The sequence below is a fragment of the Bufo gargarizans genome, chromosome 6, assembly GCF_014858855.1.
Source record: "Bufo gargarizans isolate SCDJY-AF-19 chromosome 6, ASM1485885v1, whole genome shotgun sequence".
NCBI classification, from domain to species: Eukaryota; Metazoa; Chordata; class Amphibia; order Anura; family Bufonidae; genus Bufo; species Bufo gargarizans.
In genome coordinates, this window is record NC_058085.1 from 319,532,001 (window position 1) to 319,604,089 (window position 72,089).

Below are 72,089 nucleotides of genomic sequence, written 5' to 3' on the forward strand. Positions count from 1 at the left end.
TGCCCAAAAATAATACTCTGTACAGTGCTTAAATGTGCAAGCACCACCAATAAGCTGGAGGCCCTTTAGACCACGTTAGGCACAAGACCACAGTAAACCTTTCAGTTCCATAATATGTTCCTGGTTTTGCCAAAATATGTAAAATCGGATACAGGCCTGGAGAATGAAACCACTAGCAGCTGCAAAGTATGTCATTGAATAGAGACCACTTTGCTTTACTCTAAGTTTCCATATTATTGATGGTGCTTCCACCAAAATCAGTGAAACTATCTGCCCAATCAGTCAGCAAGTGCTCAGAGCCACAAGCCTTGTTGCATGCCTATGGGGGACAGCTACATGGCGACACTGGTTACAGCCATGGATCACAGGGGCGTTGCAGTGTAGAGGTGATCCCATAGAAATTAATGCAGCACGGCTTGCATGTTTGGGCCTAATGGCCTACAAGATAGATTGTCCAGCACCATCACACAAGACCATAATGTGACTTAACTCTCTGATGTCCATTGTTTGCAGCCCAGCAGCTACAGAGTTAACCTGGACAGGAAAAAGGCCTAATTACCTCAGCTTTGTGCCCATGGAATTTTGGAAATGAATGGGGTGGCAGCGTGACTCGCACGTTTGCCACGACCCCAGAGTCTCAAAAAGTCCAGCTGGATTTTTTTACGATTCTGGGGTTGATGCAAATGTGTAGTGCTGGGACCGCCTGAATTTATATGGCTGCCCTGCTACACTGCGATACTTGGGCACACAACATATGTTGCTTCCAAAATTGCTGTGTACCCATATACCCTTAATTCTCATTGTTTGTTTCTTTTGCCACCTTAGGCAGAAGCTTGAGGTGCCTACTGCATGCATTGATAGAGAAGCCATCTACACATAGGTACACATTGCTTCTTTTGTCCACTGTATATCTTCTTCTTCTTGGTGGCAGTATACTCAAATGTTCTATTGATTGAGGCATGTTGGGCTTATAGAGGTCCAAGGGTGTAGCTATAGGGGATACAGAGGTGGCAGTTCCATTAAAGACCTCTGCATTATAAATATCACTTCTCCCCAATTAAGACTTTGCTCCCTAAAAGTACTGTACAGTTAATCAAATGTCCGGCCAGGGGTGAGAAGACTTTTTCTGCACTGCATTAAGGTTGTTGAAACACAATGACGATATTTATGAAGACGGTATGCCAGAATACCTTGTCAGACAGGAATGTGGAAAAGTGACTATCGATGCAGGAATTGTAATCAACCGTATTATTTTTTACTCAGTTTTCCCAAGAGAGAACAATAAAGATTTTGTATGGAAAAACATGGCATCTTTCTTCCTAAATGGGTTTCGTCTGGTATTGCAGCCCAACTCCATTAAAGTGAATAGGGTTTCGATGAGATCTCATCCAACTAAGGAGACTATGGGGTCGCCCATCAATGTAAAACCATAAATTTACTGTAAACAATTGACAAATGTTTCTAATGAAAATATCTAAAAATGTATTGCTATTAGGAGGTAATAAGGCATCAGTAGGCACTGACGTAGCAGCTGGTCATATGGTCATGTAGTCCTTGACAGAACTCTTAGTGTGCAGCAGAAACAGGTGGAGGGTTCATGTGAGGAGCTGTTCTGCCAAGGTGATATCTGCACACTGTTCGCCATTGTCCTGGTCGTCTAGGGTCACATTTTCAAGTGCATCACAAATCCCTGAGTAATTTAAGGCTTGATTGTAGTGTCTAGAGGACATAGGGGAGGAGGTACAAGGTGCACTGAGGGATCCTGGAAAAAAAATTATTGTGTATTAATATACTTTACCAGGGCCCAGAACAGGAGCAACTTGAAAAGGGGTCACATCACAATGCCCAATAATGTAGTTATGAGAGCACTCAGCAATTTTGGCAATCATACAGAACAGTACACTGATATGCACAGTATTATATGGATGACAGTACAGCTATTACTGTTATCAAGGCACCAATATGGTTGATAAGGAGGCACTGTTACAGTATATTTACACTACTAAGACTGATACTGCTTTAAAATAACATAAGGAGGTACTACTATTATACAGATGCTAATTTAGATGATATTTATAGAACAAAGGGATGTACTATTATATAGATGCTAAAATGTCCATTACATATGGACACCAGTTTGGCTGATAAGGAGGTATGGTTCTATGGAGACAAATATGACTGATATATATATCCATTACTAAAATGGATACTGTTATAAAAACATAAGGAGGTACTACTATTATATGGATACTAATTTGGACAATACTATTGTATAGGACATAGTAATGTATTATATGGATGCTATAATGGACATTACATATGTTGTCTGAAAAGTTGGTATGGTTATATGGACACAAATATGACTGATAGTACCGTCTTATGTTCTATATAATACTATTATATGGATGCTTCTATGGCTGACACGGTTATAAAGAATAAGATGTGGAGGTACAATTATATGAATGCTATCACAGTTAATACTGTTAAATACATGATAAAGATGTACTATTAAATGGGCACTATTGTGGCTGATACTGTAAAAAAAAAAAAAAAAAAAGCTTGTAGTTCTCTAACATAGATGCTAATATGTCTGCTATTCTATAGAACATAGGGAGGTTATATGAATGCTGAAATGGCTGCTACTATTATTATACAGAACATAAGGTTATTGTTAAATTGACATGTTTTGCTGCTAATTAGGTAGGTACTCTTATGTTGATATGTCGATGTCACTAACATTAGCAAATACGTAAGGGCAACCATCTGAGGCTCTACTGTCCCGAAAATAAATGAGGGAATGTAAACAAATTTTGTACACTTATTGACCCAGATGTATTAATGTGTCTGCGCCTAGAATCTGTAAAAAAAAAAAAAAAAAAATTTGTGCAAATTGGCCCAACTAAGGATTCTACAACTTTTTCCAGCTTTCTGTAAAAGGGGTGAAACTTAGCAGGAAACGGTGGAGCTTCACATGAAAAGATATGGCCTAAGAGTGGAAATTTGGTGCCAAAATTGTGCCTCAGTTCTGGCATAAAATTCTGTCTTAAAGTCGGTCAACGAATAGTTGGTAAAAAGTTAGACAAAACTGTCTGTCCCTGCACCACATAGCCAGCATACGCCATCTAAAGGATTAGTAAATCTGCCCCATTGTTCTAAAGAAAGTACAGATTTAGCTTTTATGATTTTTTCGAAAGTTGGTCACTGCCTCAGTGAGATCTTTATTGGTTGTTACCCAGCTTTCCCAGGAATAGGAATACTAATAAATTATTTTATACAGTCCTGATCAAAAGTTTAAGACCACTTGAAAAATGGCAAAACAAATCATATTTAGCATGGCTGGATCTTAACAAGGTTCCAAGTAGAGCTTCAACATGCAACAAGAAGAAATGGAAGTGGGACCAAACATTTTTTGAGCATTCAATTTAATGAAAATAATGAATAAACTGAAACAGGCTGTTTTTCAGCTGATCAAAAGTTTAGGACCACACCTCCAAATAAAAACTAAACCCCCCCAAAACAGAAATCCAACTTCCAAACATGAACTCAGTAATGAGTAGCTCCGCCTTTACTGTTTATCACTTCAAAAATTAGTTTCGGCATGCTTGATGCAAGTGTTTCCATCAGGTGAGTGGGAACATTTCTCCAAGTGGTGAAGACGGCCGCACGAAGGCCATCTACTGTTTGGAACTGTTGTCCATTTTTGTAAACTTCCCTTGCCATCCATCCCCAAAGGTTCTCAATTGGATTTAGATCAGGGGAACACGCAGGATGGGCCAAAAGAGTGATGTTATTCTCCTGGAAGAAGTCCCTTGTCCTGCGGGCATTGTGTACTGTAGCGTTGTCCTGTTGAAAAACCCAGTCGTTACCACACTGACGAGGGCCCTCAGTCATGAGGAATGCTCTCTGCAACATCTGGACATAGCCAGCGGCCGTTTGATGCCTCTGCACTTCCTGAAGCTCCATTGTTCCACTGAAGGAAAAAGCACCCCAGACCATTATGGCACCCCTCCACTGTGGCGCGTAGAAAACATCTCAGGTGGGATCTGCTTGTCATGCCAGTAACGTTGGAAACCATCAGGACCATCAAGGTTACATTTCTCATCAGAGAATAAAATTTTCTTCCACCTTTGAATGTCCCATGTTTCGTGCTGTTTTGCAAAGTCCAAACGAGCAGTTCTGTGGCGTTCAAGGAGACGAGGTCTTTGAAGACGTTTTTTTGTTTTTGAAGCCCTTCAGTCTCAGATGCCGTCTGATGGTTATAGGGCTGCAGTCAGCACCAGTAAGGGCCTTAATTTGGGTCGAGGATCGTCCAGTGTCTTGACGGACAGCCAATTGGATCCTCCGGCTCAGTGCTGCTGAAATTTTTTTGGGTCTTCCACTTGACTTTTTTTCTTCCATAACCCTCAGGATCATTAAAGAAATTCCAAATGACTGTCTTACTGCGTCCCACCTCAGCAGCGATGGCGCACTGTGAGAGACCCTGTTTATGCAGTTCAACAACCCGACCACGTTCAAAAAAGGGAGAGTTTTTTGCCTTTGCCATCACAACGTGTGACTACCTGACAGAAAATGACAATGAATCCACATCTGTGCACAGATTTGGCCTTTTAAAGGCATGTAGTCCTAAAATTTGGATCAGCCGAAAAACAGCCTGTTTCAGTTTAATTGTTATTTTCAATTAATTGAATGCTCAAAAAATGTTTTGTCTCACTCTCATTTCTTCTTGTTGCATGTTGAAGCTCTACTTGGAACCTTGTTAGGATCCAACAATGTAAAATAAGATTTTTTGCCATTTTTCAAGTGGTCTTAAACTTTTGATCAGGACTGTACTATGAATTCAGGTTTTTGACACAAAGCAACACAACTGTCACTTACCCTCGTCTTCATCAGTGCTTAAGAGACTCAATTCACTGATTAAATTGTCTCTGGATTGTTGACTTTGGCCAAGCGCTGAGTCTTGTTCTTGCTCCGCCTCATGCGCTGTGATGTCTGGATCACGATATTCATATTGGAAATTAATATCTCCTGCCCAATAGACTAATAATTTACTAGCGGCTTTGGTAAATATTATATAGTTACAATATTAGCACAAAGAAAACATTTCCTACAAATTATTTGTGTCTGTCAGACCTGGTGGTTACATTGGCTGCAGGTTACATTACATGACAAACTAATTGTAGTAAATTAGTTTGTCATGCAATGTAATGCTTTGTAATTTTCATGCTATATTACCTTTCAAGTAATGCACCTTGTTCATCAGAAGATGGAGTACTGTTGGCAATGTTTGGTAACAAGAATGCAACTTACCATTGCATTCCTCCCCTCTTGGTAAGAATAGACTGGTCTGACTTCCTGCCAAGGGTGGGGCTGAACTAGGGGGAATCAGTCTAAGAATGTAGAGTGTGGGAGTATGCGATCCATCTCCCGGTCCTCCAGGCCAGATGGACCAGGTCCATCTCCTCCAGGCCAGTGGAGGGGCTCACCTCGGAAGATGTAATTGCCCCAAGGAGACTGCAGGGTAGGCCACACAGGAATTGCAAGCTATGGTGTATAAGAGTCAGAAGAGTAATCAAATGACCAAGCTATCACGATTCCATTGCAAAGTGGTGGGTAACATGTTCAGGACAGGTGTAGCTAGAAGCCTGCATCATACGGCGGACACCTACAGCCAAAGGTGCCAGTAAAGCCATAGGGAAACAAATCCAGAGAGAGACAGCATCAGCTAGAAAGTTTCATCAGTTTCATCTTGGCTGCATTTCCAGTCACCATACCCCACCATCTGGGTGGAGAGAAATTGCATTTTGTATGAACTGCTGTTAAGTGTGTTGCTATCTGTTTTTGCACTCAGTAAAGAAAGAAGCTTTTTGTTCAACAATTCACCCTGCATTGAACCCCAGAGAGAGACGGCTTAAGGTAGGACACCATGACTTAGCAACATCTCATCAGGGCCACTACCACCAGTGGCAGATCCAGGGCCTGGTTTCGGGAGGGGCACTTCCAGATTTTGTGGCGGCGGACAGAAAATAGTCTGTTCTATAAGCACCAGACAGTCAGTGTGCTCTGCGCAGTGACTACTTGATTCGGATATCATGTGAGTAATGTATGTGGGCGATCGCAAGCCCTCTCAACTCTCTCTCACTATATAATTTCTGGGGGGGGGGGGGTGGAATTGCCCTGCTGCCCTGCTGCCCCACCCCCCACCCCTTGGATACGCCAGAGACTACCACTGCTCCGGCTGTAAAGTTATGGCCGGACTGGGAGCAGAGCTTTAGGGGGGGGCCAGCGTGATGGGGTTTTGGCTCAGGGATACCCCGGAGGTAGGGATAGGTTGAGCAGTAAAGGATGAAAAAGGTTTGAGGGGGCAAGGTGCCGTTTTAGGTGAGGAGAAAAGAGTTAAGGAGACCACGCTGTTGGAAACACTTACTGATGGAGCAATTGGAGGACACCAACAGGCGGCTGCGGAGGTTCGGGGTCCAGGCTTGGTCCAGGTGCAGCTGCAGCATCTCTTCAGGGGGGCGGCTGAGGCTTCCTTTCCCGCCTCAGCCCACGGTGTCCCAGCCGCGGCGGACTAGGCCGCCGGCACACTTTAGCCCGCAGTCCTCCCCTCCTCGGGCTCAGCGCCAATGACTGAGCCCTTTAGAGGACCCTCCGCGGTGGGGAAAGCCTCCTCCCGCACCCCTCGGCGTGGGAGGAATCCAACCTGCTGGCGGAGCCCACGAGGTGGCTGGGCCCAGTCACCTTCTTCATTCGAATGCGGCATGGGAGCGGGACCTGGAACGGTGGGCACCTTCCCATTTTCTGGGGAGGAAGGTACCCCCCAGCATGATCAAGGCCTAGAGAGACACAGGGCTGCTGTGGTGCCGGTGGAGTTGTGCAGCAGGCCCCCATCACCATCTGCCAGTCTGCCGCCAGGGAGAACAGCCTTAACTTCCCTGGCTGGAGTGCAGCCAGGGTACAGTGTCTGGATGAGGTCGGGTCAGAAGCTGGAAAAGCAGCACTGAAGACTGGACACCTGGATTCCGGATCTTCGGCTGATGGAGTCACAGCACCCAGGCAGCCAGGTGAGATTTCTTGGGGACCCTTAGTGCAGGTAGCGGTGGTTAGTGGAGGGGGGGAGTCGTGGGCCCCCGGTGGATTTAGGTAGGGGCTTAGGGCAGCTGTTGGGGATTTTGGCGGGCTTATAGCAGGTTGGGGTATGGTGGGATATCCCCGTTACCAGCGTGGGGGGTGACAGGGGGCCCTGGGGGGGTCTAATATGGGTCAAAGAGGTAGTGTAGGGTTAGGGAGTAATGTGGCATCGGTGCAAACGCAAGTGGGGGGGTGGCGGAGGAAGAAATGGTACGGCTGGATGATAAAGCAAGAGCTGAGGTATATGTCTGTTTTGAGGGTCTGTTGGTGGCTCATTTAAAGCAGGAGGTAAGGGAGTGTATTTGGAAGGGTGAATATGTAGAAATATTTTCTTTCCTCCCATTGCATAAGTTTAACCTGGATAGGAAGGAAAAGGGTAAAGAAGAGGAGGAGGAGAAGCGTAGACATCGTCTGATACCGCATACTTTTCAGAACTGGCTGCAGGCGGTTGCGATATTAGCGAGTGTGATATAGGAGAAGGCGCCGGAGTGCTGTTCGGCGTTGTTTTATCTGGAGGCATATCGGGTATATGGGGGGATAGCATGGCTGCGATACGACGAGCAGTTCAGGCAGAGAAAAGCGGTACGTCCAGAGATGAGGTGGGACTACAAAGATATAGCTTTGTGGCTGAAGGTGACTGCGCCCATTAGGTGAGGGGGAGTCGGGAAGTGGGGGCCAATCCAGTGTCGCTGTTTTGTCTGCAAAAGGCCTATGCTTCTCATTCAATGATGGGAACTGTAAATTTGGAGCCAAGTGCAAATTTAAGCACGAATGCTCTACATGTGGGGGATCTCATGGAGCGGCGCGGTGCTTTAGGCGTAATAGACAAAAAGGGAGGGTGGTCCATCTGGAAAAGGATGGAGCCATTCCTAGGTAGATATCCGGATAAAGAGGGGGCAGCGTTGTTGCAGGGGGGGGGGGGGGGTTCATTGGGTTTTTGAATACCGTTTGTTCCCAGGGAGGCGGTGTTAATAAATAAATTTGAGGTCGGCCGGAGAACATCCGTGAGTAGTGGCGGAGAAACTTAGTAAGGAGGTTGCGTTTTTGAATTTGCGAGTTTCTTTTCCAAAGGGAATGTCGGTCAATGATGGTATTGATCTGGCCTTGTGTTCCGTGGACTACACCTCCTTTGACGCGGCAGTTACGTGGGTTAAGAAGTGTGGCAAGGGGGCATTGCTAGCAAAGACTGACATCGTGGCGGCTTTTAGGTTACTGCCAGTACATCCGGATTGTTTGCATTTATTGGGGTGTTTTGGGGACGGGAGATTTTTTGTAGATAGGTTTTTGCCAATGGAATGCGCATACTTTGAAGCGTTTTGTTCGTTTTTAGAGTGGGCGGTGGTGGATTCGTCTGGTTGTGAATGTATCATTCACTATTTAGACGATTTCCTTTAAATCGGTCCTCTGGATTCGAGAGTGTGTGCATTATTACTGGATACGCTGATTACGATGTTTGGGATCCCATTGGCAATGGAAAAGATGGTAGGGCTGGTTACAGAATTAAGTTTTCTGGGGATTGTCATTGATACCATTGGAATGGAGTGTATATTGCCGAAGGACAAGTTGGAGGATCTGAAAGGAGAGGTGGGCAGGGCGACTTGTTTAAAAAAGTTGAAATTGCGCGAGCTTCAGTCACTCCTGGGGAAACTTAATTTTGCGTGCCGTATTATGCCCATGGGGAGTGTTTTTTGTAGGAGGTTAGTGGGGATGACGGCGGGCGGTGTTATTTCACCACATCACTACATTCGCTTGGGTAGAGAATTGAGAGAGGACTTGCAAGTTTGAAGTTCCTTTTTGAAAAAGTATAACGGTCGCTCGCTATTCATGGGTGAGGTATTGAACTCGTTCGATTGTGAGCTTTGGGCTGTTTTTCTTCAGCTGGAACTGGGGCCTTAGTTAAGCTAGAGGGAATTATGAACAGTTCCAAATACCAGTCAATATTGGCACAAAACATTCAGGCTTCTGCTAGAAAGCTGAACATGAAGAGGAACTTCATCTTTCAGCATGACAACAACCCAAAGCATACATCTAAATCAACAATGGAATGGCTTCACCAGAAGAAGATTAAAGTTTTGGAATGGCCCAGCCAGAGCCCAAACCTGAATCCGATTGAAAATCTGTGGGGTGATCTGAAGAGGACTGTGCACAGGAGATGCCCTTGCAATCTGACAGATTTGGAGTGTTTTTGCAAAGAAGAGTGGGCAAATCTTGCCCAGTCAAAATGTGCCATGCTGATAGACTCATACCTAAAAAGACTGAGTGCTGTAATAAAATAAAAAGGTGCTTCAACAAAGTATTAGTTTAAGGGTGTGCACACTTATGCAACCATATTTTAACAGGGGTGTGTAGACTTTTTATATCCACTGTATGTCAAGGCGTAGGGGTACTGGGAGGAACGGTGAAGAAGGCTGGGTGTTGGGAATGGGGATTTGGAAGTTCCGCTGTTGCTGTTCGTAGGGCATTGTAGGGAGGAAGGGTGGTCGGTGCTGAAAATGAATGGCTGCATAGCTGGGTTGGCATTTTAACCCCTTAAGGACCAGGCTCATTTTCACCTTAAGGACCAGGCCATTTTTTGCAAATCTGACCAGTGTCACTTTAAGTGCTCATAACTTTAAAACGCTTCGACTTACCCAGGCCGTTCTGAGATTGTTTTTTCGTCACATATTGTACTTCATGACACTGCTAAAATTGGGTCAAAAAAGTTAATTTTTTTGCATAAAAAAATACATTTTTTACCAAAAATTTTGAAAAATTAGCAAATTTCAAAGTTTCAGTTTCTCTACTTCTGTAATACATAGTAATACCCCCAAAAATTGTGATGACTTTACATTCCCCATATGTCTACTTCATGTTTGTAGCATTTTGGGAATGATATTTTATTTTTTGGGGATGTTACAAGGCTTAGAAGTTTAGAAGCAAATTTTGAAATTTTTGAGAAATCTTCAAAATCCCACTTTTTATGGACCAGTTCAGGTTTGCAGTCATATTGTGAGGCTTAGATAATAGAAACCTCCCAAAAATGACCCCATTCTAGAAACTACACCCCTCAAGGTATTCAAAACTGTTTTTTCAAACGTTATTAACCCTTTAGGTCTTCCACAAGAGTTGATGGCAGATGGAGAAACAATTTTGAAATTTCTATTTTTTGGAAAATTTTCCAATATAATCAATTTTTTCCAGGAGTAAAACAAGGGTTAACTGCCAAACAACACTCAAAATGGGTTGCCCTGATTCTGTAGTTTGCAGAAACACCCCATATGTGGTCGTAAACTACTGTTTGGCCGAACGGTAGCACATAGAAGGAGGGGAACACCATATGGGTTTTGGAAGGCAGATTTTGCAGGACTGGTTTTGTTTATACCATGTCCCATTTGAAGCCCCCTGTTGCACCCCTAGAATAGAAATTTCAAAAAAGTGACTCCATCTAAGAAAGTACACCCCTCAAGGTATTCAAAACTGGGTTTACAAACTTTGTTAACCCTTTAGGTGTTCCACAAGAGTTAATGGCAGATGGAGAAACAATTTTGAAATTTCTATTTTTTGGAAAATTTTCCAATATAATCAATTTTTTCCAGGAGTAAAACAAGGGTTAACTGCCAAACAACACTCAAAATGGGTTGCCCTGATTCTGTAGTTTGCAAAAACACCCCATATGTGGTCGTAAACTACTGTTTGGCCGAACGGTAGCACATAGAAGGAGGGGAACACCATATGGGTTTTGGAAGGCAGATTTTGCAGGACTGGTTTTGTTTATACCATGTCCCATTTGAAGCCCCCTGTTGCACCCCTAGAATAGAAATTTCAAAAAAGTGACTCCATCTAAGAAAGTACACCCCTCAAGGTATTCAAAACTGGGTTTACAAACTTTGTTAACCCTTTAGGTGTTCCACAAGAGTTAATGGCAGATGGAGAAACAATTTTGAAATTTCTATTTTTTGGAAAATTTTCCAATATAATCAATTTTTTCCAGGAGTAAAACAAGGGTTAACTGCCAAACAACACTCAAAATGGGTTGCCCTGATTCTGTAGTTTGCAAAAACACCCCATATGTGGTCGTAAACTACTGTTTGGCCGAACGGTAGCACATAGAAGGAGGGGAACACCATATGGGTTTTGGAAGGCAGATTTTGCAGGACTGGTTTTGTTTATACCATGTCCCATTTGAAGCCCCCTGTTGCACCCCTAGAATAGAAATTTCAAAAAAGTGACTCCATCTAAGAAAGTACACCCCTCAAGGTATTCAAAACTGGGTTTACAAACTTTGTTAACCCTTTAGGTGTTCCACAAGAGTTAATGGCAGATGGAGAAACAATTTTGAAATTTCTATTTTTTGGAAAATTTTCCAATATAATCAATTTTTTCCAGGAGTAAAACAAGGGTTAACTGCCAAACAACACTCAAAATGGGTTGCCCTGATTCTGTAGTTTGCAAAAACACCCCATATGTGGTCGTAAACTACTGTTTGGCCGAACGGTAGCACATAGAAGGAGGGGAACACCATATGGGTTTTGGAAGGCAGATTTTGCAGGACTGGTTTTGTTTATACCATGTCCCATTTGAAGCCCCCTGTTGCACCCCTAGAATAGAAATTTCAAAAAAGTGACTCCATCTAAGAAAGTACACCCCTCAAGGTATTCAAAACTGGGTTTACAAACTTTGTTAACCCTTTAGGTGTTCCACAAGAGTTAATGGCAGATGGAGAAACAATTTTGAAATTTCTATTTTTTGGAAAATTTTCCAATATAATCAATTTTTTCCAGGAGTAAAACAAGGGTTAACTGCCAAACAACACTCAAAATGGGTTGCCCTGATTCTGTAGTTTGCAAAAACACCCCAAATGTGGTCGTAAACTACTGTTTGGCTAAACGGCAGGACATAGAAGAAGGGGAACGCCATACGGTTTTTGGAAGGCAGATTTTGCTGGACTGGTTTATTTACACCATGTACCCTTTCAAGCCCCCTGATGCACCCCTAGAGTAGAAACTCCATAAAAGTGACCCCATCTAGGAAACTACGGGATAAGGTGGTTGTTGTTTTGGGACAATTTTTGGGGTAAATTAGATTTTTGGTTGCTCTATATTACTCTTTTTTGAGGCAATGTAACAAAAAAATTTAATTCTAAAATTGTTTCTACATTCGCTATTTAGTTTTGTGGAACACCTAAAGGGTTAACATAGTTTGTAAAGTAATTTTTGAATACCTTGAGGGGTGTAGTTTCTTAGATGGGGTCACTTTTTTGGAGTTTCTAGTCTAGGCTACATCAGGGGGGGCTTCTAATGGGACATGGTGTAAAAAAAAAAACTGTCCATCAAAATCTGCCTTCCAGAAACCATATGGAGTTCCCTTCGTTCTATGCCCTGCCGTGCGGCTATATAGCCATTTACGACCACATATGGGGTGTTTCTGCAAACTACAGAATTGGGGCAATAAATGTTTAGTTTTGTTTGGCTGTTAACCCTTGCTTTATTACCGGCAAAATGGATTTAAATTTAAATTTTGCCCAAAAATAGGTGTTTTGGCACCGTTTTTATTTTATATTTTTAACACCGTTCATCCGAGGCGTTTGGTAAAAAGTTATTTTTATAGCGACGACTTTTACGCACGCGACGATGCCCAATATGTATGGCTCTCAGACTTTGGAGACACTAAGCAGGCATCCTAAAACTGCGGCCCTCCAGATGATGTAAAACTACAATTCCCACCATGCCCTGATGATGGCTGTAGGTTGTCTGGGCATGCTGGGAGTTATAGTTTTACAACATCTGGAGGGCCGCAGTTTGAGGATGCCTGCACTAAAACTAATATTTTTTGGGGAAAGAAAAATTGTTTTCGTGTCTCCAAAGTCTGAGAGCCATAGTGTTTTATGTTCTCTAGTGAACTGTTGGGGATTATAAAAATTTAGTACTCCATGGAAGTGTGATACTCCCTGAAGCAATCGATAATGCAGAGGCCCGGATGATCGGGGCACGTGTCACATTGAGTTGTGGTGTCCTTCCGTATCCCCCTCTTGTGACACACTCTGCACTTTTTTTGGGTTCGTCCCTTCTTTCCAGTATGGGGGACCACACCTGGAAAGTGTTGGCCAGGGACGATCCGGGCGCCTCCAGTTCCCGAGGTACTCCGGCCTGCTCTTTCCCGGTCCGAAAAGATCAGGTCTTTGAGGACTGCCTCATAGAATTGGAGGAATGTCCCTGTGCTGCCAGCGCTTCGGGATAGTACAAAAGAGTTGTACATGGCAACCTGCACCATGTAGACCGCAACTTTTTTGTACCATGCCCGGGTTTTGCGCATGGCGTTATATGGCGTGAGGACTTGATCAGAGAGATCAACTCCTCCCATATACCGATTGTAGTCGACGATACAATCGGGCTTGAGGACCGTTGCCGCGGTACCTCGCACAGGGACTGGGGTGGTGCTGTTACCGTGGATTGTGGACAGCATAAGGACATCCCTCTTGTCCTTATACCTGACCAGCAACAGGTTTCCACTGGTAAGTGCACGGGTCTCACCCCTGGGGATAGGTACCTGGAGGGGGTAGGCAGGGAGGCCGCGTTGATTTTTCCGCACGGTCCCACAAGCGAACGTGGATCTGGCGGCAAGGGACCTGAACAAGGGAATGCTGGTATAAAAGTTGTCCACGTACAAGTGGTAACCCTTATCCAGCAGTGGGTACATAAGGTCCCACACGAGTTTCCCGGTAACACCCAGAGTGGGGGGACATTCTGGTGGTTGAATCCGGGAATCTCGCCCCTCGTACACACGAAATTTGTAAGTGTACCCTGAGGTACTCTCACAAATTTTGTATAGCTTCACGCCATACCTCGCCCGCTTTGTGGGAATGTATTGGCGGAAACTGAGTCTCCCCTTGAACGCAACGAGAGACTCATCAACCGCGACCTCCCTTCCAGGTACGTAGGCCTGCTGAAATGTGGCCCCAAAGTGATCGATGACCGGCCGTATCTTGTACAGCCGGTCATAGGCAGGATCACCTCGGGGTGGACATGCTGCATTATCGGAATAATGCAGACATTTCCGGATGGCCTCAAACCGGTGACGTGTCATGACCATACTGTACAGTGGGGTCTGGTACAGGACGTCCCCACTCCAGTATTGCCTGACACTGGGTTTTTGGACTAGACCCATATGCAGCACGAGGCCCCAAAATGTCCTCATTTCGGCTGCACTGACCGGCGTCCAGCCACCGGGTCTAGCCAAAACTGAGCCTGGGTTTTGAGCGACGAACTGTTGGGCGTACAGATTCGTCTGCTCCACCATCAAATTCACCAGTGGGTTACTGAAAAAAAAACTAAAAAAGTCTATTTCAGTAAACCCCACTGTGGGAATCTGGATTCCAGGATTGCCAGCGAAATCCGGAATCTCAGGCTCAAAGTCCACTGGGGGACACCAGCTAAGTTCATCGGCAGGGGGCTCCGGTGAACTTATTTGGTGGGCCGGGAAACCAGTACGAACCCCAGGGCGGCTCGTACTAGGGTGGGCCACAGGATCCCTAGCATGTGTGGCCCCTGGCTCCGCCTGGCGGCGTCTCCGCTGCCTTGGTGGCTCATCGTCATCCGATGATGATGAGGAGGATGCGGATGACAAAAGGAACGTGGGGTCATCCTCATCCTCACTGGGGCTCTCAGAGTCGGAGGCAATCTGGGCATATGCCTCCTCGGCCGAGAACACCCGGCGGGCCATGGGTGTGTGTGTGTGCGTGTGTATGTGCGTGCGTGTAAAACTTTATTCTATGTGCGTGTGTGTGGGGGCACGGGTGTTCACGTACTAAAAAGTCCAGGCAAAAAAAAGTGTTAGGAAAAAAAAAAAAAAAAAAGTTCAAACTTGCTGATCTGCGGTTCAACGCTGATCAGCGGTCGGTGGGGTGGTGGGGCGGGCGATGCGCTAACAGTGGACGGACGCTAAAAAGTGCCGGCCAGTCAGCGCACGCAGAAAAAAAAAAAAAGTGAAGGGTCTGGTGGGGGGGGGGGAGGGGGTTGGTGGGTGGGGGGGGGGGGCTGGTGGTGGGGGGGATGCGGGGGGGGCTGGTGGTGGGGGGGATGCGGGGGGGGGCAAGTGGCAGGGGGGGTCTGGGGTCTGAAAGTTGAAAAAAAAAAGTTTGGAATAAATGTGCTTTTTTTTTTTTTTTTTTCTAACTTTTCCCTTCTATCCCTGCCTAAAGGTGCCTCTCCCTCACTGACCCTAACCTACCTGGGTGGCGATGGGTGCAGGAGGGTGATGGATGCCGATTTAGGGGGACACAGGAGCTGGTGCTGGACGATGCTGCACGGTCAGGGTGCTGGACAGGAAGAGGAGGGGAGAGAGGAGCGCAGGAAGTTTGAATCTCGCGCCTCTCTCCCCTGCACCAATCAGCACCCTGGACAGCGGCGTTCAGCACCAGGGCCAGCTCCGCCTCTGCAAATCCTCGGACTGCGATTGGTGGTGTAAAATTACGCCACCGATCGCAGTCTTTTTCCGGTTCATCGGGTCACAGGACACCCGAATGGACCGGAAACGCAGAAAACCGCAGGTCTGAATTGACCTGCGGTTTTCTGCGATCGCCGATACGGGGGGGTCCAATGACCCCCCCCCCTGCGTTGTTACGGGATGCCGGCTGAATGATTTCAGCCGAAATCCCGTTTCGATTAACCCCCGCGGCGCCGGAATTCAGATTTTAAGTCAGGACGTACCGGTACGTCCTCGGTCCTTAAGGACTCGGGAAATAGGGCGTACCGGTACGTCCTCGGTCCTTAAGGGGTTAAATTGGGAAAGATTACGGACTTTACTAAATCCTTTTTGGTCACAAGGGCCTAAAAAGGTTGGTGTTGGTTGGGGGCCAGGATGGATAGCAGGAGGCCGGTGTCGTTTAAATTGCTTTCGGGGTTAGGCGAACAGGTAAGGAGTGTTTGCAGAAGAGCGATTGTTTAGACTAGCTTTTTCTTTTGCGTTTTTTTAGGTGTTGCGTTTGGGAGAGTTGGTTTGTCCGATGGTTAGTCAGGTGGCGGGTTGCTTAGGGATGATGTTGATTTATTTTGCGATAGGGGGGAGTTTGTTATCCGTCAGTCTATGACGGATGTGGAAGGAAGGGGGTGGAGAGTGGTATTGTTCGGTATTTTAAGTTGTGAAATGTGTCCGGTGCAATGTTTGCGCAAATTCGGGGCGGACATGAGGAAGGGGATTAGACTGCTGTTAGGGTATGCTGATGGGTCCTTTTTGTCAGTTTTCAGTTTGCATCTGTTTTTTCAAGATGTTTGGAGCAGTTAGGGTAAAGGCAGATGAGGTACTCTAGCCATTCCTTTAGGATCGGAGCGGCGACGGAGGCGGCCTCGATGGGGTTTGGACGATGAGATTATTAAACGGATTGGGCGTTGGGAGTCTGTTCGGTTCAGGTCCTATATTCGATTGAATTGCCTGTAATTTAAGGGGCCTGGGGGGCAGGGGTATTATAATGAGGATAGTTGTTGTGGCAAAACCAACCTCGCTACTGGGTTTTGGAGGGGCCTGGTGGCCAGCCTCTTGCCCCAGGATTATGGCCCATACTAACTTTGAAGGAGAAGACAGACCGGCTGCACAGCTCAAATCTGTGTAACTGTTTTGGGCAGGAAAGCCATGCTTGCGGCCGGCCAAATGTGACTTCCATGGAATTCGGGAACCCCTGCTCGGATCTGGGTGATTTTTGGATATGTTGTTCACCCAGATCAGAGCTATCTATGGATGTATACATTATGGGGATGTGTGGGGTTTTGAGGTGTTTTCTGTGTGTTGGGAAAAATGTGTGCGTTCTGTCTGTGAGTGATTAAGTTAGCCCATTATGCTTGGTAATTGTATTTTGTTGATTGCGTCTCAGACAATGCCAGTGGGTTAGTTAATTGCGTCTCAGACAATGCCAGTGTGTTAGTTAATTGCGTCAAAGACAATGCTCATTGTATTTTGTTGATTTCGTTACAGACAGAGGGAAGGGGTTTTTGTGTACAATTGCTGGGAAGGTTTCAATACTGTAAATGCATGTGATTGGCTAAAATATAAACTGTCATAGTCTTCTACAAGGGCCCCAGGGGGAGTGTCCCTTGCTAGGAGACCTGCATAAAAGGCTGAAAAATAACCCATTAAAGAGTTCCTGTTTTACATTCAACATAGAGCCTCGTCTGATGTGTGTGGGGATTGCTATACGCTGAAGATTTGCTATACTTCCCTGGCTATAACTACTACTCTTGTAAGAGCTGTTCCTGACTCCTGTGGTGGTTTTGGTGTAGAGCGGAGTGCTTGGAGTCCTCGGGAAGCACTGGGGGCACTCATCAACGGAGGTGCCTGGTCGGGTGCTAGGAGATCCGTTACAGTTGTTAATGGCAGTTGTATTTTGGTGTTCTTGTTTTTATTGTTGCAGGTGCGGTACCAGCCCTGGTGTGGATCCTGGGACATTCTTATGTCTTTTGGGGGGCTGTCCGGGCAGCGGTTTGGCCGGACGGTCAGCAGTTGGGATTCTAACGGTTCGAGGTGGTGGTAAGGTGGTTGGGGCGTAGAGGCATGGTTTGGAGTGGGGTCCTGCCTTGGCATATACAGAACCAATAATTTTAATGTGGCTTGAAAAAAAAAAATGTGTGCATTCCGTGTCCGCATGTCCATTACGCCAAAAAAATTGGAGATGGTCCTATTCATGTTCGTTTTGAGGACAAGGACAGGCATTGTTAGAATGGATCCACCCAAAAAACGGATGCAACACGGACGCTACCTGTTTGTTTTTTGCGGATCTGTGTCTGCATGAGCCCTAAATCAGAGGTGAAACTGAAATAATATAGTGTGTGCAGCAGTGCATCTAAACTTATCAGATGTGAGCTGGCTGATGAACTGGTGTATCTAAAGCTGGCTGAACATCTCTGGTGACAGTGGCTTATCTCCACTGAGAACAAAAGAATTGGGCATGTTATAATCAAATCAGCCTGATCCTTCTTCCCCCCAATGTTTTACCCCATACACATCAGCCCCAAATGTTTCTCTCCTGGAAAAAATCCACGGCCGATATCCAAGGCAATGCACCCGGCCGGCACCCCCAAAAGAATGCCTATTGCGGACAAGAATAAGACATGCTCTATTTTCTTGCGGAGCTGCGGACCGGAAGATCGGGGGCGCGCTCCAGAAATGCGGAGAGCACATAGTATGCTCTCCGCATCTCTTCCAGCCCCATAGAGAATGAATGGGTCCGGACCTGTTCCGGATAATTGTGTAACGGATGCGGACCCATTCTACGGACGTCTGAATGGAGCCTAATTTTGAATTCAGTGGAACTAATGCGTGTGTACACACCTGTCACAATCACACATGCCACAATTTCCGTGGGGAAACCACTCAAAAAAAGGACACGTGTCCCTTCCTGACACAGTTTGGAAAGCCACGTGCAAATAATCTGTGGCCATATAAATTGAAAATAATCGTAGGATTCCACATAGATTTCAGCACTGAAATGTATGCACATAATCTGCTGTGTGAACGAGTCCTAACCGTATCATGTATGATGTTGTCTTAAAATGCAGGACATGTACCATTAGCTTCTCTGATTGGCTCTGCATCCCATTTATTAAGCCACGTAGAATCGCCCACTGTGAAACGGCTGCATCCTTGAATGTTAAACTGGTAGTTTTTAATTACAATCAGTGGTGCAGACAATATTTGGGATCCTGCAATAAAAAAAAGTTGTCTTATAAAAGACAGTTTTCATAGGTAAGACTTGGGGGCTGTTCGCATAACGTTTTTGCTGTACATTTAACATAGACGTGGGAAAAAAGGACTTAAAAGCATAGTAGTACACTACACGTTTCCATCCTGCAGAGCCCAGCAAAAAAAAAAGTATTTTTTTTACAGTGGAAGCCTATGATGATGGTTGTCACGGTATGGTAACCGTTAGGGCATCCATTTAACATCTGTCATGTGCATTAAACATGGAACAAAAAAGTGATGTGAACATAGCCTTAAAGGGTAACTCCCCTTTCAATGCATAACTCCCTCATGACTTTGTTGTCTATGCAATCCACCAATCTAATCATAACCAAATTAAAGGGATTCTGCAGTTTGTTTAAACTGATGATCTATTCTCTGGATAGATCATCAGCTTCTGATCGGCGGGGGTCCGACAACCGGGACCCCCGCCGATCAGTTGTTTGAGAAGGCAGCGGCGCTCCAGCAGCGCCGCGGCCTTCTCACTGTTTACCGCTGGCCCAGTGATGTCACGACTAGTATCACTGGCCTGGGTGCGGCTAAGCTCTGTTCACTTGAATGAAGCTTAGCCCCTCCCAGGCCAGTGATACTAGTCGTGACGTCACTGGGCCAGCAGTAAACAGTGAGAAGGCTGCGGCGCTGCTGGAGCACCGCTGTCTTCTCAAACAGCTGATCGGCGGGGGTCCCGGTTGGTCGGACCCCCGCCGATCAGAAGCTGATGATCAGTTTAAACAAAATTCAGAACCCCTTTAAGCATATTATATTTATTGTTAAAGGGGTTGTCCGAGTTATGGAAAAAAAAGAGATAGCACTGTAAATCTGATGGTCAGCGATATATAACTAAGCTAAGCAAGTTTTAGGCAAAAAAATATCTATTTCCTCATTTCCCTGGTTCTCTTCTAGCCCTTTGTTTACTTGCAATAAAAACAATCTCTGCCCCTCCCCCTGCTTTGGGAGTGATTAAGTCTGCCCTGGGTGACATGTCTGCCTGCTGGGAGACTCAGCAGCATGTTGTATGTGTAGAACTACAAGTCCCAGCTGTATAATGACACTGCTAAGGGAGTGAATACAAGAGCTGCCCTGAGTGACATGTCTGCCTGCTGGGAGACTCAGCAGCATGTTGTATGTGTAGGACTACAAGTCCCAGCTGTATAATGACACTGCTAAGGGACTGAATACAAGAGCTGCCATGAGTGACATGTCTGCCTGCTGGGAGACTCAGCAGCATGTTGTATGTGTAGGACTACAAGTCCCAGCTGTATAATGACACTGCTAAGGGAGTGAATACAAGAGCTGCCCTGGGTGACATGTCTGCCTGCTGGGAGACTCAGCAGCATGCTGTATGTGTAGGACTACAAGTCCCAGCTGTATAATGACACTGCTAAGGGAGTGGATACAAGTGCTGCCCTGAGTCACATGTCTGCCTGCTGGGAGACTCAGCAGCATGTTGTATGTGTAGGACTACAAGTCCCAGCTGTATAATGACACTGCTAAGGGAGTGAATACAAGAGCTGCCCTGAGTGACATGTCTGCCTGCTGGGAGACTGAGCAGCATGTTGTATGTGTAGAACTACAAGTCCCAGCTGTATAATGACACTGCTAAGGGAGTGGATACAAGTGCTGCCCTGAGTGACATGTCTGCCTGCTGGGAGACTTAGCAGAATGTTGTATGTATAGAACTACAAGTCCTAGCTGAACAATGACACTGCTAATACACACAGGATCTTCCCTCTACCTGTAATGCTCTGCAGAACTTCTCTTTCAGCTCCTGTGCCCAGCATTTGTCTCCTCACTGACTGCAGCTACACAGTAAACACTTCAGCCCTGAGTCTGTGCAGCTGAAGGGGTTAAGAATCCTGGGAGAGAGCAATAAGCAGCAGCTGGCAGTGCAGGGGGCGTGGCCAGCACAGTGACATCTCTGGTGTACAGATCTCTCAGGCTTGTGCACTAACATTATCAGAGCAGGGAGAGCAGCTGACATCACAGGTCATGTGACCCTCAGTGAAATCTGAGAAACCAGCCACCGGAGATAAAGTGAGTTAATTGGAAAGCTGTTACATTTGCCTAGTTAGAAACATAGAATAAAAAAAAAACTCGGACAACCCCTTTAATGCATGTGAAATTTGAAACCATGGTGCTTTGAGGAAGTGACAACTGTTTCAAACACAGTATACTGCTATAATCTGAACCATCTTGTTGCTCACTTAATCTCCCCCCAGTAGTCAACCTATTAAAACCAATAACCAAAACGTGATGTTGCAGAGCTGTCACAAAATAGCTATGGCTCACCTGATTAAAGCGCTGTTTTTCTTTTGTTGATTGCAGGCTATGTTCCTGAGTTATGATACTTTTTATTAATATGCAAATTACATCTTTGGTGCAACAAGGGTATCACTATTGCTCTTGTTGCACCCAAGCTCCACTCATTTCTGTGGCCAGACCCTCCTTCACTGCTGTTAGGAGTTATACATGTTAACATGTTTACTGCCACCTGTAGGCTATATATAGATATGACAGTTTATAACCTTTGTTATATTGTTTGTGTCTGAATAAAGTTTGTTAAAATACCCTATATGGCTTCATGAAACATTTGATTGACAAGGCCAGCCAGTGGCAAAGCAGCGAGGTAGGAGCTAGCCGCAGAAAAGAGGAACCTGGGTGCAACAAGAGCAATAGTCATTGCACCAAATGCCTAATTTGCATATTAAGAAAAAGTATCATAACTCGGGAACAGAGCCTCTGATCAACACAAGAAAAACTGCATTTTAATCAGGTGAAGCACAGCTATGTGTCTATGCTTGCAGTTTGATAGGGAGGTCGCTGGTGACAGATTCCTTTTCTTTCCCAAAATTATTTTTTAGATGCTAGTTTTAATTTTCCATGTCACTATCTATATATATTTTTTAAAATCCTAAAATCCTGTTTTCACACTGGCAACTAGCCTAATAATACATGACACTTCTTGATCTGTACAAACAACTTTTCAACAGTTATCTGCTTATGGCCTCATGCACACGACCGTTTTTTTTGCGGTCCGCAAAAACGGGTTCCGTAGTTCCGTGTCCGTTTTTCCTTCCGTGGGTCTTCCTTGATTTTTGGAGGATCCACGGACATAAAGGAAAAAGTCATTTTGGTGTCCGCCTGGCTGTGCGGAGCCAAACGGATCCGTCCTGACTTACAATGCAAGTCAATGGGGAAGGATCCGTTTGACGTTGACACAATACGGTGCAATTGCAAGCGAATCCGTCCCCCATTGACTTTCAATGTAAAGTCAGGAGTCCCTATTATACCATCAGATCGGAGTTTTCTCCAATCCGATGGTATATTTTAACTTGAAGCGTCCCCATCACCATGGGAACGCCTCTGTTAGAATATACCATCGGATTTAAGTTACATTGTGAAAACTCATATCCGACAGTATATTCTAACACAAAGGCGTTCAAGTTAGAATATACTACGAACTGTGAACATGACTGCTGCCTGGCAGCACCCGATCTCTTACAGGGGGCTGTGATCCGCACAATTAACCCCTCAGGTGCTGCACCTGAGGGGGTTAATTGTGTGTATCATAGCCCCCTGTAAGAGATCAGGGGCTGCCAGGCAGCAGGGGGCAGACCCCCCTCCCTCCCCAGTTTGAATATCATTGGTGGCCAGTGTGTGGCCCCCCCGGCCCCCCCTCCCTCCCTCTATTGAATTATCATTGGTGGCCAGTGTGCGGCCCCCCCTCCCTCCCTCTATTGTATTATCATTGGTGGCCAGTGTGCGGCCTCCCCTCTCCCCCCCCCCCCATCATTGGTGGCAGCGGAGAGTTACGATCGGAGTCCAAGTTTAATCGCTGGGGCTCCGATCGGTAACCATGGCAACCAGGACGCTACTGCAGTCCTGGTTGCCATGGTTACTTAGCAATATTAGAAGCATCATACTTACCTGCTGCGCTGTCTGTGACCGGCCGGGCGCTCCTCCTACTGGTAAGTGACAGGTCTGTGCGGCGCATTGCTTAATGATCTGTCACTTACCAGTAGGAGGAGCTCCCAGCCGGTCACAGACAGCGCAGCAGGTAAGTATGATGCTTCTAATATTGCTAAGTAACCATGGCAACCAGGACTGCAGTAGCGTCCTGGTTGCCATGGTTACCGATCGGAGCACCGGCGATTAAATTGGGACTCCGATCGGAACTCTCCGCTGCCACCAATGATCGGGGGGGGGGGGGCGCACACTGGCCACCAATGATAATACAATAAAGGGAGGGGGGCCGCACTGGCCACCAATGATATTAATACAATAGAGGGAGGGGGGGCCGCACACTGGCCACCAAGGAAATTAAAACTGGGGAGGGAGGGGGGCTGCCCCCTGCTGCCTGGCAGCCCCTGATCTCTTACAGGGGGCTATGATATGCACAATTAACCCCTCAGGGGTTAATTGTGCGGATCACACCCCCCTGTAAGAGATCGGGTGCTGCCAGGCAGCAGGGGGCAGTCATGTACACAGTTCGTAGTATATTCTAACTTGAAGCATCCCCATCACTATGGGAATGCCTCTGTGTCGGATCTGAAGCTCAGCTCTGAAAAAGCTTTTATGCAGACGGATCTTTGGATCCGTCTGTATGAAAGTAGCCTACGGACACGGATCACGGACACTGATGCCAATCTTGTGTGCATCCGTGTTTTTTCACGGACCCATTGACTTGAATGGGTCCGTGAACCGTTGTCCATCAAAAAAATAGGATAGGTCATATTTTTTTTACGGACGGGATACACGGATCACGGAGGCGGATGACAAACGGTGCATTTTCCGAGTTTTTAACTGACACGTCCGCAAAATGGGTCCGCATCCGTTCCGTAATTTTGCGAAACGGGTGCAGACCCAATTATTTTCAATGGGGCCGGAATGTGCTGTCCGCATCCGCATTTGCTGATCCGCACTTCCGTATCCGCCAAAAAAAAACATGTCCTATTCTTGTCCGCAATTGCGGAGAAGATTAGGCATTTTCAATTATAGTGCCGGCGATGTGCGGTGTCCGTGTTTTGCGGATCCGCAGAACACTTACGGAAGTGTGAATGGACCCTTAAAGCAGGATTGGGCGGGGTGATGACAACTTAAAAATCCTGTTGGCGCTCTAAATAGACAAAGTCTTGTGAATATAATAGATCTACTAAATACCAGACAGAAATACAAATGGCTTTCCTAGTGGACCATGGATAAATAGACACGGTGAAACAGGAAATTTGTATATTTGGGGGTTATTGGTGCCATCTTGTTATTGAGGATGGACAATTCCTTTAAACTTTCATTGCTATAAATGTGACCATATACAAGAACACAACGCACCGTGTTGCAGGTAATGACTTGTGTGGTGTTCTGTCAGATTCGGCTCATCACTCGTTGTATTATCGGTATATGGACTCGTCACTTCTGTATGCACAAAGAAATCCCGATCATTGAATTATAAATCCCACCCATACTTTCGGAACCATCACCAGTGCACCCATTATTGAAAAGGGATGGAGCCCTCTTACTGATGCCACTATCCTTTCTCACGTCTTTGTGGGGGAGTTTGCAGTCGTCGATTTCAACGTGGGACTGGTTAGGGCACAGTAAATTGCCATTCAGCTCGGGCCCACTTGAGACCATAGGTCCTGTAGCAGCCGCCATGGCTGTTACAGCGGTAGTTACGTCCCTGTTGGCGCTGGTGTCTTCTGAACTGGGGTTCGGAGATCCACTTACTGTACGAGTGATGCCTAAAAAATATCAGTTGCAAAATATGAATACAATTGCTCTCCCAACTATTCTATATGTAATAATTGTACAAACATCTCAGTATACCTGGATCAATGGTCCACAGTTTCTCCATCTCATCATGACTAAGGAGATTTAAGGCCTTCATCCTGTACAGAGCAGGGTTCACATCCTTTGCCGTCGTCTTCCCCACCCCTTTGGCTATGGTTATGGCTCTCGATGGCTTATTTGACTTCAAGAAGGTGAAGATACTTTTCTCTGTGATAGAATCAAGAGTGAGGAGTGGATTGTCCACACAGTGGGCCAGTGTTCAGACTCATTTTAAAGGGGTTATCCCACAAAAAATATTTTACAGTTTTCAAACCAGATTCTGGATCTGAATATTTTTGTATATCCATTTAAGTAAAAATGTAGTAAAGCTGCTGAGTTATAAACTGAAATCAGGGGGTAACCCCTTTAACTGTATTACATATAGCTGTTATTTAGGTTGAAGATCCGAGAGCACTGGGCTACTTTTACTATTTTGGATTTATTGCCTTCCTCTGGCGTGGTTTATTCTACCGTAATTACAGATCAGTTACATGGTACAAATATGGTTTCCCACAGTCACCACTAGGGATCTCATTGAATACAGAGTTATACAGCTCCTATTGATCTTAGTGATGAAGATATCCCCTATAAGCTCCCCCTAGTGGTGTCCGCATCATGGAAGAGACTTATTTCTCAGTGGGGCAATTCTTATCCCCTATTGCAAAATAGTATATTTTTAAAATCCATGTGATGACTAATAAGACATATACTTACGCAGCTCTGTTAACTGGCTCATACTCCTCTTCACAGCTGTAATTGCTCCAGTATCTGAAATGTAAAAAATATATACAGTAGATAGATTGGAGAGTGAGTGGCTTAGTTTGCAGCACTGAGATCCTAGGTTCAAATCCAATCAAAGACAACATCTGCATAAACCAATGGATTATGACATTTTCTGGATTATCACATAGTCATAGCAACATACTGTATGCAAAAACTTCATTGAGAATCAGCAAAAAGACCAGGAGCTAAAACTAAGATGCTACAACACAATCCCCTGCTGTGAAAACTGAAACAAATGGCAGATCATTACACATTCCGGATTGTCAAATGTTCTGGATTATCAAACGCAAGACAAAGGAAAGTTTCCCCTGTAAAACTATTGCCTAGACAGTATTATAAAACAAAATAGTGGATGTACCCTCTGTGACCAGCAGGTGGCAATGCAGCCTTCAATCTACTGGTGGCAAACTTTGTGTCCCAGTTTGTGCATTGATCTTGGTTATTGTGGAGAAAGTTTCTACCGGGTTTTTACGTTTAGCACAGATGAGAATATATGTCGATCCCCAGCTCCTTTAAACAGGTTATCCCATCATAATGATCACTGTTAAATCTGTTAATAATTTGACAGTGATCATTTTTGTAAATATATTTGATTAACAAATTCCCACCATTTAGGATAAAATTCATCCCCACTTACCTCGTTGTCATTCGGTCTCCCCTGGTTACAGCCACCGCTCTTCTCCTCCTTTTCACCCGGCCGGGCCGCTCGCTGTCCTGAACGCGCACGCCGCCGCGCATGCACGATGGTGACTTCTTTCTGGACAGAATAGTACAGAGCCGCGAACGCGCACGCCGGCTCTGTACTATACTGGACAGGAATAAGTCACCATGGCGCATGCGCTGAGGCGTGCGTGTTCAGTTCAGAGCGCGGCCCGGCCGGGAGAAGACTTCAATCAAGATAAAGCCCGCCCCCAGCCAGAATCCAGGAAGTGAACGGCACGCTGGCAGCAGGTAAGTATAAATAGGCAAAGTGGGCTAACCCCTTTAATGACTAACTGAAGTAAGATGAGATATGGGGAGCTGTTTGCAAAGTCCTCACATTGTTAGGGCTGCCTGTAACAGGGACAAGTAAAGCAGTTCAACAGATTGAGAACCCAGCAAACAGCAACCCATATCCCAGCTTCCTTGATCCTATGTCATCGTACTACATTAAAGCACAGAGCAGCTCTCACCTTCCCCTCCACCAACCGAGCACGGACGACGCACCTGGATGCGTTGCATGTGCGGCCATCTCGGTGAGAAGGACAGAGAATAAAAAAATAAAAAAAACAGCAGGTGGCGCTATACAGATACATTTTATTGAATAACTCAGTGGCTATGCAAATTTTTTTCATTACATGCAATTACAAAAGTATTCAGATCTAGGGGCTGGTTTGAAAACTGTAGAATATTTTTCCATGTTACAGTACGATGACAGAGAAAATGGAAGTATCCAGCTCAAAGATGGTGAAAAGAAAATCAGAGCTTTATTGCGGTATAAAATCTTCGACACACAGGACAAGTTCGGTTACGTGTTTGCGGTCCTTCCTCATGACATGTCATGAGGAAGGACCGCTATCTGTTTATGGTCTGAAACACGTAACTGAACTTGTCCTGTGTGTCGAAGATTTTATGCCGCAATAAAGCTACGATTCTTTTCACCATCTTTAAGCTAGATACTTCCATTTTCTCTATGTCATCGTACTGTAACATGGAAAAATATTCTACAGTTTTCAAACCAGCACCTGGATCTGAATACTTTTGTAATTGCATGTAATAATTTTTTTTTGCATAGCCACTGAGTTATTCAATAAAATGTATCTGTATAGCGCCACCTGCTGTTTTTTTTTTTTGGGGGGGGGATTCTCTGTCCTTCTCACCGAGATGGCCACACATGCTCAGTTTCATTCTTTAACTGCCCCCTGAGCTGTGATAGGTAGAGCATGGACACGCCTCCTGAGCTGTGATAGGGAGAGCATGGACACGCCCTCTTAGCTGCAGCAGAAAAGTCACTCCGCTTGAGCCGCCAGCCTGATATAAATCTAGCAGAGCAATGAATGAGGAGATCTCTGGATCCATGTGAGGTACAGGGCTGGTTCTAGCTTTGTTAGAAAGAGGTCGTCATTTTTTACATTAGTCATGGGATAACCCCTTTAAGGGATTTGTATGCTTTTTCAATTTTGTTTGTGGCCTGTAACCACTCATAGGTCTGCATAGGAGCTGTATAGAAAAATGCAGGGGTATAAGTGATTTTTTTAGATGCATTAGAGCATAAACCAGGCTGCAACAGTCTACACACCCTTTAACAAGTTATCCCTATTGGACTGTTAGATAAGTAGAGGTCTGGCTGCTGGGCCCCCACCAATCATGAGCATGGGGGTCTGTGTTCCTTGTTTGAATGAAGCAAAGGTCAGGCATGCCTACCACCTCTCCATTTAAAGTCTATGAGACTACCAGAGATAGACAAACACTATTCTTGGCTATCGCCAGCTATCATCCAGCCCAAAAAGATGAATGGAGCGGAGGTCCGCATGCTCGACCTGCTGTTCCATTCATATGGGGTTACAGGACTGCAGCAGTTGGTTCCCCACTGTACTAACAGTTATTCCCTGTCCAGTAGATAGGGGACAACCTATTTAAACCAGAATACCCCTTTAAATAATTTCTAACCCCTTAAATGGGCACTAACTTTTCAAACAACTTCTAAAAGATCACTTTAGGACGGGTGAACTGAACAAATCTGGAATTTTTTTTGTCATCTTATCCACCCTAGAAACCCTTCTGAAATCTCTGCCACTAGAGGTCCCCTTCTAGACATTCTGCTGTCCACTCACCGTTACTAGGTGAATCCCGTTCTTAGCAGCATAAGGACTGAAGGAAGTGGATGTGTCTTTTTTCACTGGCTGGCTCTGGAGCTCAATGAGCTTCTGAGCTCAGTGCAGAGGCCTCTTCCCCATCCAGGGCTCAGAGCTTCAACACGGCAGCATCTGAAACTATTGTTTTCTGAGTATGACAGAGACATCTTCCCCAGGGTGACGAGACGTCCGGTTTTAGGCTGGACAGTCCAGTTTTCTGGCTCCCTGTCCTCCGTCCGGCGCAGTGCCAGGACGGACACAGGGATGTCCTCCTTTTCAGTAGCTCATGCTCAAACCGCAGCATTGTGCTATCTGAACATGAGCTGCAGGCATAAACTGACTGACTGAGGCTTCTCTCATCCTCATGTAGTCACTAGAGCCTGTGTACCAGTCAGTCAATCTGTGACAGATTGGAGAGGGGGAGGGGAGTGAAGCACTCTAGGCCCTGCGCAGCTCACCTGACGGTCTTCCAATACTTTTCCTTCTCCGGCAACGGGGGGCATGGCTTAACAGACTTGGGGTGTGGCTAGATTGTCTGGCTTTTGAGGGTCATCTTCCCTCCAGTACAAAGTAAGTGCATTTCTTAGGCTAGTTTCACACCTGAGGCATATCATTCAGGCAGACTGTTCCGGCAGAGTCTGCATTGCCGGATGTTACTGGAATGCCCACCGGCCCAATTAAACAGTTGCGAGTAGCGTTTTTTGTCTGGCCGATTCCTGGCATCCTATGGCGGAACAGCCTGCTGTAAGCCTGTAGTGCACATGTGAAAGTAGCCTTAGGGAGAGTTCACATCACCGTTATGATGGATCAGAAGAACGGAAAAAGAAGAAACAAGATTGTGTAAAAAAAATTTACCCTGTGCATCATTATGCACATTTGGCCTCTGTTTGAGCCATTTCAATCTGAGATCCATTTTTTCAGATGGAAAAAAAGCTGTGCATGCAGTTTTTCGCTGACATTTACGCCTGTTTCCAGGTGTAAATGTTAATAAATTTTCCAGTGCTGGAGTCCTGGCCCCGATACACCCTCACCATGCCTCTGACATGCCCAGCTTCGGCCATGCGACAAAATATTATCGCACGGCCGGTTAAAAAATAGGACTTGCGACTATTTTACGCCTACCTCACCTCGTACTCGCAGGCTGAGGTGTTTTCTAATAACGCTCCTCCCCCACAGCAGCGTGTCTGCTCCTTATTCCTACCCTTCAGCCTCCGAATATTGGATGAGGTAAAATCCTTTTTGAAGCACTGGGACACAACGGGGCAGTTATCTCCGCTGTCATCTGCACATAATGTACAGCTTCACTGTGCTGAGACCGGCAGGCTTTACATAGGGCTCTGTGCTCTGCTTTCTCACACTGGCCGTCCTGCAGTGTCACGAGAAGGGCGGATTTTATTATCATAAATCTAAGAGTCGCCATTTTAGCTCCTTCACCTATTGTCCCCTAGACTAAAGGAGCCATTATAAATAATTAAACCCATTTAAGAGTTTATTTCTAATTTAAAAAAAAATCTGTATCTTTATTTTTATCTTTCCCGGAGAACTAAACAAGAAATAAAAATAAAAAAACAGAACTTATACCCACCAATCCCCTGCTGCCGCAATCCCCCTCTGATGGTGTTGTCACTGTTGTGTCCCCGCTGCACCCAACTTCATGCTAGCTACTGTTTTGACATAGCAAGAAATGGCTGTGAATGCTGCTCAGCCAATGCACTCACCACAGCCAGTGATCGCACAATGAGTAGTAAGTGTCCCTCTTTGACCATCCAGAAAGTTGGGTGGTATGGTCTAGACCAGTATAGTACTGGGAGGCTGCCTGTATTAGGACACACCCCCAGGCTTGAGGAGAACTGGATACAGGAGCAGCACACTGGGGCAGCGAGAAGTCAATATAAGCAGACCAGAGCACTGGGGGAGGCTGGAACGGATCCTCACACTGTTCCCAGGGTAACCAGAAGTTAATTTATGAGAAGCTCAAAAACTTTAAGATCTGGTAGTGTATGGCATCAAAAGACACTTACTATTGTCTGTGCCGTCGACTGAGTCGCTGGAATTGTCTGTTACTTTTTCTCCAGTTCTTCTATTGTTATCTGAATCTACATAAAAAGGTTATTGAGAATGTTATTACTTCTTTGCCAAAACAAAATACGTTGCCTGTTCGTTAGGCGCTGCAGGTCCAGGAGTAAAGTGGGTAGGTGCACACATCAAGTCTTTGTAGGTATCGGACCGCGCTGCTAAAGTATCGCCAGGAAGAGTTCCTTTCTAGTTCGGAGCCATACACAGCTTCTGATATAGGAACACGTCGATATATCGAAAATGCCCTTTAATCCTTGAGCTTCTCTGCGGATTAACAAAGGGGTTGCACAAATAGTGATGTACCGTCAGCCACAGATACATTTAAAAGGTTTATTATACTCACAAAGGTAAATCAGTTTAAAACATATCATAAAAAGGTGTATATCCTCCTGTTCATGCCCGACCCGGGTTTCGCTTGACTCTTTGTCAGTGTGAACATGCACCCACGTTTTAGGCAGTCTTTTTAAGCAGTTTAAGTCCCGCCCATCCTTTGCTCCAAATACACATCGTTAATAAAATACTTAATACATCATAATTATGTAACATAACATATATAAAAAATACTTACTGATTATACTGGTTTTAACTCGGTACAACTCGCAGCAATTTATAATTAGATCTCACTATTTTCTTCCACTCCTCTCCATTCATATAAACTAAACCTATCATGTACCGTTTCACTATTATGTCACAGTCACGTGTTTTCCTCCATATTAATAGGTCTCAACCTTCCTCCCCAAAACGTGAGAGCATGTTCACCCCTGACGAAGCGTCAAGCGAAACCCGGGTCGGGCATGAACAAGAGGATATACACCTTTTTATGATATGTTTTAAACTCATTTACATTTGTGAGTATAATAAACCTTTTAAATGTATCTGTGGCTGACGGTACATCACTATTTGTGCGACCCCTTTGTTAATTCGCAGAGAAGCTCAACGATTAAAGGGCATTTTGTGAGGATATCGACGTGTTCCTATATCAGAAGCTGTGTATGGCTCTGAACTAGAAAGGAACTCTGGCGATACTTTAGCAACTCGGTCCGATACCTACAACCACTGAGAACATGTTTAAGGGGCCTTAGGCTAGGACCCATGCAGCGGAGATTGGGGGCCCGGCTCTCACATGAGAGCCACTCTCCTGCTCTAACCCCCAGACCAGCAGCAGTGCCGATCCAGGCTGTTTAACCCCTTTTATGCCGTGGGCAACGATGCCTGCTGCATGTAAGTGGTGACAGAGGGAGCGGACTCTCTTTGTCTCTCACAGGCACCATGAAAATGCGATTGCGGGGTGCCCATGTGTTTATATAGGCAGGCTGGGACCTGGTGTAGGCCCCAAGCCTGCCTTGAGTGTTGCCAAGCAGACTGCACCTCTCTGGCTCAGCCTGCTGGTCAAAGTCAGTATAGAACTGACATTAAAATACATTGCACTATACGGATAGTGCATTGTATTTTAGAAGCAATGAAAAGATTTCCTGTTATAGTCTCTTTGTGGTTTAAAAAAAAAAAATATATATTCCAATAAAATGATTTTTTTCCCATTGTAAATATGCTTTTCAATGAAAAAATTGCTAAAACAAAATCTCTCACAAATGTTTGATATTGCCGCGTCCATAACGACCCTTTTTTAAAAAAAAAAAAAAGGTTTTATTGCACAAAAGTAGTAAAACGTAAAAAAAAACCTATGTATTTGGGATCGCTGTCATTGTACTGACCCGGAGAATTAAGATATCATGGTATTTATGCCGAAAAATGAATGGTGCAAAGTTTATAACGTAAAAACTCAGTGGCAGTATCGCTGTTTTTTTTCGCATCTCCCACCAAGAAGTTATTAGGGTCATTTATCATACTGGTGTAAAGTAGAACTGACTTAGTTGCCCATAGCAACCAATCAGATTCAACCTTTCATTTTCCAATGGAGATGTCAAAAATGAAAGGTGGTTGCTATGGACATCTAAGTTAGTTCTATTTTACACCAGTATCGTAAATTACCACATATGTGTACCCCAAAATGGCACCATTAAAAATGACAACTTGTCCCGCAGAAAACAAGCCCTCATACAGCTACATATATGGAGAAATAAAAGAGTTATAGCTCTTGGAAGACGACGTTGAAAAAAAAGGAAGAAAAATGCTTGGTCAGCAAGGCCCAAAACAGGCTGGTCACTAAGAGGTCAAAGGGGTTTCCAGAATTAGAAAAACGTGGCTATTTTCTTACAAAACAGCGCTAAACCTGTCCACAGGTTGTGTCTGGTATTGCAGCCCAGCCACATTCACTTTAAGGCCTCATGCACACGGCTGTTGGGCGGCCATGGCCGTATTGAGGCCCGCAAACGGCGGGTCAGCAATCCATGGCCGTGTGCACCACGCATCACAGATGCCGACCCATTCACTTGAATGGGTCCGCAATTCCGGAGATGCGGAACAGAGTCAAGTTGAATGAGTCCGGCCCGCTGCACGGAAGTTGCCCGTGCAATTGCGGTCCCCAATGCATGGAACGGCCGCACAACGGCTGTGTGCATGAGGTCTGACGGAGCAGAGCTGCAATTGTTAGACATGAATTACACCGCCATACGTTACAGTCTACAACCAACCTCTGGCAGCTGCTGCTCTAATATTCCAGAGCTTATCCGAGGAATTATACTCCAACAAGTTCATCTTCTTCATACTGTACAGGTCTGGATTCACCTCTTTGGCTCTTTCTTTCTTTACAGCCTTCGCGATGTTCATAGCCGACTGCCGCCCTTTATTCAGCAGATGCTGATAGATTTCTTTCTCTGTAACAGATATGCCACAAGATTTCCCGATTTGTTGTCAATGTAGCAGATATTACGTCCATCAATGTTCACAAAATGACCAACTAGTAACAACCACTGATAGCGTCCTAACGAATCCAGCTCTACTACATACAGCGCTGTAAAATATCTTGCTAATTGTAAATCACGACTGTATGAATGAGTCCCCATCCGTACTTCCGTTCCGCGGCCCCACAAAAAATATAGAGCATGTCCTATCATAGAATAGGCATTTTCTATGATAACGGCAGCTGTGTGCGGTCTGCAAATTGCAGAATGCACACAGGCCAGTATCCGTGTTTTGCGGATCCCCAAAATGTGAATGTAGCCTAAGGCTGGGTTCAGACCTGAGCGTTTTACAGCGCGTTCCTACGCGCTGTAAAACGCTCAACAGGCAAGAACCAATGATTCCCTATGGGAATGGTTCTCACCTGAGTGTTTTACAGCGCGTACGATTGCGCTGTAAAACGCCCTACGCCCCAAGAAGTACAGGAGCTTCTTTGGGGTGTCTTGTCGCGCGTTCCCGTACATAGACTTCAGCGGGAACGCGCGACAATGGGCGTTCGCTTGTCTCTGTATGCGCGATTGCAAACGCCCGTACAATCGCGCATACAGAGCGTACGTTCAGGTCTGAACCCAGCGTAAATCTGACCAGCTAATTGCATCAAATCACATATAGATGTAGTCTAGATCAACAATTTCCTTTTTGCTTTGTGGAAACAGTCAGCAATCTGCAGCTGACGGATCTGTTGTTCTTATGAAAGGTCTCTATTTAGCAGCTGTGTCTATTTAGTACATTCAGTGCACAATGCTTTCTGATTGTGAATAGGATATGGGTGTGACCCATCAATGGTAGCTTGTTGACAGTGTTCCTCTTGAAAAAAAAATGATATAGACCATACAACTATCCTACTTGCTTGTGGTTTCCAGAGAAAACAGGGGAACAAATATATTGTACAGATATAAATATACTATATAGGGGCTATCTACTAACTATAGAGCAATGCTTTGACACGTCCCCTCTATGACTGTATGTACAAAAACACAACATGAGCGGGAGGTCTACTCACGTAGAGGGGTCAGGATGCAGGCTATTTTGGGTAATTCAGTATCCGCTATTTCCGCCATTGTGTCTGTTTTGAAAATCAAAGAACGTCTCAGTAAAACGGTGAAATTAGATTATAAATACATACATTTTGTCACTCCGCATTCTTATAATCCCTGCGTATGTTGGCAAATTCCATTTGAGTGGCAACCCATATAGCTGTCATCTCAACCTAATGGCTCATGCACACAAACGGATTTTCTTTCCATGTCTTTTCCGTTTTTTTTCAGAAGCGTATGCGGAACCGTTAATTTCAATTAGAGATGAGCGAATTTCATATTCGTTTGGTGGTGAAAGCAGAATTGCGTTATGGATTCAGTTACCACGAACCATAACGCAATTCTATGACGGAATGCATAATGGAATGCCCTTAGAGGTTATTCATTCCGTCATAATTGAAGTCTATGGCCTGCAAAACGGATCCGTCCCGTTTCCGTTATGCAGGGAAGTCCTCTCCTGCATAACGGAAATGGGACGGATCCGTTATGCAGGCCATAGACTTCTATTTTGACGGAATGAATAACGGAATGCCTCTTAAAGGCATTCCGTCATAGAATTGCATTATGGTCCATGGTAACGGAATCCATAACGCAACCGTGCCACCAAACGAAGCGGGAACAAATTTCATAACATGAAATTCACTCATCTTTGATTTTAATGGGTCCGCAAAAAAAACAGAAGTTACTCCATGTGCATTCAGTTTCTCTATGTCCGTATTTCCGTTCCGCAAAAAACTAGAACATGTCCTATTATTGTCCGCATTACTGAGCAGGATAGTACTGTTCTATTAGGGGCCAGCTGTTCCGTAAAATACCGAATGCACACGAACGTCATCCGTATTTTTTGCGGATCTGTTTTTGCGGACTGCAAAATACATACGGTCGTGTGCATGAGCACTAGGTTGTCACCTAGCTTTCTAATAGTCCTGAAAGGAAAATATTGTTTAACAATATTGAAGAAAGAATGTATCCCTGGGAAAGCTGAGTGATATCCAAGATGGCGGACATTATAGCCTCCAGCAAGAATTGGCACACAGCTTTCCTACACTCCTGAAAGGCAATTTTTCATTATCTTGCCATGTAAGGAAGGGATCAGCAACCTTTGGCATTCCAGTTGTTGTTAAACTACAACTCCCAGCATGCTCCATTCACTTCTAAATTCTGGGAACTGCTAAGCAAGTGTGCATGCTGATAGTTGTAGTTTCACTACACTTGGAGTGCCGAAGGTTGCTGATCCCGATGTATGGGATGTTGCGTAGCCTCTCAGGACTCATGAAAAGCTGCATGACATCTCCTGTAAGAGGCTTTATTTTCTCAGCCATCTTTTCTAGACTCCTGAATATCAGGTACAGTTGTGTTCAAAATAATAGCAGTGTGTTTAAAAAAGTGAATAAAGCTCTAAATTCTTCTAATAGCTTCTATTTCCATACACACAAATGCATTGGGAACACTACACATTCTATTCCAAACCAAAACATGAAGAAAAATATAAAATTTGTGTTGTCCCTCTAAAAAAAATGAAGAAAAGTGAATATTAGACTGTTCAAAAAAATAGCAGTGTTTGTATTCTTCTTTACAAACTCAAACATTCACTATATAAACTGAAAAATGTTTGAATATTTTGCTTTCCTTTGAATCACTTAGCTAATATTTAGTTGTGTAACCACTGTTTCTGAGAACTGCTGTACATCTGTGTTGCATGGAGTCAACCATCTTCTGGCCCCTGTGAACAGGTATTCCAGCCCAGGATGATTGGACTACATTCCACAGTTCTTCTCTATTTCTTGGTTTTGCCTCAGAAACTGTATTTTTGATGTCACCCCATAAGTTTTCTATTGGATTAAGATCCGGGGATTGGGCTGGCCACTCCATAACGGCAATCTTGTTGGTCTGGAACCAAGATGTTGCACGTTTACTGGTGTGTTTGGGGTCGTCGTCTTGTTGGAACACCCATTTCAAGGGCATTTCCTCTTCAGCATAAGGCAGCATGACCTCTTCAAGTATTCTGATGTATTCAAACTGATCCATGATCCCTGGTATGTGATAAATAGGCCCAACACCTTAGTGTGAGAAACATCCCCATATCATGATGCTTGCGCCACCATGCTTTACTGTCTTCACAGTGTACTGTGGCTTGGATTCAGTGTTTGGGGATCATCTGACAAACTGTCTCCGGCCACTAGACCCAAAAAGAACAATCTTAACTTTCATCAGTCCACAAAATGTCTCTTTAGGCCAGTCAATGTGCTGTTTGGCAAATTGTAACCTCTTCAGCACACGTCTTTTTTTCAACAGTGGGACTTTGCGGGGGCTTCCTGCAGATAGCTTGGCTTCACATACGTCTCTTCTAATTGTAACAGTACTCACAGGTAACTTTAGACCTTCTTTGATCTTCCTGGAGATGATTGTTGGCTGAGTCCTTGGCATTTTGGCTGTTCTTCTATACATTCGAATGGTAGTTTTTCACTTTATTCCACATCTTTCAGGTTTTGGTTGCCATTTTAAAGCATTTGCAATCATTGTAGCTGAGGAGCCTATCATTTTCTGCACTTCTTTATATGTTTTCCCCTCTCCAATCAACTTTTTAATCAATGTACACTGTTCTTCTGAACAATGTCTGGAACGACCTATTTTCCTCAGAATTTCAGAGAGAAATACACTGTAACCAGCATGTACAACATTGCTGCCTTCCTTCCTTAAATAATAGCAATAATTGCCACCTGTTTTTCAAAGAATGAATGACCCCACTCATTAAACTCCACACTGCTATTATTTTGAACATGCCCCTTTCAATTAGTAATTCAATTACACAGAATCAGCAGCATGCATGTCATGACTGTTGGGTCTGTTGAACACAACTGTACACCCCTCTCTCTAATATTAGATACAGACTATAAGAAAGCTGGGTGGCCGTTCCTGTGATCCCTGCCATGACCGCCATGTTGCCTGTCACACAGCTTTCCATTATCTAAGAAACGGCTGAGACAATAGAATGAATAGAGTGAGTGAGAAAAGTCTTACAGCTGCTGTAGAACTAAAACTCCCAGCGTATGCTCTAGTTCTGTAGTGGTGGGATGCATTACAGCCTTACCTGGTGCTGCGAGGTCCTCGCTCTGAGTCTGAGGCATTTTTCTTGTCATTAAGTTTAGTTTCTTATTCATTACGAAACAAAACTGAAAGTGAATTCTTCCCTCTCCAGCTGAGCTCACCACATAATGTGACCAGGAAGCTGGAGACGTAAACACGAGATACACCCAGACAGAAGGAAAGTGGGGCAAGAAGAGGGTGCAGTGACCACCCAGCCAGGAGGAAAGTGGGGCAAGAAGAGGGTGCAGTGACCACCCAGCCAGGAGGAAAGTGGGGCAAGAAGAGGGTGCAGTGACCACCCAGCCAGGAGGAAAGTGGGGCAAGAAGAGGGTGCAGTGACCACCCAGCCAGGAGTAAAGTGGGGCAAGAAGAGGGTGCAGTGACCACCCAGCCAGGAGTAAAGTGGGGCAAGAAGAGGGTGCAGTGACCACCCAGTCAGGAGGAATGAGGGGCAAGAAGAGGGTGCAGTGACCACCTAGCCAGGAGGAATGAGGGGCAAGAAGAGGGTGCAGTGACCACCCAGCCAGGAGAAATGAGGGGCAAGAAGAGGGTGCAGTGACCACCCAGCCAGGAGGAAAGTGGGGCAAGAAGAGGGTGCAGTGACCACGCAGCCAGGAGGAAAGTGGGGCAGGAAGAAGAGGGTGCAGTGACCACCCAGCCAGGAGGAATGTGGGACAAGAAGAGGGTGCAGTGACCACTCAGCCAGGAGGAAACTGCAGCAAGAAGAGGGTGCAGTGACCACCCAGCCAGGAGGAAACTGGGGCAAGAAGAGGGTGCGGTGACCACCCAGCCAGGAGGAAACTGCAGCAAGAAGAGGGTGCGGTGACAAGACAAAACACAAATAGGTGCCCCCAGTACAGTAACTATATCTGCCATACTGTTAACGGAGGGGGACTGAGCAAGTCACCCCCCTTCTCTTGTATCGTATCTGGTGGTCTCAGAGCCGCTAATACAACTTTAGTTGTCTTGGGTGGAAAACGGGTTAATATTCATGTCTCAGGAGACACTGTGTAAGGTGTCATCTCTGCATACATGATAGACTTAGATACACCAGCTCAGCAGACAGCATCACACATTGAAGAGTTAGATACACCGACTTTTCAGACAATATCACACATGATAGACTTGGATCAGGCATCCTCAAACTGCGGCCCTCCAGCAGTTGCAAAACTACAACTCCCAGCATGCCCGAACAGCCTACAGGTATCAGCCTACAGCAGGGCATTGTGGGAGTTGTAGTTTTACAACAGCTGGAGGGCCGCAGTTTGAGGTTGCCTAACTTGGATACACCAGCTCAGCGGACAGTATCACACATGATAGCCTTAGATACATCAGCTCAGCAGTCAGTGTCACGCGTTACAGACTTGGATACACCAACTATTCAGACAGTATCACACATGATAATTGCAGGTACAACTCCTCAGCAGACAATATTACTCATGATAGGTTTAGATACAGCAGCTCAGCACACAGTATCACACATGATAGACTTAGATACCCCAGCTCAGCAGACCGTATCACAGGTTGCAGACTTTTATACACCCACTCTTCAAGCAGTATCACACATGATAATTGTAGGTACAACTCCTCAGCAAACAGTATTACTCATGATAGGCATCATGCATGGCAGACATACTGTAGCTACAAATGCTTAGAAGACAGTATCACACATGATAGACTTAGATACAAACTCAGCCCGGTACATAAGAAAATAGGATTTTGAACGGTGTGACACAGTGAAGGGCATGATCTGGGAAAACAGGTTTTTTTCCTCCCAGCAGGTGCTGCTGGGCTGATTTGCAGCCAGGTGGGGTCAAACACCGGACTGGATTTTAAGTGCCGATCCGGGTTTTGGAAGCACCTAGTTGTCCTTAAAAGACAGCTGGGCTCAGCAGCAAGGCGTGTGTGCTGGAATCTGAGGCTTGTGCCATGCTGGAGGGCTGAGACCCGTGTTTAGGGGAAACAGGCCCCCTAAAAGCCTGCTATGGACTGCTGGAGGTAGAACTGCCAACAAGGTGATTTTTGCTATGTGGACTTTCCATTGTGTGTGAACTAACACCAAGACTGCAAAGTGAAGGTTTTTTTTTTGCCTTATTTGTGAATAAACACGGAAGTTTGATTTAAGAACTGGTAGTTTGCCTTTGTACTGCTTCCAAATCCCCACAATGGAAACTGAACAGGTACTTCCGTTTTTTCCTCTAATGCAGCAGAAGAATGGGAAAAAAAGAGGGCTTAGAGCTAGATTTCTGAGAAAACCAGACATCCACTACTGTGCAGATGCTTTAGGCAGGTGTGGTAAAAATGCTGCAAAGTCGAATGCTTTCAAGACTAGAAGTGCTAATAGCTTATTTTTATTAATTAAAGGTGTTGTCGGGTTTAGAGCTGAACCCGGACATAAGCCCTTCTTCACCCAGGCAGTCCTTCTTCCGCCTAGCAGTGTGCCTGGTGAAGTCACCTGCTCTGAATAGCCGTTTTACAGGCTAGAGCAGCACTAAAGCCTGCCCATTTGTGCTGGTGACGTGACTGGGCTCACTGCTAGGCGGAAGCTTCTGTCTAGCATTCCCATGGTGAGACTTGGTACGTTACTGGATCTGCTGAAAAAGTGTGATTTAGCACAGCGCAGGGCAAGGGAGAGCATCGGGGCATGAAATGGGGTTATGTCCGGATTCAGCTCTGAACCCGACAACTCCTTTAACTCAGCGGTCCCCAACCGCCGGGCCGCGGCCCAGGACCAGGCCGTGAAAGATTGTTAGCCGGGCCGCGGTGATCAGGGCCATCTTTATCGCTTTACTAATGAAGCGCTTCCATTATGGAAGCGCTTCATTAGTACAGGAGGACCAGGAAGCAGTGAAGGATCTGTACTCACCGCTTCCTGGTCCTTGCCTCGGCTATCGGCTATCAGCGATACACAGCAGACAGCAGGAAGAAGAGGATCGCGATGGTGACCAGGAGCAGGAGAGGTAAGTGTTTTTTTTTGTTTTTTTTGCGCTTACATAAGGGGTGATGGCTGACCTGGCAGCTGACATATGGCCGATGCTGACATGGGGGACTCATGGCTGACATAAGGGCTGGGGGCTGACATGGGGGGGGGCATAAGGGCTCAGGGCTAACATATGGCTGATGGCTGACATAAGGGGCTGATGGCTGACACAAGGGCTTATGGCTGACATAAGGGCTGGGGGCTTAAACTAAACTAGAAAAAGAAATACCATAACTCAGCCGCACCTCCAAGAATAAAACATGATTTATTGAAACATATTGATTAAAAACATGGATTCATGGAGCAAGCCCCACTGATGGGTAAGATAATGTACTACAATACATCCAAAGTCACCATGCAATAAACAATTCTACAACAGGATAACAGTAAAATTCCTGCAACTCCTGGGTAAAATACTTATCATGCAACACAGTGGTAGCACATGGAGGATCAGAAGCCCATAAGTGAGGAGAGCAGAAAGCCCTCACGCGTATCGCTAGTACAAAGACTAGCTTCCTCAGAGGTCCATGTGAATCCAAATGACATTTTTATAGTCAACATAATTACTTCATAATTAAACAAAGCTGTGGTCAAAACTATCAAAAAATCCTAGGGAGGGAACCAGGACAAGGGCGGCAGAGGGTATGTGTTACCTGCATACTCCTCGGTTCAGGGTCGCGCGCAGATCCAAGTGCCGGTACGAGCCGGCGTGTTGTAAAAGCAAATGTGCAAGATGGCGCCCAAACCGGAAGTCGGCGCCGCGATGCGCTCCACAGACCGCAAACGCACCCCGGCACCGACGTCACCTTCCACCGCCAGCCCGCGCCACTGCATCCAATAGAACGCAAACAGGTAAGGGGAGCAATGAAGCGCAGTGGAACGCAAAGGGCAAGGGTGAATGTTGTTAATACAAATATTGGTTCACAGATACCAGGGGGTTTAAATAAGGAACTCGCCTTCACTGGCTATTATACATAGGTTCTGTCCTTATTTTACTTTGTTTGTTTTCACTCCCATTTTGTTTGTCCCCTTTTTAGGTTCCAAAAGGCTTGATGACACTGGAATGCAGGAATAAAGAATTTGTGGATCCTTCCCGCCTGCTCTCTCTTATTATTGTTCACTTTTTGTAATTGTAAAGGCACACTAGATAGCACTCAGGACTTTAATTACCCCTGGTCACTGGAGTACATTCAACCCGTTGGCTGTTTTTTTTGTACCTACTGTATTGTTTGTATTTTGGACACTCTATGGAACTACTTATAATATTGTAATGTTGTGTACTTCTGCCTGAACCAGTGGCGTAACTACCGGGGAAGCAGCTGCTTCGGAGCCCGGCGCCCTGGCAGCATGTGTGACAGTTTATTTTCAAGTTAGTTAAATATGATCGATTCTTGTCTTAATGTTCAGCGCCCCTTCACAGCACCGGACCAGGCCCCCTTGATAATGTGATCTAATCTTACTGTCTCCTGAAGTCTCCAGGATGCGACCCCACAACCTCCATGTATCAGAGGCAAAGCATTTACCCACACAGCCATAAAGGCTGCATTGCCTCTGACTAAAAAAATATGAGACTTCTACTGTTATAGCTGGCTAAGTGTGCATCTATACACATGACAGCTGCCCCAACACACCCAGCCAGGGCCGGCGCCACCACCCGGCAAACCCGGGCAAGTGCCGGGGCCCCCTGCTCCTGGGGGGACCCACTGTGCCCGCTCACTCCTGCAGCTGTGTCCTGCCCTTTTTGAATTCTAGGGCAGCTTACCCCAGCAATGCAGACAATTTTTGCCATGTGCACTTCTGGGGTAAGCGGCCCCAGAACTCAGAACAGGATAGATGGAGTTTCGGTAGCTCGATCCTATGCTAGAATGTAGTTGTTAGAAGGAGGTCTGTGACATCACTGGTCACATGCTCCTTCATGATCACATGACAAATCCTCGGCAGCAGCTTGTTGAAGGAGGAGGGGCTGTGTGTGCCTGCAAGATGCAGAGTGAGGTAGGATGTGCTGCTGGAGAACCAGAACTTTATAAGGGGCAGCATATGGAGCTCATATATGAGTGGGCAGGTGGAGCACAAATATGAGGGGGCAGTGGGGTTCAAGTGGAATGGAATCTGGTGCAATTGAGGGGGTTTATCATACAGATCCGGGTGTATTCTGAGGACCATGATGTGTGTGTCAGTCTGTGTGTCTGTCCCTGTGTGTGTGCTCCTTTCTGTGTCTATGGCCTCATGCACACCGGCCGTGTGCATCACGGATGCGGACCTATTCACTTGAATGGGTCCTCAATCGCTCAATGGGAAGCACTACAGAGTGCTTCCATGGTGTTTCCGTCCATGCCTCCGCACTGCAAAAAAATAGAACATGTTCTATTTTTTGTGCGGTGCGGACGGATCATGGACCCATTCAGGTTGAATGGGTCTCAATCTGTCCCGGCCACCGCACGGACGTTGCCAGTGCATTGGGGACCACAAATCGTGGTCCCCAATGCACGGAACGGACGCATAACGGCAGTGTGCATGAGGCCTGAATCATTGCTTAGACTCCATCCCACAGTCTAGCCAGTGCCTAATGGGTTACAGTTTAGACCACCTTTTTGTACATGTTGATAATTCCCTTTTAAACCCCAGTCCATGTCCCCTCAGTACTGGGAATCACTGGGAGTCATACTATAAAGGTAACAAAAGGTTGGAGCATAACTAAAGGTGGAATTCCCTTTTAATGCCCCCTTAAGGTGGCCACACATTAGATAGAAGTTGATTGATGATCGCACAGGTGTCTGTTCCCGTGTGTGTGTGTGTCTGTCTGTCCCCGTGTGTGTGTGTGTCTGTCCCTGTGTGTGTCTGTCCCTGTGTGTGTCTGTGCCTGTGTGTGTGTGTCCCTGTGTGTGTCTGTCCCTGTGTGTTTGTCTGTCCCCGTGTGTGTGTGTCTGTCCTCGTGTGTGTGTGTGTGTGTGTCTGTCCCCGTGTGTGTCTGTCCCCGTGTGTGTGTGTGTCTGTCCCAGTGTGTGTGTGTGTGTCTGTCCCAGTGTGTGTGTGTGTGTCTGTCCCAGTGTGTGTGTGTGTGTCTGTCCCAGTGTGTGTGTGTGTCTGTCCCAGTGTGTGTGTGTGTCTGTCCCAGTGTGTGTCTGTCCCAGTGTGTGTGTGTGTCTGTCCCTGTCCCAGTGTGTGTGTGTCTGTCCCAGTGTGTGTGTGTGTGTGTGTGTCTGTCCCCGTGTGTGTGTCTGTCCCAGTGTGTGTGTCACCATCACCATGCCCACAGTGTTCCCTTTGTCTTGACACAGCTGCATCAGGACATTCTGTGCAGGGCAAGATGAAGAAGGAAGAGGAGGCAGCTCCGCCAGCATGGAGTCCGTGGTAGAGGCACTAGGAGGCACACTAAGGACGCAGGTAACACTACTACATGATCTAAACTAGTGTTATCTGTGGTTTACATAGGACTACATGTAACACTATCACATTATCAGCACTAGTGTTATCTGTGGTTTTACATAGGACTGCAGGTAACGCTATCACATTATCAGCACTGGTGTTATCTGTGGTTTTACATAGGACTGCAGGTAACACTATCACATTATCAGCACTAGTGTTATCTGTGGTTTTACATAGGACTGCAGGTAACACTACTACATTTTCTGTACTCAGATAGCCATGACTGTGTACTCAGAGAGTTACCACTGTGTAAGGGGGCCCACTGAGACTTTATTGCCCAAGGGCCCACATGATCCTGGAGCCGGCCCTGCACCCAGCACTGCTATATCTCTATATGACAGATGTCCCAGCACACTCAGCTCTGCTATATCTCTATATATAATAGCTGCCCCAGCACACCCAGCTCTGCTACATCTAATACACATGACAGCTGCACCAGCACACTCAGCTCTACTATATCTCTGATACTGGGCCATGGGGGGGAGAGAGAGGCACTTGATATTGGCACATGGGGAGGTTTGGCACTATGATACTGGCACATGGGAGGTTGGAAGGAGAGAGGCACTTGATACTGGCACATTGGGGGGGGGGGAGATGGCACTATGATACTGGGACAAGTGGGGGGGGGGGGAGAGAGGCACTTGATACTGGCACATGATGGGGGGGCATCTATGGGGACACTTCCCTGGCACATTATTGGGGGGCATTATGGGGGACACTAGGCCGGCAGCCTATCAGAGGCCGGACACTGAGGGACATCTACTGGGGCACTATATATGGGGCATTTTATACTGGTACATTATGTGGGGCACTAGCAGGAAGGGGGGAGAGGAGTACTATGGGGGCATTTACTGGGGGCACTATATAGGGGTATTTTATACTGGCACATTATGGGGCACTATGGGGACATTAGCTCAACTGGGGGCATTACTAGGGGGTATTTTTTGCACTGTCACATTATAAGGAGAATTATTACTACTGGGGGGGCATTATGGTGGGCTTTATTACTCCCCCATGGCATGACCCCCTAGTAGCAGCACCAGCCTCTCCCTGCTCTGCTATCCCTCTGCCCTTTCTCATTAGGATAAAGCACAACATCAGCTCCACTGAGCCCCCGGCCAAAGTGTTGAAGTGGCGTCTGAGATCCCCAAGGGCCAATCCAAGTAACTGTAAGTTTTCATATAAAATATGTTTATGTTATACACACATAGCCTACACTGTGCCCCACATTATACAGTATACCGCTACACTGTGCCAAAGGAGTGGGGTTTACACAGGAGGAGGGAGGTGCGAAGCGCGCTGGGGGGGCCCTTACAAATATTTGCTGTGGGGCCCAGTCACTTCTAGTTACGCCCCTGGCCCGAACTAATTAATTGTCTATTTCATATGCATTCAGCATGTAGATGTGTGTGTGCTGGTCATCCTCCTATTTTTTGCGCCTGCTTGCTTGGCCCATTTCTCCCCGGTGCATGGTTCCCCCATCCAGGGGCGTACCTAGAGCATTTGGCACCCGGGGCGAACCCTTTGTTTGGTGCATGGTCCCCCCCCCAAGAAAGTTAAGAAAACATGCACAAACTTTTTTCAATGTTTTCAATAATATTTATTACAAATTTTCGGATCCGCAAAACACATGCGGACGTCTGAATGGAGCCTTACAGGGGGGTGATCAATGACAGAGGGGTGATCACCCATATAGACTCCCTGATCACCTCCGTCATTGATCATCCCCCTGTAAGGCTCCATTCAGACGTCCGTATGATTTTTTACGGATCCACGGATACATGGATCGGATCCGCAAAACACATGCGGACGTCTGAATGGAGCCTTACAGGGGGGTAATCAATGACAGAGGGGTGATCACCCATATAGACTCCCTGATCACCTCCGTCATTGATCACCCCCCTGTAAGGCTCCATTCAGACGTCCGCATGTGTTTTGCGGATCCGATCCATGTATCAGTGGATCCGTAAAAATCATACGGACGTCTGAATGGAGCCCTACAGGGGGGTGATCAATGACAGGGTGGTGATCAATGACAGGGAAGTGATCAGGAAGTCTATATGCGTGATCACCCCCTTGTCATTGATCACCCCCCTGTAAGTCTCCATTCAGACATCCGCATGTGTTTTGCGGATCCGATCCATGTATCAGTGGATCCGTAAAAATCATACGGACGTCTGAATGGAGCCTTACAGGGGGGTGATCAATGACGGAGGTGATCGGGGAGTCTATATGGGTGATCACCCCTCTGTCATTGATCACCCCCCTGTAAGGCTCCATTCAGACATCCGCATGTGTTTTGCGGGTCCGATCCATGTATCAGTGGATCCGTAAAAATCATACGGACCTCTGAATGGAGCCTTACAGGGGGGTGATCAATGACAGGGGGGTGATCAATGACAGGGGGGTTATCAGGGAGTCTATATGGGGTGATCAGGGGTGATCAGTGGTTCATAAGGGGTTAATAAGTGACAGGGGGGGGTGTAGTGTAGCGTAGTGGTGTTTTGTGGTACTTTACACAGCTACCTGTGTCCTCTGGTGGTCGATCCAAACAAAAGGGACCACCAGAGGACCAGGTAGCAGGTATATTAGACGCTGTTATCAAAACAGCGTCTAATATACCTGTTAGGGGTTAAAAAAATCACATCTCCAGCCTGCCAGCGAGCGATCGCTGCTGGCAGGCTGGAGATCCACTCGCTTACCTTCCGTTCCTGTGAGCGCATGCGTTCACAGGAAATCTCGCGTCTCGCGAGATGACGCGTATATGCATCGCTGTGCGCAGCGCTGCCACCTCCGAACCGCACATCTGCGTTAGGCGGTCCGGAGGTGGTTAATAAAATAAAAACCTGCACCCCCTTAAAAAAATCACTTTCCATCTGCACCAAAAAGAAAAAAAATCCAAATCCCCATCAATAAAATGAACTAATCCTGCACCCCCCCCTTAATTACACCCTCTCTTCTCCCCTTAATTACACCCCCTCCCTTAATAACACCCCCCCTTAATTACACCCCCTCCCTCCCCACCTTAATTACACGGTACACCCCCCCATAATTACACAATTATTTACTTTACTCACATTTATTTTGATGATGCCCGTCCGACCGCTGGTATAATGGATCCTTCCGCTTCTGATCCGTGAAGGCGGGGCGGCGTCAGCGTCGTGACGTCACGTCATGTTGCGCGCCTCCGCAATAATCCTGATATCTTCCACCGAAGCCGGCGCCTGGCGGAGTCGCGGTGGCGGTGCAGCAGTGGATGGAGCCGGGGAGCAGTGAATGGAGCCGGGGTGACTCCGTCATGGCACCCCCCTTGTGAGTGGCACCCGGGGCGGCCCGCCCCCCCCCTCCCCCCCTTGGTAGGCCACTGCCCCCATCCATTGGTTCGCTGAAACCTTGAGTCCATTGATATGTGTTTTTGTATTTTTTTATTTTTTATTTTTTATCATTCTTTAATTAGACTCGGGGAAACAGTTGTTGGGGGTGCAGGATATAGCCTGGGGTGTATTATTGTACAAATCGAGCCAATAAGGAACATTGTCATTGAGGGCACCATCTGTTCATGCACGCACTTATTTATATTTTTATTGTGTTTTGATTTTTTATATATTATCGTGCCTGCTGGCAGGTTTATTATGGCCCAATGGCCTGTTTATGCTTTGTGTATATAATTATGTAGCCACTGTTGATTATGTAGTGTTTGTCATATGTATGAATCATTGTCCTGATTGTGGGTCTATTATGGCCCACAATTTGGACATGTCGGTTGTCTATTTAAAATCACATTGTATGTATAATCATGTAGTTGCCCTCTTGTGATTGATTCAAAACACTAAATTATGCTAAAATATTTAATTTGATTCTTGTTATCGACTTGCCTATTGATGGATACTATGTGGCTCGATCTAAATATTTGTATTAACAACATTCACCCTTGCCCTTTGCGTTCCACTGCGCTTCATTGCGCCCCTTACCTGTTTGCGTTCTATTGGATGCAGTGGTGCGGGCTGGCGGCCGAAGGTGACGTCGGTGCTGGCGTGCGTTTGCGGTCTGTGGAGCGCATCGTGGCACCGACTTCCGGTTTGGGCGCCATCTTGCGCATTTGCTTTTACAACACGCCGGCTCGTACCGGCACTTGCATCTGCGCGCGACCATGCACCGGGGAGTATGCAGGTAACACATACCCTCTGCCGCCCTTGTCCTGGCTCCCTAGGATTTTTTGATAGGTTTGACCACAGCTTTGTTTAATTATGAAGTAATTATGTTGACTATAAAAATGATGAAACAGTCATTTGGATTCACATGGACCTCTGAGGAAGCTAGCCTTTGTACTAGCGATACGCGTGAGGGCTTTCTGCTCTACTCACTTATGGGCTTCTGATCCTCCATGTGCTACCACTGTGTTGCATGATAAGTATTTTACCCAGGAGTTGCAGGCATTTTACTGTTATCCTGTTGTAGAATTGTTTATTGCATGGTGACTTTGGATGTATTGTAGTACATTAGCTTACCCATCAGTGGGGCTTGCTCCATGAATCCATGTTTTTAATCAATATGTTTAAATAAATCATGTTTTATTCTTGGAGGTGCGGCTGAGTTATGGTATTTCTTTTTCTAGTTTAGTTTATGCTTGTCTTTTTGATACCAGGCCTGCACTCCTCTCTGTATTGTTAGGTGTGCCCCTCATTGTTTAGTTTTATAAGGGCTGGGGGCTGACATATGGCTGATATGAGGACTGATGGCTGACATGGATGGCTAAAGGTTGGGGGGTTGATCTGAGGCATCGGGGTTCTGATCTGAGGTCTGATTAACATTGGGGGTCTGATTGCTGGTCTGACCTGAGGTGTAATGAAAAATATTTTTTTCTTATTGTTCTACTCTAAAACCTAGGTGCATCTTATAGGGCGAAAAATACGGTACAGTGTAGCAGAGACCAGGTGCAGCAGAGACTCTAGTCAGTTTAAAGTTTATATAGTGTTATATATTTTAATATGCACCTTGTGTTTTGTTATGGGCGTGAGTCAGTCAGCGCCGACTAGCACCCCCTAAGCCCCGTCCACCCCCTAAACCCCGCCCCAGAACCTCCCCACCCGGTCCCTGGGAAAATGGTCTTGCATGAAACTGGTCCTTGGTGCAAAAAAGGTTGGGGACCACTGCTTTACCTAAATGCAAAGTGAATGAACAAGAGAAATCTAAATCAGATCAATTTCAGGTGACCCAAACACAGCACCAATTCTTCTAGGTTCACTTGCACACAGTTTTTGAAGGAACTCAGCAGGGTGGTTGCTCCAAACATCTTGAGAACTAACCTCAGATCTTCTGTGGATGTAGACTTGCTCAAATCCTTCTGTCTTTTCATGTAATCCCAGACAGACTAGAGAATGTTGAGATCAGGGCGCTGTGGAGGCCAAATCATCACTTCCAGGACTCCTCGTTCTTCTTTACACTGAAGTTAGGTCTTAATGACATTGGCTATATGGTTTGGGTCATTGTCCTGCTGCAGAATAAATTTAAATGTAAACTATTAGCACCTCTACTTTTAAAAAGCATTCTTAAACCTCATTCACACATCAGTGTATTGGTCAGTTATTTCCATCAGTGATTGTGAGCCAAAACCAGGATTGGAGCCTCCACAGACATAAGGTATAAGGGAAAGATCTGCACCTGTTCTGTGTTTAGAGAGGCACCTGGTTTTGGCTTAAAGTCACTGACGGACATTACTGACCGAACACTGATGTGTGAACGAGGCATTACTTTGCAGCATTTTTCCCACACCTGCCTAAAACTTCTGCACAATACTGTAAGTTTTGCAGGAAAAGGTCTTCAATTTTTGACTGCAGACAAAAACATTATCCATGATTTCAACAGCTAACATCTAGATTAGGGGTCTGAGACACATGGCCCTTAAGATGCTTTTCAATGGCCTGCAAGACCCCAAGGGGGCGAGCATGCTATTAAAGGGGTTCTGCACTTTGTTTAAACTAATGATCTATCCTCTGGATATATCATCAGCATCTGATCAGTGGGGGTCCGACACCCGGGACCCCCACCAATCTGTTGTTTGAGAAGCCAGCGGCACTCCAGCAGCGCCGCGCCCTTCTGACTGTTTACCACTGGCCGAGTGACGTCACGACTTGTATCAAGTGGCCTGGGCGGGGCTAAGCTCCATTCAAGGGAACGGAGATTAGCGGCGCCCAGGCCAGTGATACTAGTCGTGACGTCACTGGGCCTGCGGTAAACAGTGAGAAGGCAGCGGTGCTACTGCCAGCACCGCTGCCTTCTCAAACAGCTGATCGGTGGGGGTCCCGGGTGTCGAAAAAGGAAACAGGAAGTTTATCATTACCGTAATTGTTTTTGCAGACCCATTGAAGTGAATGGTTCCGCATACGCTCTGCAAAAAAAAACGGAACAGACACAGAAAGAAATTACGTTTGTGTGCATGAGCCCTAACAGTGGTGTCTGTTGGGCGCTGCTTGTGTTTGTCATGTAGTGTAGATGCAAACAAAGCCTTAAATACATCACTTCAGCTGACATGGTAGGCTTAGATACATTGGTTAACAAAGCAGTATCACACATCTTAGGGCTCATGCACACGAATGTATTTTCTTTCCGTGTTCGTTCAGTTTTTTTGCGGACAGTATACGAAACCATTCACTTCAATGGGTCCGCCAAAAAAACTAAAGTTACTCCATGTGCATTCCGTTTCCGTATGTCCGTATTTCCGTTCCATATAAAAATAGAATATGTCCTATTATTGTCTGCATTCCGGATAATGATAATACTGTTCTATCAGGGGCCAGCTGTTCCGTTTTGCAAAATACGGAATGTACACAGACGTCATACGTATTTTTTGCGGATCCGTTTTTTGCAGACCGCAAAATATATACAGTTGTGTGCATGAGGCCTTAGGCTTTCATACAGCAACTCAGCACAGCGTATCACACACAATGGACTTAGGTACATCTGCTGAGTAGTGGAAAGATAACCAGCAGTGGATGGTATACTTAGTGTGCTTTTCGGGATACATTTCAAGTGATGCACATTCCCTATTTTATGACCTACTAATATGAAAATGTACTAAATTCTGAAATAGAATAGTTTCACAGTTGCACAGTTGTGTCTGACAGTCTGAGGTAAAGCTGTGCTAATAGCGCCCTCCTGTGGACTAGGTAAAAGTTTTTGTTGTTTGGAAACTTTTAGAACCTAATATTGAGTTTAGAGAGAAGGGTGACACCTAGTGGAAGGACTGTGTGTAACACGCAGAATCCTGGTGCTTGTTTTTGATGCAGGTTTTTTTTTAGCCAAATCCAGAATTGGATCCAGCAGGAAGGAGAAGCCCTTCCTTTATATGTCTCATTCACCTCCAACACAGCATTGACTTTGACTCAAAAACTACATGAAAAAGCTGTGTGTGACACCACCCTCACACTGCGGAGATTACAAGGGGCTATCCATAGTAGCTGCAAGCACAGTCTTCTGATTCGATTCCATGGGGGTCTTCCAACAGCCTCTGTGGCAGCCTCTTTGGCATTCTGTGCGGCCCCAGTGGATGGAATGGGGTGTCCTTCAGTAAATTACAATATCCTATAGCTGTAGTTACATGGCTGCTGTGCATGTGCCAGGCTGGGGTTTGGTCTGATACTCTCTAGGTAAAATCAACCCCTTTACACTTTCTAGTTTTATGTAAATGACAATCAATGTAATGTGCATTGTATTGTGTGTCGATTGCTTATCCTCTAATAAATATCTGCTTGCTGTCAATGAATTGGAACATTACTGTTCATTCTTGACACTTGCAAGATCTGCACCTACACTGAGAAACGAGCCCCGTAATGCGCAGCTGTCCTCCATTCATTTCTATGGGGCTGCCGAAAATAGCTGAGCCCTGGCTTGGCTATTTCTGTCGGCCCCATAGAGGTGAATGGGAGCGGTGGCCGCGCAAGCGCTATTCGCTCCCATTCAGTACTATGGGAAGAGCGTTTGCTGGTGGCTGGACCCAGTGAAACCCGGAGTCCTCCAGCCACCACCCTCCCCGCCCAGAGGTGGGACCCACACCTATAAAACAATTGGGGCATATCCTAGCGATATGCCCCCATTGTCTCAGATGGGAATGCCATTTTAATACCAAGAGCACCCCAATTACAACCAGGCAGGAGCCCCACCACCAGCGTGTTCCCCGAGGGAAAAAAGGGTGCGCCCTCCTGTCACTGCATGGAGGGTGTCATTGTGAGTATTGCTACTCTGGTCCGTGTGTACACTCATTCTTCCCAAAGCCACTACCACTCCCATCCTCCACTCGTTCCTTTCAGGCTGCCACTGCATACTGTCTTGACCTAAAACCTCTTACAGCTGAGAATTTGTTACAATTGTATCGAGTCTAGACAATCCTCTATGTCCGACTGATGCGTTTTACCTGCACTGATACATTGCAGCAGATTATCAGAAAAGGACAGGAAATTGGTATTTATAACAAACAGCTCAGCTGTGACAAGTATAAGACCGGAGTAAGATTTCAGGTATATCTAACTAAGAATACTTCCATTCACTGAAAGCAAGAGGGAAATGGTGATAAATTGAAAGTACAAAATTGACTAGAAAAATTGCAGAATTTTTCCGAGCCATGCCAGCTGCACAGTATTCCCTGCCACTATTGCTGCTGATCTTAGTGCACTGTAGATAGAGACTGTTGGATCCTTTAGCAGAAGCAATTCAATTCCCTGCAAGGCACTTGTACAGGCTCGGACTGTCCCACAGGGGTACAGGTGAATCCCCCGGTGGGCCCCTAGTCTCCGACCCCCTGCACAAGTGGCACATAACACAGTAGACTTACTGCACTACATACATATATTCAGTGTACAGCACCTCAACCAGCCTATGTTCATGTAAAAAATGTTAGATTAGTAACCAGTTGCCTACCATCACACAACTTTATACGTTGCTGCGGTAGGTTCTTATCTGTAACCCGACGCTTTTATACGTATATGTCTACCAATTCCCACAGCAGGGTGCAGATCTTCCATGGGCAGCCAATACGTGCTAAAAGTGTGGAGGGCCCCAAAGGAATATACTCATGCCACAAGCAGTAAGGTCTTTTGCCATAGACGAGCGGTACCTTACGAACAGTCCCTTCACTCGCCTTATGATCCTAAATGGCCTGTAATTATTCCTTGCTTCTTTCCTCTAAGCAGTTTCCACGGGTGGTGTGTCTCCTGACGTTGGCCTCTCACTGGACAGACAGGAGGCAGCTTCCTTCCAGCGTGGCTGCTACCTCCAGACTAGACTAGAGAGCACCACAGGGTTCAGGGCCAGCCTCTAATGAGCAGGGTACAGTAACTAAGGCTACTTTCACACTAGCGTTTTTCTTTTCCGGCATAGAGTTCTGTCCTAGGGGCTAAATACCGGAAAAGAACTGATCAGTTTCCTCCCCATGCATTCCGAATGGAGTGAAATCCTTTCAGGGTCTCTTCAGTTCAGTCACTGAACGGCGTTTTGGACGGAGGAAATACCACAGCATGCTGCGGTATTATCTCCGTCCAAAATTCCGGATCAGTTGAAATGTATTAGTGCCAGATCCGGCATTAAAAATACTGCAATGCCGGATCCGTCCTTCCGGTCTGCGCATGCGCAGACCGGTAAAACTGTGAAAAAAATATATAACGGATCAGTTTCTCCGGATGACATCCGGAGATACGGATCCGTTCTTGCAATGCATTTGTAAGACTGATCCGGATCCATCTACAAATGCTGTCCGTTTGCATGCAGATTGCCGGATCACTCTGGCGCAAGTGTGAAAGTAGCCTTAGCTGTATTCCCATATTCAGCTCTTAGAATCATATAAAGGGCACAAAAGGTATACACTGACCCAAGGTGGTGAATGTTAAGTGATCCATGCGATTCTGGGTCACTGTTCAGTCACACCCAGGCCCTGGTCCATCTGTCCTACATGAGAAGACCATGAATATTAAATGGATTTCCTGGGACTTAAATATTGATCACCTATCATCAGCATAGGTCATCGATATCTGATCGGCACGAGCGGTGACTCCTGGCTACCAGCTGTTGAAATGTATCATGACGAGTGACATCATGTACATCACAGTCCCATCCAAGAGAATAGAAATGAGCTGCTAACTAGCACAGTTGCTATACAATGTAGTTGGGATCAAAAACCTTAGATTATATAGCTGCTGTGAAACTACAACTCTCAGCATGCACACTTACTCGACTGTTCTTTTAACTGCCATAGACGTGAAAGAAGAATTCTGGGAGTTGTAGTTTCACTCCAGCTTGTAGGAGTGCTGGAAGTTGCTGATCCCTGCTATACTATAAAAAGTCTATTGTGTTCGTCAGATTGAGGCGCCTTCAAACAACTGATGAGCAAGGGTAAGGAATCCCGCCGATCAGATATTGATAACCTGTCCTGAGCCTACAAAAAGTATATCTCGCCTATCCACAGATCCCTGAGGTGCGACTTGAGGGACCCTCTGTGATTCCAAGAGCTGAGGTCCCAGTGTCACTTTAAAGCAATCTAAAGTTGGTGGATTGGTTTCTAAAACTTTAATTTTATTTCAAAATATGAACCTCGGTCATAGATATCAAAACAATGAAAATGGAGCTCCTGAAAAATGAAAATTAAGCAATAAGTCAGCAATCTGTATGGTTAGTTGTACTCACTATACCAAATATACAGCTACCAGCTGTCTCATGGGAGAAGAGGCATAAATTGTCATACCGGTATAGAAGGATGCTATCCAGTGCAGGACCCGAAACTTAAAATGGTCCTAGAAAAAAATAAAAGCAGCTGCCCTCTCCAATGTATGAAGCTGTATTATCGTCCCAAGAATAGCTGTATGATTGAATTCTGGGGGGGGGGGGGGGGTCAGCTGCGGCCACTGACCAGGTGCATAAGTGTCTGATGCTCCTAGAGAGCATCAGATCATTATGTACCTGGCAAGAGGAGGGATTAAGTAACTCCCCTGGGCATCGGCCCACCAGGATATTTCCCTGTATGGTCTATGGCCGATTCGCCCATGGTGCTCTCATACATCGTAATCCCTAGACAGCGGCTGGCAAGTTCTATTAGGTGTTCTCGTTGACATCCACTGTTCTTGTCTCTATTTGAAGAATCAGCGCCAAAAGTCGGGATCTCTGATCCTAGTATAGCCTATCTGAGATATTACACCCTAAAAATGTTTTAATACGGAGTCAGGCCCTGGAGATTCCTAGGGAGTGAAATTATCCCACCAAATGTTTATCGATAAATCCTTATAATTAACTTCCCCTATGGACTCCTCAGGGGGTAAAGGCAGATAAAAGTAAAAAGGAGTACTAGTGATGAATGTGAAGTCCCTGTAAGACCACAATCAGACCTTTATATACGTGGAACGCTAGTTGGCCATACGTTGACTTTTTGTAGGGGCATCTCTAGTAGTCCTAAAACGATTTATGCCTCTTCTGCCATGAGACCACTGGTAGCTGTATATTTGATGAAGTGAGTATAATTAAGGCCCCATCTGCAAAACACAGATACGGACCGTGTGCATGCCACTTTTTTTTTTTTTTTTTACACATCTGTAGAAATGTCCTATTCTTATCCACAAAACAGACAAGAGTAGGAGATGTTCTATTTTTTTGCAGGACCGCAGAACAGACAAAAGGATGCAGACAGAAATGAATAGGTCCACATCCAATCCACAAAAAATGCGGGTCGGATGTGGACTGAAAATACAGTTGTCTGCATGGGGTCTACCCATACAGATTGTTGTCTTACTGCTTTGGTATCTATGATTGAGTTTTATATTTTTAAAGGGAGTCTGTCACCTAATCTGAGCTTTTTAGACCGCCCAGATCAGGTTATAGACTCCTGTGCCCTCATTCAATGGTACCTTTTATTTGTGCTGTCCCTCGCCGAGATCTTCCCAAAAAGATTTTTAAAACTTATGCTAATAAGGTTCGGCAAGTGCCCAGGGGCGGCGTTACTGCAGCAAGTGCCCAGGCCCCTCGGCGATGTGCCCAGAAAACCACACGTATTTCACCCCTCTGGCCCGCCCTCCTTTCCTATTATTACCTCCTCCTCTCCCTCACAAATCTCGCGCCTGCTAAAGGAAAGACGCTGCTGCGCCGACCCGCCCCTTCTTTGGCTTCACTGCAGTCCTCTGCAGCGGCTGGTTACTTCCACACGGTGGATTTCGAGCTACGGACAGGCGCATGAGCAGTCCAACTCCCTGTTCCTCTGCCCATAATGGGCACAGCAGTGCGCAGGTGCAGGACAAGTGTGGAGCGGCGCAGTAGTGAGATTTGTGAGGGAGAAGGTAATAATAGGAAAGGAGGGCGGGCCAGAGTGGTGAAATGGGTGCGGTTTTCTGGGCACATCGCCGAGGGGCCTGGGCACTTGAGCAAAGGAGTCTATAACCTGATCTGGGCGGTCTAAAAGGCTCAGATTAGGTGACAGATTCCCTTTAAATAAAAGTTGCGTTTTAGAAACCAGTTCACCAACTTCAGATTGTTTTATGAATTAAGGGTGGGCCAGAGGTCTAGTACCATCTTTCCTAGAATCCACAGTAGTGGTTGTTGTCAGTCTCAGTGTCTCCTCTTTAAACTGAGTATTAGTGGACTCGGACGAGATCAAAACAATTATGAATCCTTTGAAACAGACGTCCTGGTACTTACTTGAACAGCTGAAAGGCACTCTGGGTAGACTGGAACAGTAGTGTCCGGAGTAGTGAAGATGGAGATAAATCGATGTCGGAGGTGGATTAGGGGATAAAGAGAGCACTGACTTAAGAACTTTTCTTGGGCTTCTTCGAGTTAGGGTAGAGGGGGCGGGGGATAGGGTGTTTACAATTGTACCAATTTGTGATTATTCATATGAAAAAGTGTACAGGATATAAGTATGTATTTTGTTGAGCACAAATGCCGTACTATTATTTTTTTTCAATGTATGTACGATACTGTGAAAATTTGGATATATGTATCTTGTGCTTACAATGGTTGATGCCGATTCAAATACTTTAATAAAAATTTGGTTTAAAAAAATAAATAAAACTGAGTATTAGTGCAAGTCTGTCCACTGCTCTTTTCACTTTAATGGGACTGAGTGCTCCGTCAATCCCATAGATGTAAAAGGAGCACTGGACTGACATGCAGAACAGCTTCTCTCAGAGTCGGAACACGGACCTCCGTTCTTGGGATCTCTAAGGTTCCCAGCAGTCGGACCCCAACTAATATGACATCAACTATCCCGTGGATAGGAGAGAAATACTTTTTCAAATGCTTTTACTTATCCAAGCCATTCTGAGATTGTTTTCTTGTGACACATTGTACTTCGTGTTAGTGGTAATTTAATTGCAGTTGATATAAACCAACTTTATTTATATAAAAAAAACATCCTAAAGTTACAGAAAATTTGGAAAAATCTGTAATTTTTAACATTTTTATTTCTCTGCTTTTATTTAGTGATACCTCACTCAGTTATTACTTTACATTTCCCATATGTCTACATTATGTTGGCATTGTTTTGAAAATGTCATTTTATTTTTTTAGGACTTTAGAAGGCTTAGAATTTTAGAAGCAATTCTTAAAAATTTTAAGACAATTTCCAAAACCTGTAGAAGGAATATAGATATTGAGGCTCACACAGCCTAAATCGTGCAGTGGTGTTACAAGAACTGAATTGACCCACCTTTTCAACTAGGGAAAAGGTATATAAAGTATAGTATAGTCCGAGCACTCATATATGGGCATATGGAATGAAAATCATTAATAAAAACATTTAATAAACATCAGAATGCAATACAATAAAAACTGAAAACCAAAATAAATATAAAAACCCGAATAATGAGACTCCCGCTGGGGATGTACTCTATATAAAGTGCTTGGGAGCTTATTTCCTAAGAGAATAAACGTCCTGGGAACGATTAATAAAGTTAATACAACTTCAAACGGGCTGATGCATATGAAACACCATAAATGTGCACAGATAGATACTGAAAAAAACTGCCAGTCAAAGGGACCCACAGCAATAGTTAAATCCAAACAAAGTTCGGTAAATGTGGTGCGGTACTGATAACCCACACGCCGAGGCGTCCCATGGCTGTGGGAGACCAACACCACTTGTTACCTGTCCCGAGGTCTTTAGATGGAAATACCGTCCTCACAATAAGTAAGTAGTATGTCCTGCTGTTACGAGCCCAAACGAAGGTTTAGAATGCTGGCTTGTCACGTGATGTGTCGGCAGGAAGTGCAGGCTGGTCACCTGATGTATCACGTGGTCATGGTGATCCTGATATCCTCAATCAAGTATGAAGGAAAGTGGATCCAATAAAATAACCATCCAATGGTGTAAAAATAGCACAAAGTTCTGATTCATCCAGGTAATCTTCAAACTGACATGTCAGGATGGGTCTCTTAGAACCAAACGTGTTTCGGGGTATAAACGCAAAAACACATGTTTTGGGGTATACCACTGCCCCCTTCCAAAACCTACTTTTTAAGGACCAGTTCAGTTATGAAGTCAATTTGTTGGGCTTACTTAATGGAAACCACCCATTTTTGAAATTAGACCCCTCAAGTAGTGTTGGTCGAGCACCAAAGTGCTTGGGTGCTCGAGTAGAACACATCGGGGTGCTCGGATGCTCTACTGAGCACCCGAGCACAATAGAAGTCAATGGGAGATCCCGAACATTAAACCAGGCACCCCCTGCTCTGAAGAAGGGAGGGTGTCTAGTTCACAGGAAAATGTCAGAAACTGATGGAAACACGACTGAAATGGTTCAGGAACAGCATGGGGAGAATGTCTGGGTGCATCTTGGACTCCCAGTTCGCTGCTGGGAATGATGTTGTCCGAGTAGTACGCCACTTTTATAGACTGACAATAATACGCACAAAACTGAAAATAAAATCGATTTTAGAGGAAAAATTGTTAGGAAACATTCTTTCCTGTATATTTACTTGTATATAAAGTGCAAGTGCTGCCAGAAATTACAAGGAAGAGGCACTCCGATACAACCTGTATATCACATAAAAGGAGGGCCTCATTCACATTGTGGTACAATTGTTCAGTTAGTGGGACTCCTACACTAATGAAGCCTATGCACTAAGTGAAAGGGCTGCCAAAAATTACAAGGAACCGGCACTACAATACACCCTTTATTACACATAAAGGAAGGCTTCATACACACCCTTGAAAAATTATGATTGATGGTCTGCTGGTGACCCTCAAAATTATTGGAGCAAGGGCCTGCTGATCTGACCATCTAAAACATTAGGGGCTAGGGCCTGCTGCTGATCTGACCCTCTAAAACATTAGGGGTGAGTGCCTGCTGCTGATCTTACCATCTAAAACATTAGGGGCAAGGGCCTGCTGGTGACCCTCAAATACATTATAAACAAGGGTCTGCTGGTGACCCTCTAAAGCATAATGGGTGAGGGCCTGCTGGTGACCCTCAAAAACATTAGGAGCAAGGGCCTGCTGGTGACCCTCTAAAACATTAAGAACAAGGGCCTGCTGGTGACCCTCTAAAACATTATGGGTGAGGGCCTACTGGTGACTTTAAAAAACATTATGGGCGAGGGCCTGCTGGTGACCCTCTAAAACATTAAGAACAAGGGCCTACTAGTGACCCTCAAAAACACGGGGTAAAGGCCTGCTGCTGAGCTGACCCTCTAAAACATTAGGAGCGAGGGCAGCTTAATAAGCATGTTCATATGATGGAGGAGGAGGACGAGAAAAGAGAGATTGAACCATATACCCTTTTTAGTGGTGGAAGAGGTGCATTGGAATACAGTGTATTCAATACACCATAAAAGCCACATTTAGAGTGCCTTTATGTTCAGCCACTTTCCTCTGGTGGAGTAGAGAAGTCAGGGGAATTCCAGGTCTTGTTCATTTTTATAAGAGTCAACCGGTCAGCATTTTCAGTTGACAGGCGGATGCGCTTATCAGTTATTATGCCCCCAGCACTAAATACACGCTCTGACAAAACACTGGAGGTGGGGCAGGCCAACACCTCCAAGGCGTAGAGTGCCAGTTCGTGCCACGTATCCAGCTTGGATAACCAATAGGCACAGAAGGATTACTGATGATGCTGACACAGTCTGCTACGTACTCCCTCACCATCTTCCAAAATTTTTCCCTCCTTGTGACACTAGGCCACGCATTAGGTTGAGGGTGCTGGCGGGGTGTCATAAAACTGTCCCAGGCCTTGGAGAGTGTTGCCCTGCCTCTGTTGGAACTGCTGTGTGTTCCCCTCGTCTCCTCTCCTTGGTTGGCCAAGGAACTATGTACTCTGCAGCCAGCATTGTCAGCTGGAAATTTGGGGAGCAATTTTTCCACAAGGACCTTCTGGTATTGCACCATTTTGCTCACCCTCTCCACCACAGGAATGAGAGATGAGAAGTTCTCTTTGTAGAGGGGGTCGAGAAGGGTGAACAACCAGTAATCGGTGTTGGCCAAAATACATACAACGCGAGGGTCACGGGAAAGGCAGCCTAACAAAAAGTCAGCCATGTGTGACAGAGTACCAACAGACAAGACTTTGCTGTCATCATCAGGAGGATGACTCCCAATCTCCTCATCCTCTTCCTCCTCTTCTACCCATCCACGCTGAACAGATGGAATAAAACTTCTATGGGTATTACCCTCTGTAGCGGAGGCAACTGCCTCCTGCTTCTCCTCCTCATCATCCAATTTGCGCTGAGAAGATGAACTGAGGGTGGTCTGGCTATCACCCTGTGTAATGTCTTCCCCCATTTCCACCTCTTCCACATGCCACGCATCCACCTTAATTGTGAGCAGCCAACAAACATGCGGGGAGGAGACTCGAGCATAGCATGTGCCGAGCATAGCATGTGCCAAGCAAACTGGTGTTCGGCCGAGCATGCTCGCCCAACATTACCCTTCTGTTATTTAACACTGATTTTACAAACTTTGTTAACCATTTAGGTGTTCCACAAGAATTAAAGGGGAAAGAAGATGAAATTTCTAAATTTCACTTTTTTCCATTTTTATTAATTTTTTCCTGTAACACATCAAGGGTTAACAGCCAAACTATCCCCCTTAAGCAAGGAAATAACCACACCAACTCGCTGTTTCTCATCCCCAGATGAGTGTGGACGTAGCCTAAAATACAGTTTGCACGCCTCTCTAAACAAAATGAAATTATCACGTCCCCCAGAGAATCTGTCTGGGAGGGCAACTTTATGCTCCAGATAGGCCTGGTCTCCACCACTACCACCAGGACCAACAGCCTGTGATCTCTGCATCTGCAAGACGGTCGTGCGGAGGTCAGCTACCTCCAAAGACAGCCCTTGCAGCTGACCTGCCAGTGCAACAACAGGATCCATGGCTTCACACAAACAAACAAAAATTGACGTTTTGGCAGTTTATAATGTCACGCTTTGGTGTGGGAGGGAAACACCACACCGAGCATAGGAGAGAAGGGGGGAACAGGGAATCAGGCCTAAGAAATAGGGAAGTAAGATGGACACCTCCTAGTGAAAACCCTAACCAAAATCCTGACTGACTACCAGTATGAACAGACCCCAAAGGTAGGTGAGTTCATACACAGGAATACCTAGAGTCCTATCTAGCCCTATAGGACCCTGGTACTAATGGCAGAGACAAGACTACATGTTCCTCCAAAAGGAAGGATAAACAGGAGTTTTCTACAGGCCTAATACAAAAAAAAGCAACACATAAAACTCAAACAAAATACAAAGGGAAAGACTTAACTTCAAAGAAGCTATGGAAGCACCAGGAACTCAGCCGAGATCCAACCACAAACTATCCACAGGCACAGAAGCTATAAACCGCACAGCATTGTGGGCGAAGCAACTATAAATAACAAAGGTTAAATGACCACATTAGCAACACAAGGGGTGTGGCCATTACCAGAAACAACACAGACTCCTATTGATCCACAAGAAAATCCTGTCAGATCAAACCACGTGTTGCCAGTCTCACAGATCTCCTGCCACTCACTGTCGCCGGGACGGCCATATGTCTTGGTACGTCTGTGACAGTACCGAGCACTAAATAAATATTTGCATACAGAATATATTCAGTGCTATCCAGAATACAGATCCACATACCTCTTACATCTAGTGACGTTGCCTCTGATGTAGATGTTCTCTTCCCTCATCTTCTCCTTTGAGACCAGACCCCCATGATGATTTTTCACCCATCTCTTGTGTCTGCAGTTTGACAAAAAAGACATCTTAGGCTCCTACGTTTCCATCCTCCTCCTACCTTCTGAACAACTCCTCCTGCCACCTCTAATACTGTGCCCCCAATACTATAATACAGAAACAGATAATCCACCTGATAATACTAGTACCACACAGATAGTTCCCCCAATACTGTGCCCGCTATGCTCCCAATACTATACTACAGAAACAGATAATCCCCATGATAACACTAGTACCACAAAGATAGTGCCCCTTCAATAATTATTGGCCACACACTCCCCTAAAATAACTGCACCCAGCAAATAGTGCCCTTAACACTAATAGTGTAAACATTATGTCTAGGGATCAGCGAATCGACTTTGGATGAAACATCCAAAGTCGATTCGCATATAAATTCGTTCTAATACTGTACGGAGCAGGAGCTCCGTACAGTATTAGAATGTATTGGCTCCATAAATTAATTAGTACTGTAAAAAACCATTTCCCGAACTCGGGTTCGGTTCCAAGTGGTACTCTCCCCTTCCCCAATGTCTCCTCCATAATGTGTAAGTATAAAATGCCCCCATAGCGCTCCTTGCCCTTTGCCATAGTGCCCCCATAATGTGCCCATATAATATGTCCCCATAGTGTTCTCCCCCAACTCCATAGTGCCCCCATAATGTGCCAGAATAAGATTCCCCCATAGTGTCCCCATAATGCGCCAGTATAACTGCCCCTTCATAGTGCCCCCATAATGTGCCCCAGTATAAGATGCCCCCATAGTGCCACCACTGATGTGCCAGTATAAATGCCCCCATAATCCGCCATGATGTGCCAGTAGATGCCCCATAGTGTACCCCATGATGTGCCAGTAATGCACCCAGTAGATGCCCCATAGTTTCCTTTATGATGTGCCAGTAGATGCCCACATAGTGCCCCCCATTATATGCCAGTAATTCCCCCAGTAGATGCCCCATAGTGTCCCCCATGATGTGCCAGTAATGCCCCTATGGTGTCTCCCATGATGTGCCAGTAGATGCCCCCATAGTGTCCCCCATGATGTGCCAGTAATGCCCCCACAATAGATGCCCCCCACAGTGTCCCCCATGATGTGCCAGTAGATGCCCCCATGATGTGCCAGTAATTCCCCCAGTAGATGCCCCATAGTGTCCCCCATGATGTGCCAGTAATGCCCCTATAGTGTCCCCCATGATGTGCCAGTAGATGCCCCCATAGTGGCCCCATGATGTGCCAGTAATTCCCCCAGTAGATGCCCCATAGTGTCCCCCATGATGTGCTAGTAATGCCCCCATAGTGTCCCCCATCATGTACCAGTAATGCCCCATAGTGTCCCCATCATGTGCCAGTAATTGTCCCATAGTATCCCCCATCATGTACCAGTAATGCCCCCATAGTATAATCCATCATGTGTCACTAATGCCCCCATAGTATCCCCCAGCATGTGCCAGTAATGCCCCCATCATGTGCCAGTAATGCCCCATAGTGTCCCCATCATGTGCCAGTAATGCTCCTATAGTATCCCTCATCATGTGCCAGTAATGCCCCCATAGTGTCCCCCATCATGTGCCAGTAATGCCCCCATAGTGTCCCCCATCATGTGCCAGTAATGCCCCCATAGTGTCCCCCATCATGTGCCAGTAATGCCCCCATAGTGTCCCCCATCATGTGCCAGTAATTCCCCCAGTTGATGCCCCCCTTCTCATGTGCCAGTAATGCCCCCAAAAAGTGTCCCTCATCATGTGCCAGTAATTCCCCCAGTTGATACCCCCTCATCATTTGCCAGTAATGCCCCCCATAGTGTCCCCATCATGTGCCAGTAATGCCCCCATATTGTCACCCATCATGTACTAGTAATGCCCCCATAGTGTTCCCCATAATGTGCCAGTAATGCCCCCATAGTGTCCCCGATCATGTGCCAGTAATTCCCTTAGTTGGTGCCCCCATAGCACGCCACATAAAAGAAGAAAAAAACACTAGTACTTACCTCCATGCTGGCAGCGATGCAGGCCTGTTCCAGCCTGTGTCCCTCGCAGTACAAATCTCGGCTCAGGCGGATGCGATGATGTCATCGCTCTGCCTGCGCCAGCCTCTGATAGACTGCAGGCACTAGGCTTGCAGCCTATCAAAGGAGCAGGAAAGGGAGACGCCTCTCCCTTGCTCTGCTGCAACATTAATCTGTATCGCTCATCTCCCACTGACCTGCTGCCGAGCTCCGGATCGGGATTCAGCCAGCAACACAGTTCTCCGATCTGGCTGTAATTTTAACAAATGGATCTGAAGAACCGAAGGGAACCGGCTGAATCCTATGCCTGATGATGCACCCCTACAGTAGAAACTACCAAAAAGTGACCCCATTTTGGAGACCATGGAATAAGGTGACATTTTTATTGCTACTATTTTGGGATTCATATGATTTTTGATTGCTCAATTTTAAGCTTTTTGTGAGGCAAGGTAACAAAAAAATGGCTGTTCTGGCACAGTTTTTATTTTCAGTTTTTTATGTTCACCTGACATCAATACCAAATATGTTTATTCATTTTTTTGTTTCAGTTTAGCATTTTTGAAAAGAAATCATGTTTTTGTGTCTCCATTTTCTGAAAGCCATATTTTTTATTTTTTTGGACAATTGTCTCATGTAGGGGCTAATTTTTTTGATCAGTTGGTATTACACTTTTTGTGATGTAAGGTGACCCAAAAATTTTTTGGGGCAGTTTGTATTTTATTTTTTTAAAAGCATTTACCTTAGGGGTAGATATTTTTATAGGGAAGGTCGTTATGGACACAGTGATACTGAATATGTCTATTTTTTTAATTAGTTTTGGTTTTACAGAATGAAAACATTTTTGAAAAAACAAACAAAATCATGTTTTTATGTATCCATTTTCTGAAAGATATATATTTTTTGGGGGGCAATTATCTCATCTAGGGGCTCATTTTTTGTGGGATGGGGTGACGGTTTGATTACTACTATTTTAGGTTACATACGTTTTTTATGATCGCTTTTTATACTATTTTTTGGGAAGTGAGGTGGGCAAAATTGCAGTTCCATCAATTTTTTTTTTTTTTCTGCCGTTCACCATGCAGGAAAGGTAACATGATTCTTTTATAGAGAATTTGTTACGGATTCGGTGATAACAAACATTTATACCATGTTTTTTTTTTAATTTTCAACCAATTATAAATGTGGATATGGGAAAAAGTTTGATATTTTTTAAATTTTTTACACTTTTTGTACCCAGACCCACTTGGTTTTTGAAGATCCAGTGGGTCTGATGGCTCTTCCATACACTGTAATACACTGCAGTGTATTGTGACTTTACACTAAGCCTGACAGGGTCAGGGTCACATGGCAAGCCTTGATGCCTGTGTAATGCATCCAGTTGCCATGGTAAACATTGGGACGCTGCCACAGCAGCACAGCAGCCCAATGGGGGAGATCCCTCCATCTGTTAACCCTTCAAACCATCAGGACTCTGCCACAGCAGTGCAGCAACCCAATAAAGAGGCAGGGAGCTCCTTCCCTGTTAACCCCTTCCATACAGCAGTCCTTATGAATGGCAGCATGGAAGGGGTTAAACGGCCAACATTGGTGCCAGCACTCATGTCGGCCGTTATTGCAGAGTGTCAGCCGTATGTTACAGCTGACACTCTGCTGCTGCTTGGCCATCCCAAATATGATTGGGGGGTCGGGCTGGAGGTGGTGCTCGGCCATCCTCAATTGGGGGATTGGGGACTCCACAACAGCGCAGCCCCGATCTCCTCAAAACTCACTGGCAAATCTGACTGACTAATCACAGCAATCTAAAGGCAGGGACCGCTCTGATTGGTCCCCACTAGGTGCCCGAACAGCTCAGCTGTCCGTGACACCCGTTTAGATGCCGGTGTAACTGCATGTACGCTTGTGGAGACAATTTGATTTCATGTCACACTGGCGTACTGTCTAACGCCTAATCATGACGTACACAGTACGTCATAGGTCATTAAGGGGTTAATGTCACGTGATGGTTACGACTCCTGAAACAGATTTGGCATTGACCCCCCTTTCCCAGCCCGCAGCGCTGAATATTTAAGGGGTTGTTATTTATGTAATGGCCTCCTATACGGTAAAGTGTCCCTTTAAGAGCCAGCAGCTTCTTGGCCTCTTTGTTCCTCTCCAGGGCTGCAGTGGAATAATAGGGTCAGTCTAACCCAACCTGCGTGAGAGCCGGAAAGGTTTTTTCTGCCTCTTATGTAACTGCTCTCAGCTTATTGGTTCACAAGGAAAAAACTGCTCCGTGGCCTAAAATGTTCCCTGCCTCAAAATATATTTTTGACACAGAACGCTGTGCACAGAGCGGCATCTGTTCAAAGTGTTAGCATATCATTTCCTCTGGAAGCAAATCCTAAAAATAAGAATTCTTCAGCTGAAACATCCTGTGCGGCCTCCTGCGGGATACAGAACCGAGGTTTGGAGAGCTGTGCTGACCCCCTTTAGCGCTGTCAGATGTACAATGGGAATTAACCCCTCACATGCTTGCAATTCTTCACTCAAATTGTTAATAAATCTCCTATGTGCTCCTGGGAAAACTAGGTGACATCTAATGACATAGGGGTTGTCACCCAGCCTTCCCAGACCCTTGGGTAACAAATATGCCCACGTATGTACTGATGCATCACATGACGGCATTGCAATCAGGAAATCTGGGCGACAACCGCACAATATAAAACTGCAATCCAGCATTCTACTAACCTTGACTAGTTATGTGGCACTATGTAGTATCACTGCATAACTGGGTAGATATGCCATTCAGGAGTCTGCTCCATTGGAACCTGGAGTGGAAGTTATATTAGTTGTCAGTTTGTCATCCATATTTTTTAGTTTGAAAGAAAAGCGTAACCTAAACACTGACCTGGAGAAGCTGCTATGCTGGGACCTGTAGTTCCCCCTCATCTGTACTATGAATACTGATGTAAAGGAATGGAGACAGGTGAGAGGTCACACAGCGACCGCGCTGTGTCTTGCGGTCTGCAAATTGCGGATCTGCAAAACACGGATGCCGCCCCTTGTGCCTTTCGCAATTTGCGGAACTGAAATGGCGGCCCATTATAAAAAAAGCCTATTCTTGTCCTTGATTGCGGACAAGAATAGGACATGCTCTTTATTTTTGCGGGTCTGTGTTAAGCAACAACGGATGCGGACGGCACACACTGTGCCGTCCGCATCTTTTGCAGCCCTTTTGAAATGAATGGGTCCACACCCGTTCCCAGATTTACTAATGTGTTTGTCTAGAAAATTGGCGGATCTAGGGTTTCTACCAGTGTCAGACTAGGGTGCCTAGGGCCCACCAGAGTAACTGATTGATGGAAATAGTCCACATGGGACATAAAAACAGCAGATTTGCCACACACTAATCTGCGATGACAATCTACAGTGTTTATGCACCAGCAAAATGGATCTCATTTTAAGACATTTGATCTCCATTTCTTGTAGACGTACCATCACCTGTTCTTTTATTTAGGGTTTAACACACACACATTGCACCAAACAGAGCTGTATTGTGCATAGCCATATGTCAGTATTGTAGACAATCAATACCAATCAGGAGGTCTGAACTCCAGGTCCTCTACCAATCATCACAGTGAAAGAATCTCCATGTTCCTGCAAGCCATGCGCCCCATTTGTTTTTTGGCTCCTCCATATGACAGCTGTGCCGAACACTGTATTATGTCCTGTTTAAGTAAAAAAGGCTCAGATACAGCAATATGCAGATAGATGAAGTGATTGCAGAACTCACAGGACCACCATGGTCCCTTCAGTATGATGATCAGCGGGGCACTGGACCCCAACTAGTCAAACATGTATGGAATTTGATATGTTACGCAGGCAGCAGGATGATAAGTTGAGGGACACAGCTATGTACAGGAATTGGAGAAAGTGGAATACGTTACCTGCAGTCCTATGCAAAATCACAGATAACACAGTGATAACTCTCTGAGTGCAGATAATACAGTAGCTTTACCTGAAGTCATATGTAACATCAGAAATAACACCTTTGTAACTCTGAGTACAGATAATGCAGTGGATGTCACCTACAGTCCTATGTAACACCACAGATAACATAGTGATAACTTACTGAGTGCAGATAATGTACTAGATATTACCTGCAGTCTAATGTAACACCACATATAACACAGTGATAACTTTTTTCAGTGCAGATAATGTGCTAGATGTTACCTGCAGCCCTATGTAACACCACAGATAACACAGTGATAACTTTCTGAGTACAGATAATGTAGTAGATGTCACCTGCAGTCTTATGTAAGATGACCGGTAACACAGTGATAACTCTCTGACTACAGATAATGTAGTAGATGTTACCTGCAGTCCTATGTAACACCAAAGATAACACAATGATAAATGTTGAGTACAGGTGATGTAGTAGTGTTACCTGCAGTCCTATGTAACTGCACAGATAGCACAGTGATAACTCTCTGAGTACAGATAATGTGGTAGATGTTACCTGCAGTCTCATGTAACACCACAGTTAGAAATCCCTATAAATCAGGTATACCCAGACCACTCTGCCTTGGGGTACAGCCACATGGAGCGGCCTTCTTCTATGGCTGTAGCACGGCCTGAGCCCGCCAAAAGGAAGCTCCACCCTGATGAATGCAGGAAAGAGAAAGATCCACCCAGCCCCAGTGCTGGAAGGAGAGAGACTGTCCACCAGGATCCGCCCACTACTGCGGGTGCCGCCTGCGAGTCACCTACCGCATAGATGGCGCACCGATACAAGCTAGTTTGTGAAACCATGATGTGGGGCATCGAACCCAAAGTACTACAAGCCATGGAAGAGATCCAGGCAGCCCTGAGGAGAAGAGCCCTAGATGACCTGGGACCAGCCCTTCCATGACCGAAGCACAAATAATACCGGAAGTGCCACAGGACACGTGGGGCTACAAGACTGCTGTGAAAAAATTGGTTATTTGGGTCCTGGATCACCCCCGGCCGGGAGATCTGCAGTTGGGGCAGCAAGTGGGGACCATGTGCTGGTTCTCAGTAGAGAGAGGAAGTAGATTTATTTACCTCTGTGTGAACAATCATGTAGAGTACACGCTGATGGACTTTGCTAAGGGCCGTTTTGCCACCGGGGTAACCCTCCTTTCCAACCCCCTTGTCCCAGAACCTGCACCGGAAGTATGGCTGGAGGATTTAGCGGCCTCCTCTCATGTGCGCTGCTTGCAGAAGGCTGAGGATGGGGTAGTGCAGTTTGAGCCCCAGCAATCCCTTCCGCCTGAAGCCCTTATCTCAGGCTACCTGAGCCCCTGAAGATGAACCTATCTGCTGTTGTGGGACCGTCTTTGGTTCATTCCCCGGTGGTGGTGAATTATCAACTGCCCTGGAGGCTGCCGCCGGAGCAACAGACTGTGTATGGGGCTGCTCACACCACCAAGTTACCACCAGAGGTCTTCCTGCCACCACCGAAACAGGCAGAGATGCTGCGCCCTCTGGCCCAGGCCGGGGGTTCTGAGTGGCTGGAGGCCACATTTGCCAGACATAGAAGTACAGCCCCGGCAAGACCCCTTGTGACTACCAGAATTTGCCAAAGCCCTGCCGCCAGGACAAGAGCCACCGCAAGAAGACAGGAGCGACCCCCTTATCTGAACTTCTGCCTACCAAATATTGTTTTCATTTTTTTATTGTTTGCTCTTTCCAGTTCACCCTTCCTCTTCTTATGCCTGGACGTTTACGGACTCCATCTAACAGCAAATTTTCTAATGGTGCTATTTCCCTTTTCCCCTTCTTAGGTTAAGTGGGAACTTTACCCACAAAGTGGGTTTTTCCGGTAAAATTCAAGTGAAACTTTACTACTTCATGTGGATGTATGTCTATTGAAGTCTGTGGGGGCCCCACCTGTGTTTTTGCAAGCTCATGCCATTGACCATCCATAGGGCGGGAGTCTTACTTATGTTTTTACACTACATTTTATTGTTCTACAATGTTTAAGCACTTTAACCCATTTCCATGGACTTTACTGGGATTGAGCCGCAATGTGATTTATTATGCACTTTAAGAGGACTGATAAGGAAGTAACACTGTTAGTTAGCTAGATAGCTACCCGCTTGCTCCATTGCTCTTATGGATTGCCTCTGAGGACTCAAATACAATAAGAGGTAATTTTATCATGGTTAGTCTAGTAAGGGCTGTGAGATATATGAATGTATGATCTTCACAGCTTTGGGAGAGAGAGGAGCCAGCTTTGAGCTGCATCTCTTGGAACATCTGTTGTACCGTTACAGGAAGGACCTCTGCTTAGGGTCACAAGCAGTACCTGTGCAGCATGTCGGACCGCAGGGAAAAACACGTGAGGCTCACGGTGGGCCGATGGGTGCAATAGTTGTTTGTATTCACAGTTAGCAGATGCCTCCCTGGGTCGGCAGTGCACTGGATGGGAAGACAGCACGAGATCTTCTGGAGCACTTTCCGTTGCAGGGAACACCAGACAGATGTTGGTTGAGGTTCCCTTGATGGTGGTGATGTTTAGGGTGCTTGTGGCTGGGCCCATGTGTCCGTGACGCTAGCACAGTTAGGTGCAAATGTTGAGAGTAGTATTTGCAAGAACGAGGAGTCAGTAATTGTAAACCAGTTGAACATTTACTGAAGATCAATAGTCTCTGGACAGTTGGTACAGTTTATCAATGGACAGCTTTGGTATGCATAACAAGTTCAAGGGTATTCTATTTTCTGGTAGTGGCAAATGTCTATGAGGAATTGTCCTTCTAGGAGTAGACTCTTGACAGGCAAGGATCCTGATGGAAATCCTATATTTAGTTCACAGCACACTGTCACTGAAGATGTTAATAATTATTTATCTGTGAGTATTCCTTTAAGGGCATCCCCTTCACGGCAGGCAAACACATCTGCTTCATTCTTTGCCAGGAACCTCTTCTAGAAATGTTTTTTATGGTTTCTTACTACCACCCGGAAGGTTAAGTTAGTAATCAGAACAACTTGGCCCAAGTTATCTGGTTGTGTCCAGGCACTCTGTAAGCGTCTCCTGGTCACTGGTGCTAATGAAGTCTGTAAGCCTTGGTTAGCTGTTACCCTCAATAGTTTCCTTGCATTTCTGTGTATAGACTCACTGTCTGGTGCTAGTCCTCTGCAGATATCTTCTCTAGGCTGGATCAGGACCCAGAGGACAGTACAGCCGTTACATGGTGGCTTCGGTCTGTCTCCTTCCTCCATGGACTTGCTTCTTACTCTCACTACATACTGTTCTACTCTTCTTTACTCTGCTCTACTCTCAGCTAGACACACCCCACTATATATACTATGTGGATGTAAAGGACATTGCCAGCTAGAAAATAAGGAATACAATATACAAACCGGATTCCAAAAAAGTTGGGACACTATACAAATCGTGAATAAAAACTGAATGCAATGATGTGGAGGTGCCAACTTCTAATATTTTATTCAGAATAGAACATAAATCACGGAACAAAAGTTTAAACTGAGAAAATGTACCATTTTAAGGGAAAAATATGTTGAATCAGAATTTCCCCGTTTCAACAAATCCCCAAAAAGTTGGGACAAGGTCATTTTCACCACTGTGTGGCATCTCCCCTTCTTCTTACAACACTCAACAGACGTCTGGGGACCGAGGAGACCAGTTTCTCAAGTTTAGAAATAGGAATGCTCTCCCATTCTTGTCTAATACAGGCCTCTTACTGTTCAATCGTCTTGGGCATTCTTTGTTGCACTTTCCTCTTTATGATGCGCCAAATGTTCTCTATAGGTGAAAGATCTGGACTGCAGACTGGCCATTTCAGTCCCCGGATCCTTCTCCTACGCAGCCATGATGTTGTGATTGATTCAGAATGTGGTCTGGCATTATCTTGTTGAAAAATGCAGGGTCTCCCCTGAAAGAGATGACGTCTGGAAGGGAGCATATGTTGTTCTAGAACCTGAATATATTTTTCTGCATTGATGGTGCCTTTCCAGACATGCAAGCTGCCCATGCCACACGCACTCATGCAACCCCATACCATCAGAGATGCAGGCTTCTGAACTGAGCGTTGATAACAACTTGGGTTGTCCTTGTCCTCTTTGGTCCGGATGACATGGTGTCCCAGATTTCCAAAAAGAACTTCGAATCATGACTCGTCTGACCACAGAACAGTCTTCCA

The 72,089-nt window shown here is 45.6% G+C and overlaps 1 protein-coding gene across 4 annotated transcripts; it reads right to left on the reverse strand.

The window, feature by feature from the left end:
* Positions 1–1,268: 1,268 nt before the first annotated feature.
* Positions 1,269–37,446, reverse strand: ZBP1 (Z-DNA binding protein 1). 4 transcript variants are annotated; one of them, XM_044299993.1, is made up of 11 exons: positions 37,338–37,446; positions 34,213–34,275; positions 32,942–33,124; positions 30,296–30,370; positions 25,372–25,425; positions 24,655–24,825; positions 24,348–24,569; positions 24,160–24,243; positions 18,660–18,794; positions 4,876–5,025; positions 1,272–1,762 (listed from the first exon to the last, which is right to left on the reverse strand). In XM_044299993.1, exons 1-11 carry the CDS (start codon positions 37,405–37,407, stop codon positions 1,596–1,598), a joined length of 1,374 nt encoding a protein of 457 aa, XP_044155928.1. In that variant the 5' UTR covers positions 37,408–37,446; the 3' UTR covers positions 1,272–1,595. The 4 variants fall into 4 exon arrangements, with proteins under 4 accessions (XP_044155932.1, XP_044155929.1, XP_044155928.1 ...); XM_044299994.1 differs by lacking the exon at positions 30,296–30,370 and having other exon boundaries at positions 1,270–1,762; XM_044299996.1 differs by lacking the exon at positions 18,660–18,794.
* Between the last annotated feature and the right edge of the window lie 34,643 nt (positions 37,447–72,089).

Excerpts from the sequence above, each read along its gene's own strand:
- ZBP1 (XM_044299993.1), bottom strand. The coding sequence starts at position 37,407 with ATGAATAAGAAACTAAACTTAATGACAAGAAAAATGCCTCAGACTCAG. Across the intron at positions 33,125-34,212 it reads CTGCATCCTGACCCCTCTAC|AGAAAGAAATCTATCAGCAT; the intron begins GTGAGTAGACCT and ends TATCTGTTACAG. Across the intron at positions 24,570-24,654 it reads ACTGTGGACCATTGATCCAG|GCATCACTCGTACAGTAAGT; the intron begins GTATACTGAGAT and ends GATATTTTTTAG.